Source organism: Aptenodytes forsteri, unplaced genomic scaffold (genome assembly GCF_000699145.1).
Source record: "Aptenodytes forsteri isolate BGI_AS27 unplaced genomic scaffold, ASM69914v1 Scaffold151, whole genome shotgun sequence".
Classification (NCBI taxonomy): domain Eukaryota; kingdom Metazoa; phylum Chordata; class Aves; order Sphenisciformes; family Spheniscidae; genus Aptenodytes; species Aptenodytes forsteri.
Window position 1 is genome coordinate 4,498,970 of NW_008795939.1, and position 64,542 is coordinate 4,563,511.

General features: G+C 36.6%; 1 protein-coding gene across 1 annotated transcript; it reads right to left on the minus strand.

Moving 5' to 3' along the window:
* Positions 1-1,442: 1,442 nt before the first annotated feature.
* ALDH1A1 (aldehyde dehydrogenase 1 family member A1) lies at positions 1,443-59,083 on the minus strand. Its single transcript, XM_009285278.1, has 15 exons — positions 57,928-59,083; positions 40,099-40,170; positions 39,680-39,798; positions 29,148-29,252; positions 24,739-24,879; positions 21,215-21,344; positions 19,886-19,947; positions 17,748-17,876; positions 14,965-15,078; positions 13,191-13,293; positions 12,440-12,624; positions 8,021-8,185; positions 5,907-6,064; positions 4,288-4,362; positions 1,443-1,929 (listed from the first exon to the last, which is right to left on the minus strand). The coding sequence occupies exons 3-15, from the start codon at positions 39,767-39,769 to the stop codon at positions 1,857-1,859; spliced, it is 1,530 nt and encodes a 509-aa protein (XP_009283553.1). The 5' UTR covers positions 39,770-39,798; positions 40,099-40,170; positions 57,928-59,083; the 3' UTR covers positions 1,443-1,856.
* Positions 59,084-64,542: the final 5,459 nt, after the last annotated feature.

The following is a 64,542-nucleotide window of genomic DNA, read 5'->3' on the forward strand; positions in this document are numbered from 1 at the left end:
GTTTGACAACTATGGCTAATGAAATTATTTCAGAGGCATATATATGGGATTTGGAACTGACAGCTTTCAAGAACAGATAAAGCAGAGGCCTGTGGAGAGATATACTTGTGTCACAAGTCTTACGTCCAGTCCTTAACTTCATTAAAAAAAGGTATCCAGAGAAGAGTCATAGGGTGAAATCCTGACCTGGGTTTTGTTTTAACCATTTTATTAAAAAAAAAAAAAAATTGGCAAGCGTATCCAAACAAACAAAACCTCTTTCCTTTCAATACTGTGCAAATTCTCCATACTTGCTGCTTAAAAATTTGTGGTGTGCTATGTTCTTACTAATGGGCAGAGCTTGTATGTAAGGTTGTATGTAAGGCTGACCCTCTCTAACAAGAGATGAATTGTGGCTCTGGATTCAGTCTAAAAAAAATATGACCCTGCCAGTAACAGGCTATGTAATTGCTGTACTTGGTGTCTGCAGACTACTGTCCCAGAGCTTATCTGGTGGCTGCTGATGGTGAGCGGCCATCGGAGGGTGCTGATAGCTGCTCTGGCAGAGAATTGTGAAACACTGAAGCTGCACAGACCAAGAGACCTTAGAAGTTATGATCAGCTTGGGACACATATGTCTGCAGAGGGCCTTTCTGACAATAAGCAGCTATATGAAAAAGAGAGGATGAGGAAAAAGGATGAAGGGAAACAATGGACTAGAGGAGGAAAGAGGAGGGAGGAAAACATGCAAGTTATATGCAGGCATATGAGTACAGGAAAAATGGAGCGGGTATAAATCACAAAGGAGATTGCCTTCCCTCACCTCCCCTTCTCTATTTTCCCTTCAATATTTCTTGCTTGTTAAGACTTTTTTATATACTTATCACTACAAAGCCAAGTGCTGGCTCTTTGCAAATTGTCCAGTGTTCTGTGTGTTCATATTTTTCCATTTATAATACTGTCAAAGAATTAAGGACTTTAGTCTCCATATAGCCAATACAGCATACTGCTGATGACCTAAACACACAATTGAGACAGTAGTGCCTCTTTAAGGATATAAAATACATGCTACATAGTGCCGAGTGGTAAACCAGTGTAATAGAAAAGACTAATGAAAGGAGCAATATTAGGTTTTGAAGGTGGATTTTAATACTGTTTAATATTATCCAGATTACATTTGTGTATTCTGATGAACAAATTCAGTAGTCTAAGAAAAATATCTAGAAGACTACTTCTTTTGAAAGACACAGAAAAGAATCTATCTGCTAATTACTCATAAGTGCTTTTGTTAAGGCCACAAAGAAAAGAAAATGCAAAGAAAGCCTGCCATCTAATATTTAGAAAAGCACATAAATTCAAACTGTATCTGTAGAATATATTGAAAAAGGAACATTTTCATAGCATTACAGAGACCTTCCACTGAAAATAAAAACCAGTTCTTTCTGAACATGAAAGAATCTATCTGCTAATTACTCATAAGTGCTTTTGTTAAGGCCACAAAGAAAAGAAAATGCAAAGAAAGCCTGCCATCTAATATTTAGAAAAGCACATAAATTCAAACTGTATCTGTAGAATATATTGAAAAAGGAACATTTTCATAGCATTACAGAGACCTTCCACTGAAAATAAAAACCAGTTCTTTCTGAACATGAAATACAAAATTAGTTACTATGTACCAGACATCATTAAAGTTTTTTCTCAGTTAATCACATGAAAATTTTCTACATTATTCTTTATATTGTTAATGTAAGCAAGTACCTCTTATACAATCAGAAAGCAAAAAGGTTAATGAATAATTTGGGATATAAAACTTTTCAGAATTCAGAAAGCTTTTTCAGATTCATTTGAAGATATTAAACTCTGCACCTCAAGCAGCATTATGAGTTCTTCTGTGGGATTTTGATTGTGACAGTCTTAACTTCTGTGTATTCATGAAGGCCATATTCTCCCCTAGAAAAAAGAGAACCAAGAACAATATTTATGTTAATGCCTTTTATATGAGTTATGTCCTGGAAGGGATTTTTGGTGGTGCTGTGCAATTGGCCAGATGTATAACAAGTATATTGGACATATTTGGAAGACATCTGTGCAGCTAGACTGCTGCTGGAAGCCTTTCGAAAAGCTACAGCAACTGTCACCTGAGAACAGTGAGAGAGACAGCAATTTCATTTCTGTGCAAAAGAACGGCATTTAATCAATTTAGTGCATTTCTAAACTGGGTTTCTATGCAGCAAATCAGGCACATGTTAGGTCTTCACAAGCATGCTCAACAAGTTATTTGCAAAGGCCTTCCTCTGACGTCAAGAATTTTCTCCAGAGTCAAAGAATAGACTCTTCAGCTCAAGTAAAAGGGGGACATAATTAATCCACTATGAAATCTCCTAGTGACAAATACTTAATTCTTACTGACATGTTGTTAGCATGATTCCACCTTTACATTTTACATGATGAGATGGAGCTTGCTTGTGTGCCTAGATGTTTGACATCTGACGCAGTCAAACTATTTAGATGTAATTGATTGTTTTATAGAACAAAGGTTTGCTACAGTATAATGTTATCCAGTTCTCACTGCCATCTTACTAGACACATATGTATGCAAAACAGAAATCTGTGCTCAGGACTTTTAGTGCTGTGGTAAAATGTTTACTGATTCTCTTCATTTTTGAGAGGCATTCTGTTAGTACATGACATTCAGTAGTTTAATTCATAATGGTATTAACATTCCAAGAATTACATAGGGAATTTTATTCTGGGATTCAAGGAAGTCAATGGCTTGACACACAGACTTCCTGATTATTTCAGTGCAGTTGTTTCACACATATTTCCACCTCTGCTAAAACTGATTGCCACATGTTTACAAAACTTTTTTCCATGGCAGACATCTATCTGGTGTTAATTCCTTCCTTGACCTTTATCAGGAATATTTTTATTGATCCACTAATTGTGATTTTGAACGAAGCATTAGGAAAAACTTCATTTGCACAAAAGCTTAACTCCTTCAAAATGCACTGTTACAGAGAATATTAATCTTTATGATAGCTTATTATTGTTTTCCTGTTATTTCCAGCAAATAAATCCCCAAAATATTTCTGCAAAAAGCTGTAATTCAGAATTGATGATCTCCCAATTTTTGGCGCCCAGCAAATGCAAAACAGTCCTTGATAGTAATGGCCTACATTATTGTGTTTTTTCATTTTGACATTTTCTAAAGCTCTCAGCATTGGCATAACTCTGTTTCCTTTGAAGTCAGTGGGAACTTTGCCATCAGGAGCAGATTGAGTCCAGTGATAAGCAAGCATGAAAAACCTAGCCTTTATCTCTTAACCTAGCCTTTCCCTTAAAAAAAAAAAAAAAAAAAGAAAAAAAAAGAGAAAAAAAAAAGATGAAGCACTTCACCTGCACATATGTTTTTTAATTACTTCCATTATTCATTAAAAGTGCTATGCATTTGGCTTAATAAAAGGGAAAATGTACATGTTTTTATTTTTTTTCATTGCTTTAAAAATAATTTGTTTTTCCCAGATATATGGCATTTTTAACAAAGGACTGCTTGTGATTTACATTCCAAAAAACCCCAGAAGACATAATTCTACATAATGTAATGAACATGTATAATATCAAATGTTTCATGATGTAATACATTACATGATTCTCTTACTAATATGAAGATCAGGATGAATACAGGTAAGACAGGACATGATTCAAATTGAAACTGGACTAAACCTCAGAAGTTTGAAAGAATTTGATTGGCTTATCATTTCTGTATACTCCTCCACTTCTAGTTTGGGAAAAGACTAAAGGTCTGAAGACTACAGAGGACTGTTTTTATCATAACTTTTGACCAAGCTGCAATGTAGTGTAAAAACATTGTTGTCACAAGACTTTTGAACTGAAAACTCTTGTTTAAATCAAGGGTATTGAAATGTCTTGTGTTTTCAAAAACCTACAATTTAAAGGGGATTCCACAAACTACACACATATATAACTTCATGCAAATGACACTTTCTATATATATGCAAAAAATGTAAACCATAAACACAATGATCAGTTTTGCATACCAGTAGACTGCAAGCTAATAAAAAAAATGGTCATTTTGAAAAAGTGTGTATCTAAGTAACTTTCTTATTTGTTTTGTAGAGGAATTCTTTGCTTGAAATTGTCTCTGACAACATGAAGCCTCTAAACACTACATAGACTAATTTGACAAAATCTCAAACCAGGCATTGTAGTTATGAACGTTGAATGTTGTGTTTTGGAATTTCATTTTGCAGTTCCTGTGAATCTACATTTTTAAAAGTATTTACTTACATTTCTCGTCCATTTCCTGACATCTTAAACCCTCCAAAAGGACACTGAGCAGACATTGCACTATAACAATTAACCCTGGAAGAACAGGAAAATTACTTTTGACAGGGTGAAACAACTTTTTTCACTTCTGAAAAATCAGTGTTTTTCTGTTGACTGTAAAAAAAACTATGGTGATATTCACAAACTATATCTGAGTGATATATTTGGAAAAATATGTGTAGTTCAAGGTTCAAAGAAACAAAGCATTACCAGAAACTACAGTCATGATCAGGATTCTAACACTCATCAAGGGTCTTCAAGCAGAGTGACAGTCATATCTTTCTCTGATAGTTATGATAAAGTTCCTTCCTAACTAGTTCATAAGCTCTCAAACCAAAGACTAGTCACAGTTAAGTCTTCTGCAGGTACACTTCCAAGAGATAAATCCAGCATTGCTTCAGTATATATTTAGGAAGTTTTGTGTGATTCTACTTAATGTTAAACCATATTCTATATTGTAGTTGAGAACAAAAATACAATAATGAGGAAGAAAGGAATTTCACAGGGGAATTTGTAGCATGAAGAGTTTTGGCAGAATGTGCATCCTGCTACCTAGCTGAGAAGCTCTTTTTGTCTTGCAACATTGCCACATCAGATATTCTCTATTTTCTTCTTTTATAATTTCTCCTCCTGCCAGTCTACTGGTTTCAACAAAAGAGGTTCTGCTCATAGTTAAGGATTCCTAGACAGATCAGCAATCACGTAAGAGTAAAACCCAAAGATTCCACCTTTATTTTAAACTTTCTTCGCTTTAAAGAATACCAACTCCTAAGTCAAAACTGTTAACTTATTTTTAGAAAGCTTATGTTTTTAGGTCACAGGACCTGAGCAGGAATTTGTGCTTCTTTCAGATAAAATGTAAATTGGACACAGGTTTTGCGTTCAAGTAAAATTGGTTTTTCTCTTTCTGGTGCATTGAGATAACTGTAGGGAAATGCAGATCTCTGTCAGTGATAGTCATTAGACTCAGTCTGCTATTCCTCCAAACTTTCACTCTTGCATGTCTCAGCCTTTGCCTTTCCAACTCCATGTAAATTGTGTCTTTCTTTTCCATCGCTGGAAATAGTTGTCCTTGTACTTGTAGCAGTTCTCCCCCACTTGTGTTTACTTCCTTTTCTCAACTGCATTTTATCAATCTTTTCCATCACAGGTGGATGTTCTGCTCAGGTTAATGGCCACAGAACTTCAGATAATTAAGTTCTTTACACAGTACAGAAAAAGAACCCCACAAATTAAGTATGTATTGGGATATCCCCAGTTCCTGAATGGAAAGGAAAGTGGCACTCTCACTGTATTTCCTTTTGTCTCCTTTCCTTTTTAGCAAGTCAATTTCGTTTTTCAGACTAAGTTTACAGGACAATTGTATGAAGACATACAAGAAGTATTTATTTAATAGCATGTTAAGTATGGAAAGGTGAGGGGAAGAGAGACACAGGAGGATGGCATTAATCTACCTCTCTAAAGATGACAAGGAATTGAAAACTAAAAGTATACTACCCAAAGAGGTGTTAAAATGTCCTACAATTACTGCCATTGGCACCTGCAGTTCTGAAGGAAGAATTAAAAAAGCCATTACTTACCATACTGTTCCAGCCTGAAGAGCAGCTGCAAACGTCAGTGCTTTATCAATGTCTTTGGTAAAAACTGCTGCTGCTAAGCCATAGGTAGTATTATTTGCCCTCTTGATAACTTCATCTATAGTTTTAAACTTCATGATTTGTTGAACAGGTCCAAATATCTGTTTCAGACACATGTAAACATATGAAGTGGACTAGTATAGATTACTATTGTAAATAATTTATATTTTTAAAATTTATTTCTGTCAGATGGCCTTATTCCTGAATTCATTCAGTCAAGAGTGTACATCTCAGAACAAAAAGTATTATAAATTCACACAAAGATAAGATTTTTATAGTATGGAGCTGTCCTGGTTATCCAAATCAAGATAGCCTATTGTGAAATGATTAATAAAACAATAAATAAATAAATAAATAATGAAAGCAAATAAATAAAGATGAAAAGATACCCACCATAAAGCTAGTTAGCATGGAGTCACAGTGTGTCACATATCTATACTGGTTACTAACAAACTGGTATTTTCTTGGTAAGCTCCAGTTTTAGAGTTGAGAAAGACATTCAACTTTTCCTTTCCCTAAACTTTCTACTAGACTTTTATCTCTGTAGGTAGCTGCACAACTGGGCATGTATGCCAAGTGAAACAACTAATTCTGCTTTCCATATGGGTGTTATGTGAGATAATCGTCCCTGAGACTTGGCTTTCTCACTACTGCTGCTCTGTGTTCTCAGCCAGAGGTACCCATGCCCACCATGCAGTGCCAACGTTCTGTAGGGCAGGGGGGCATTACCATATCTAATTACTTCCATTCCCATAGATCATGAACTTGCCACTTGATTTTCCTGGAAAGTGTTTAGTGCTATTTTCTAACTAGAGTTGCAGGGATTGATTTACATAGATCATACAAACCACTGAACGTTCCTCCGCTGTTCAAGCTGTGAGTTTCAAACCCTGGATATTCTTTAAATTGCCTTGGCTCTCTGGGGTTTCATTATTCAATACACTCAAAATAGTGTGAGAGAAGCAGTTCCTGTACTTCTGACCCAAAGGAAATGAATAGATCTGTGAAGAAACATACCTCTATGCAGTTTCCTACCTGCCTCCCAGACCGGCAGAAACAACCCAAATTATTTCTCATACAGCTCTCTCCTGTTTTATAGCTCTCTCCCTGTCACAATTAACTCTAGATGCTCTGGCGTTCGTTTTAACTCAGCCTGTTGACTCTTGCTGAATGTACTAGGTATGTTCAGCAGGCTGCATCAGCAGTATCGCTGGCTATATAAAACAACACCTAGATTTGTAACAATTTTGAAGGAGCTTTCTAATATGAAGAAGCATAATGGACACCAATTGCAGTAAAATTGCAGCACAATTGCAGCAGTTATTAATCAAGATGAATGTAAAAAGCACAGAGAAGAGGTCATAGCTGGACTTTGAGGCTGTGTTTACAGAACTGTTTTTCTCAATGGCATAGCAGCTCTGCACTCCTAACCCTCCCCGTTCTTTGCAGATGATCACTGCTGCCCTGGCACTGCCACCATAGTTCGGTCAGTAAAAGCTCCTTCAATGCTGTGTAGACACATCTGCAAACTGATCTATGTTAAATCACCCTGCAGAGGCAAAACTCTGCTTTGCTGTAATTGCCACCAACAAAATGCCTGTGGAAGCACAATCTAACTATTTTCTCTTATTGTAAATAGCTGCTTGGTGCATATTGTGTCCAAACCCCAACTTCAGTGGCTCCTTAGGCAGTGCAAAGAGTTCACAAGTTGTGCCTTCAAGGTTTGCTTCTCTGTTACAGGTTACCATGACTGATATGTGAGATGGGCAGTACAGGGTGATGTAAACAACCTGAACCTCAGCATTTCTTACCTACTGCCAGCTTAAGCTGGAGCCTTTGTTGGCAGGCCAGCCTCATACTCCTCTCTCTCATCTCCACTGACTTGGTGAAATGGGCATCAGAAATGAAGAAAAACATTTTAAACACCGCCAGGATGGAACAATAGATTTACTGAGAGTGTTTTTATGTAGCCACTTGACCTTCTAAATGGATATTTTGTACAGACATTTAAAAAGACAATCTCCAGTGAGAGTACAGACTGCCGAGAGTTTATTTACCTCTTCTTTGGCGATGCGCATATCATCTGTAACATTAGAGAAAACTGTGGGCTGGATGAAGTAACCTTTGTCTCCCCATGGACCTCCTCCACATTCCAGTTTGGCTCCTTCTTTTTTCCCACTCTCAACTAGCTCCAGGATTTTTTGAAACTGCTCCTTATCAATCTAAATGAAAAGATATTACAGGGATGAAAACAGCACGCACTGATAACAATCATTCTTCTAACTCATTAACCAAAACCTAACAATGTTCCAGCTTTGTTCAATTGCATGTGTTGAAGTGGAACAGCTGGAGAGCCCTGCAAATATTCTTGCCACTAGCTTTTCAAAACTTTGCAGGCTTTTCTCAAATAGACCAGTAGTCAGAAATTTTGACACAGGAGAATCAGCTGTAAAGGGACTGATATCCTGGTTTTCTTTAGTAAAAAAAGAAAAAAAATCTATAAAATAAATGTGTTTTATTCTTCTCCCAGCACTCTTGCCAACTGCAAATGGTTCATCAAAATAAAAATTGCTGAGCTTGATTCTGCAAAAATAACAGGGGGCTTGATCTAGCCAGAAAGACTCTTCTGTACTTCACTAGGTCTGATAGATTGGCCATACTGTTTTCCTAAACTGTTAAAGGAAGTTAAAAAACAACAATAAAATATAAGTGAAATTCAGAGCTGTTTTCAGTTCATTCTGATTTATTAGTGGAATAAAGACACTTACATTTGTGGTTTGAGAAACAGAGATGGCAGATTGTTTACGGTATGAAGCCAATCTGCCCCTCCGCTCACCCAAGCCTACCAACAAATTCAACATATGCCAAGAATATTGCAGTTTGGCTCTATAGTATAGCAAAATACATGGTCTTTGGCTGGAAAAGGAATTTATGGTGGCAGTACAGAAAGTTTATATATATATAATGGGTTTTAATTTCTCTAACCCCTGGCAGTACAAAAGTTTATATATATATAATGGGTTTATATTTCTCTAACCCCTTCCAGTTTTCAGTGACAAAAAAAGGAAATAGTGTAAATGGGGAGTAGAAACAGATCACAATCACATCAGTGACAAAGTGGATAAAAGGAAATAGTGTAAATGGGGAGTAGAAACAGATCAGACATCATTTCCTGTCCTCCCCTCTGCAAATCAACAAATCACCACTTCAGACCTGAAAGGAAATTGTGCACAAGATAACATTTATGTCACGAAAACCTCAATGGTAAAGCTTGTTTGGTAGAGGCCTCTAACACCCTCTTTTTTATTTTTATATTTTATATTTTTTTTTATATTTGTTCCATTTGCATGATCCTTTCCTTCACTCTTTTGGAGTTCAGCCCTTCAAGCACTGGCTCATGAAGATACTGAGATTATTTCTAGGGGGACCCTTGCACAGAAGCTTCTCTGTGATCATACTCATCAGTCAGCAGAGTAGGGGTGTATCTTATTCTCTTAGTCATGCAATAAAAAGGTCGCATTTCAGTTTAAGCAACAAGTTTTACCATGGTCATAGAACACAACAATATTTTCAAAGGTTCTGGGGAACCTTGGATGCGTATTAGACTAAACAGCTATTCAGTTAAAGCTGTGATAAAAGTTTATATTTATAAGCATATGAATTTATAAGAATATTTATAAGGAGGTGATTTTTAGTTCGCTGTGCTCCCTTTGTCATTTTGCTTTCAAACAATTGCCTTACTGCATGCTGAAGACATAAAATTTCTGCTACCCTGGTGGCCAAATATCTCTTGTGCATAAACAACTTGAAGAGAAGATGAGGTTTAGATGATACAGCTCACGTTGCTGTCAGTTGTTCCTTTGTTATTATCATCATCATTATTTTTCTTAACAATGTGTGAATTAGCATATATATGATCCTTTGAATTCCAGCAGGGCCTTTGGCTCTTCTTTGGTGCCCACTGTGCAAAGCATTACCCAAACTTGCTGCCTGAGGCAGGTGCTGCCCCAGAGGGCATGTGAACTGGAGGATAAATATGGCTTTCAAAGAGGCTCTATGACATGACAGCACAGTGAATAGGCCTGATACAGACTATCATTTTTTGTTTCTAGAAAGAATTAGTCAAAGCACAACAAGGAATTTGAAGACAAAGAGAGATATTTAACATAATTACCACAAAAGAAATGCACCTCAACTGCATGGTTACAATTATCCATTAAATAGGATCATACCAGTTCTAAAAGGAGAAACTTTGCTAACCTGTGAAAAAGTTAAGATTTCTGCTAAAGCTTGCTAAGAAAAAAAGAGGTCAAGAAAGGCAAATGATGAGACTGGAGGAGAAAAGAGTCTTCATGCTCTTTCAAATGTTTTTAGTAATGCTTTTTTTCACATGTTTAACCTTTCTTTTTTTTTTACTAAAAGTTTACTTTCATCTCTCATTTAAATTGTTAGCATGAATTTCAAACTTGGTAAAGCCACAATAACATAGAATCATAGAATCATTAAGGTTGGAAAAGACCTCTAAGATCATCAAGTCCAACCATCAACACAACACCACCATGCCCACTAAACCACGTCTCTAAGTGCCTCATCTACTCGTCTTTTAAATACCTCCAGGGATGGGGACTCAGCCACTTCCCTGGGCAGCCTGTTCCAATGTTGAACCACTCTTTCAGTAAAGAAATTTTTCCTCACGTCCAATCTAAACCTCCCCTGGCGCAACTTGAGGCCGTTTCCTCTCGTCCTATCGCTAGTCACTTGGGAGAAGAGACCGACACCCACCTCGCTACAACCTCCTTTCAGGGAGTTGTAGAGAGCGATGAGGTCTCCCCTCAGCCTCCTTTTCTCCAGGCTGAACAACCCCAGTTCCCTCAGCCGCTCCTCATAAGACTTGTTCTCCAGACCCCTCACCAGCCTTGTTGCCCTTCTCTGGACACGCTCCAGCACCTCAATGTCCTTCTTGTAGTGAGGGGCCCAAAACTGAACACAGTATTCGAGGTGTGGCCTCACCAGTGCCGAGTACAGGGGCACGATCACTTCCCTACTCCTGCTGGCCACACTATTTCTGATACAGGCCAGGATGCCATTGGCCTTCTTGGCCGCCTGGGCACACTGCCGGCTCATGTTCAGCCGGCTGTTGACCAGCACCCCCAGGTCCTTCTCTGCTGGGCACCTTTCCAGCCACTCTTCCCCAAGCCTGTAGCGCTGCATGGGGTTGTTGTGAGCCAAGTGCAGGACCCAGCACTTGGCCTTGTTGAACCTCATACAATTGGCCTTGGCCCATCGATCCAGCCTGTCCAGGTCCCTCTGCAGAGCCTTCCTACCCTCAAGCAGATCAACACTCCCGCCCAACTTGGTGTCGCCTGCAAACTTACTGAGGGTGCACTCGATCCCCTCATCCAGATCATCAATAAAGACATTGAACAAGACCAGCCCCAAAACTGAGCCCACATAAAACATGAGAGTGGATTCCTGTTAGTTTTGTATTAGCTGTACACAAGACACCTGGAGTTTACTTTTTCCAATCTTCCCGTCCTCTGGCATTTAAATTTATTCAGCTGAACCTATTAGCTTGTTAGCAAGCCATATTGCAGGATAACAAAATAGCATCCTTACTAATTTTAAATTCTCCAAAGCTTGTGTGGCTTGGAATGCAGTTTTCCAATTTACTTGGTGTCTTTGATTACTTAAAATGGTTGTGATAACCAATGAAGAACACGTTACATTATTGAATGTGTGGGAGTTGCTTTGTCTCCAGCTTTTGCTTTGTCTCTAATACAGTTCCTTTATTCTGTGACAATCAAATATGTGCATAATAGCTCTGCTAAGAAAGTATATATCCTGTAGTACAAGCTGATATGGGAATAAGACTCTAGATGAAAACTAATTTAACAATGCTTTAATGTGATACGCTGAATTCACAGCATTGTGGTAGCTATGCTTTTTAATGTTGCATTTTAGCATTCATTTAATGGGGAAGCTGTTGGCATAATCTTTTAACATAAGCAGGAAAAAGTACAAAATGATGCATTTTAATTGTGTAATATTGTAAAACTGAGAGCAGCATAATGAAACACTAGCACTTTGAAAAAAGGGAAAAGGCACTATTGAATTTTATTTCCACAAGCTACTCATTTAAAGTGGCACTATTTGAATATAACGTTAGCAATCTCTGACATGGGTAATTGTACTCACGCTTTTATAGCTGTTGCATTGGAGCTTTTCCAAAGCATTTCAGTTCTATATAATTGTTCCCATTCCATAATAAAAGGAACTAGAAAAGAGAAGGAACCCTCACCCTTAGGCCTATAATAGTGGCACAAACAACCACCACTCCAGTTTCTTCCTCCTGGTCCTCCAGACTAACCACTAGACAACTGTACTTACCCTTGAAACGAATGTAACAATAGGTTTAGAAGTACATTAAACTGTATTGTTGTGTCACAATTATATTGGAAACATGTAATATTGCTTACTTGAGGGCCTTGCTGTACACCAGGCAACAGAGGATTCCCAAGAGTATACTTCTTTGCTCGTTCAATGCTCCTGCGAACAAACTCGTCATAAATAGGCTCTTCCACAAAAATCCTAGATCCTGCTATACAACACTGTCCCTGGTGGTAGAACAGACCAATATGTGCAAATTCCACAGCAATGTCCACTGCAAAGAAATGCAGAGTTCATCAGATCATAAACTTGAATGCTCACATCATAAATTCTTTACAAACCTTTGTCACTCCATCGCATTTCCCTTTTTAGCACTTTTGATTTTTATGGCCCTTTAAAACACGGATATTCACCCACTTACTTATGTCCAAAGCTACTCTTATCAAGAGTAGCATAGTACACCTAGACAAACACACATTCAGCTGTTCTATGTGAAATGTAGATTCAACATTATTTGCCCTATCAGCAGTATCAAGAGAAGTATTCAGCTAGAAAGTTAATAAACCTGTATAAGATCCATCTAGCTCCTTTTGGTTCTGCATTCATATTGCATTAGGATGAACCTTAACTACAGTAAGGGTGGACAGGTTGTCGGAGGTTCACATCCATTCAGAAGTCAGCAATTTTTGGTGGCAATCTGACTTAAAACTATGGCATGACCAGAAAACATTAAAAATTACTCCTTCATTAAACAAGTACAAATAATTTACTGACAAAGAAAAGAAAAAGAACATGAGACTTGCAAAAGTAGTAGGTTCATATAATAAAAATGCTACTAACAGTCTGCGTCTGCAAATATGATGTTAGGACTTTTTCCTCCAAGTTCCAATGTAACTCTCTTCAGATTGCTCTTCCCTGCAGCTTCTTTAATCAGTTTGCCAACCTAAAAGGTAAGGAGAGTACAGCTTCATCTCTAAAAGTTTATTACGACCTCAATAACACTTCTCTGAGTTCCTCAAAAATGAAAATCAGTTCACAGTTGTCTACTATCCACGTAACTGTAGAAATGAAAAATAAATTTAAAAAAAAAAATTGAAAAGAAGTGTCAGGGTGCAGGTGACTTACAGTCTACGAACCAGGAATGCTTTCTAGAAGAGGTTTCCCCCTGGACACACTCAACTGCTAAAGATGTCTGGTGCTTTTTTGGTTACCACCACTCTACTCACTTGTATCTATAATCTAAAGTACGTACTGATTTCTGCTCTGCCAGTTACTCCCATTAGGTTGAAATTCCTCTGTTTTATACATGGGAAAGCCCTTTGATGCACAAAGTGTATGAGAGAAAAAAGAGATATCTACACTGCCTGCATGGCCAACTCTTCCTTATTCCAGTTTCTCCCTTAGAAGAAAGAAGAGGAAACAGACACTGTGAGGCAGAACCTCTACCCCGCTTCTTTCCACTGATGTCATAATTAAAGGAACTACTTAACATGAATTGTCCTGGAAAAACTGTGAAGGGAAAATATGCTTGTAGTCCTTGCAGCTTTGGTCTGTAACTGCTTGTGTATAGCAACCATCAGATAGCTTCCTCCGTCTGGCAGCTGTCCTGCCTTCATTTCTCACTGTTAAATTACACTGTCAGAAGAAGAGGACTGTTACCAAAGTCTATGAATACACCCTCTGGTCAACCTGCTTTTGGAGAGACATGGGGCACTGGGAATTGTAGTTGTTACTGTCCATTGGGAACATCTGTGGGATATTTCCCAGATGTTGGGTTTTTGGGTTGTTTTCTTTTCCCGTTACTTCAGAGCTTAAGGTTTCTAAGAGTAAACATAGCCCTTGTACTCAGTGTGTACTGACCCTTTACATGAGGCAATGATATTTATCTTTGGAGTGTACATCCAAGAAGTTAAGAGACAGTTGGCAGCTCTTCCATGTAGCATGCATACAGACAGATAGTATAATGTACTGTGTTAAGGATATAGTTATATAATGCCTGCACTGAGAAATCTTCAATCATATCACTCACAGTTCTTCAGAGTGAAGGTTAGGGAAAATTAACAGTGACCTTCCTTTCAATTATTAAACTGATACTTATTCAAATACACTTCTAAGACCACCCAGATGATCATCAGTATAATTCAAATACCAAAAAGCCACTACCTCACCTAAGTGTGTGCAGAACCAGGAATGAGATTTCTGAAGTACCTTCCTACCACCTTGTTGTTATTAAAATTAAAGAGAAAGGGGCACAGCCTGTTTCACTTTTTGCATTTTTAAGAATAATTATTTTTAAAAAAGAAGCAAACAAAAAGTTATGAAAATGTTTTCTTTTTGAAGGACAAGACTTAAAATAGCCTTGGTATACTAGAACCTATTGCATCTCATTGAGTGCCTTTGTTTGAAGGGCTTTCCTGCAATACAAACATTGTTTGAATATGTTTAAAGTTAATAAAACCCAACAAATCATTAAACAAACTTTGTTTAACAAACGAGCAGCAAAAAAAAAGAAAAAAGTTAAAATAGTTACATAGAACAAGTTAGACATTAAATCATTACTGAGAATCAGAGGGGCACATCTCTTGCTTATATTTTCTTGCATTCGTTATAGTACCTCTGTAGAGCCTGTGAAAGCTACTTTATCTACATCCATGTGGTGAGAAATTGCTGCTCCAGCGGTGGGTCCAAAGCCTGGCACAATGTTCACAACTCCAGGTGGAAATCCTGCCTGAATTGGAAGAGAGAACCCTGTAAATTTGGGGAAGGATAATGACTAGAAGAACATGTCTCATATAGCCTTACTTCCCCTTTCAGTTCTCCAGCCACCTTTTCTCCCCCAGTCAGATGTGTAAAGAAAAACGTTGCCTAACTTCACGTCTGCTTCAATAAAGCTATTTAAACCATCCTGTGTGCTTGCTGACTTCTGCTCATTATCCCTCATGCTACATGCAATTTAATTAAAGATCTGTGGACTTACATTGAAATTCTATTAAGAAAAATTATGGAAATAGTACTTCAAACTCAAAGTCTTTGCTTCTTCCTCTGGATGTGGGTTGAAAGTAGAGAGTGGGCAACATGAGAGTTTACAGCACAAAAGAGGCAGATCAGCTACCAAGCAGGAAAAAGCTGGCTACCTGAGGTACGCACAGTTCCAATGTCTTGCAAATTTTCTGTTTAAAGAGGTTTTTCCTGTGGGCCAAATCAAACCTATTGTTTCCCACCAATTCTGTATTAGTCATGTTCCATTCATAGGCAAAATAAGTTATGTTCTTCCAACAGCTTCTCAGGCAAACTCCCATAGATGTGTGAAGTGCAGCTGGATTTCCTGTTGCCTTATGAAGCAGCTATGGGATCTCAATGGCACTTGCAGAGCAAGCATAGAATTAAAAGTCCAAAAGGTGCATCTCCCGTATTATCTCCTAAATCAGTCTCTTTTTAGCATTAAACAGGATTTTGGAATTACATACAAAGGTTCCATTTTCATTTGGAAATTAGTGAATTTCAGCTGGTGAGTTACAGCTCCTAAACCTCAAGTCCTGCATTATGAACACCAGACAATTACTTTTGCTCAAGCAACTTCGGTTCCTTACAGATTCATGCTCAGATACTTTCTATCAATGTTTTTTATGCTCATTTAATATTCCAGATTAATATTTACCCCACAACTGATGAGACAATGAGGTTCCTTCCATTTGCTTAGCATTCTGTTTCATACTTAATTTGTAGAGAAAAGTAAGAATATTTTTTATGGGACTAATTCATACTGTCTGATTTTGGGCATTTAATTTCTATGTCTGTCTTAGAAGCTATTCTCTACATATGAGCAAAGGAGCCTTGTGTGGACTATTAAGAAGGATAGTGAGGATTAGAAAAAAAGACTATGTTTTTTTTTAATGTGGACACTTGAGAAGTAGAAAGTTAAATTAGATCTTCAGATGGTTTCACAACAAGTCTAAAGCAGCTACTGAAGTGATCACTGAGGTTTTGATCACTATTAGAAATTTGCGCTCCAACTTTATTTGGGTAACCTGGGTGTAAATTAAAACTCAGCTACATTTGGGTGAATAAGTCTTGAAGGACTTGATAAGATAAATATTTGTCTTTTTTTAAGGCTCCATAATACCTACCAGATAATACATCAAAGACATTTAACAATTACATTCTTAAGCTTCTCATCCAGTTGAACACTGAATGAATAGGTAAAATGAGAATCATCTTGCCTTTTACTAAAAATGTTCTAGCCTTATACCAGTCATTACCACTCTGTAACCGTTGTACGTGTGCATACAAAATGGACCACTGATCACATTCCCACTTATGAGATCTCCTTTCAGGAAATCAGAATATCAGAATAGATACTTCATTGAACTTGGAGCAGAACTGAGTTACTTTCCCTGTAAAGTTTCTCATTCAGAGAAATATACTTTCTGATACTTATTGTTAAAAATGAATACAGAAGGTATCACCAATATTTTTTTTAAAGCAATTCCTCCTCCCTGATATTATCTAATAGCATTTACTGTGTGATGCAATAACAGCAGGACTTGGCTCCTTCCTGATAGTCATTTAGTTTCTGTGAAATATTAACACATAACCAGTCAGTATACTCTGCTGAATCATTGTTTTGAAGCAGAATAATAAAATGTGCCAAGTAATTTCCATTAACACTCTGCAAGGTTACTGTGCTGGTGATTATTGACATCTGTGCCAACTCTTCAAACATGTTAGATTACATTTGTTGATTTTATTGGGAAGCAAGATAGCTAAACTATTTAACTGTTCTTTGGGTGTTTGCTGGGCTGGACACAATAGTCAATGTAACTTTAGAGACACTGGAGAAACTACCACACTCCTTGAGTTCAAGAGAACAAAGTGTATTCTCCCAGTTTCTGTGTGAAGAGAGTTCACAAGTTTGGCAGCAGTTACCAGTTCAATTTTACAAATCCCTGCCAATAATAAACCCAGGTGGATGAAAAGTTTATTTAATTAAAAAATAATAATAATTAGCTGTACAAACAGGGCCTTTTCTGTGATAACTATGCTAATAAAGTCATTGCCACCCACCTCTAAGTATTCCACTCTTGACTCCTTGGTTTTTTTGACTTTGAAAGGTACTGTGCTTTTGTAATACAAATATGTCTGCCGAGGAATGGAGTTTACTGAATTGCTATTGTGGTTTTTTTTGTGTGTGTGGACTAGGCTGAAAGATATGCATGCTTTTGCCCTGGATTTGCTTCACTGGTTTACAGTGTGGTAAGTTCCATAGTACAAGGCTAGACATGCAATGAGAAGTACTTGCAGAGGACAGCTTGACTTATATTACCTCTGTGGCATTTCAGCTGCAGTATACTCTTACATTTCTGAGAAGGGCAAAAAACTGTTGTTGATGACTTTTACCTCTTTAATTAAGGATCCCATGTAAAGGGCAGTCAGAGGAGTTTGTTCTGCTGGTTTGACAACCACCGTGTTTCCACAACAAAGGGCAGGAGCGATCTTCCAGATGAACATAACCAATGGGAAGTTCCACTGAAAGACAGATGAGAAGGTGTATCCTATTTCTAATACATCATCAAAATGCCTTTGCTTTTACTATGATAATAGCACAAATTGTCAACTGGGTGATTGAACTCTTTGTTGAACTCTTTTCAGAATGAAGATATTTTGAAAAAGCAACTGGCAAGCCGTGTTATACAAAGACCAGTGATTTTGGTATATGTGAGTCCAGGGGATCCAAGGTTTTAGCTAAAAGCTAAAGAGACAATAAGCTTAGTCCTCTAACAAAGCCTTACAGAAAGTTGCTGGATTAGTTGTGAAATTGGGAGTTTTGCTATCTTAAATGATCACATCCGTCATCAATTCAGTGTTCTAAGGGAGACAAGGTAATAACATGTAATGCTGCCCCTGCCCTCTTCCCTGGAGGTTTCACTGGCAGCTCTCTATTGTGGTCAGTCCAGCCAGATTGCAGAGCAGCTGACTCCTTTGGACCCCATATTCAGCAGTATGAGGGACAATGTGGCTGGGGGAAAAATAGGTTGCCCCTTTGAGAATATTTCTAATAGTTTTGGAAGCATTGAGACCTCGAGCCTCAGCACAAAAGATGCAGTGTTATAAAAGTGGGGAAAAAGGCAATTAACAGTTTCTTATTATGTCAGAAAGGCTTGGAGGAGTATACATGCAACTGTTCTTTATCTCTCTCCTTATCTCTTTTCAGTCTCACCCCACCCCCAAAAATAACAGGAGCACAAACAACACAAAGTAAGGGATTACAGTGTTTTCTGGATCTTCATCATTAAAGTGGAACTGTGTGAGTGGAAGGGAAATGGAAATGATGAGCTAGCAAAAGTGTTTTGCAGCATTCACATAGCCCTCAAAGTTTTTGGTTTATGTAAAAACCTCCAACTTGGTGGGTTCGCATTTCAATGGGGAGAAAATAAAGATATACTCAGAAGTCGTTGAATATTTTGTAAGGGAAGCCAGTGTTTGTAGTAATTGCTTATACTTTCAAGATGCAATTTTATTTAGAGGTGGCCACATCTAGTGTTTCTAGTTCTTTAGCATATCTTGAGTCTGAGTGCTTTACTTGAAATATCTTGTGCCTGAACTACACGAGAATCTAAACTAGCAGATTCCCAAGCTCTCCTAGAGGCTGGATCCAAACATATTCCAGTGATGTTCTCTAAATCAATGTGGTGGTCTAAAGAGATAGCAAATCTGCAAGCTCAACTGAAAGACATCAGGAATATGTGTGGGATCCACATGTCTGAGCAAACCTGATAGACAAGCTGACTATTTCAGAATCTGGTAAGCTGTCGAGCAGGTCAGGTCAGGCTGCTCACACCTACCATGTGCAAAGAGGTGGGTGGATTAGGAGTGTCTAGCGCATATAACCATTTTCACAGCAACCCACTGAAGCTGTGTAGACCACACAAATAAGTTTAAAAGTTGAGTTCCTCAGTGTTTTGGATGTTCAGACTCAGGGAGGCCTTTTGAATCGTCACTTAAAATAAGTGACTTCAAAACTGGGAATTTAGACACTCCGAACAGGAGCTTGGGAACATATGGCTCAGTATCACTGTGCTTATTGGACACATTCTTTGTGTTGTTACTTGTACCATCAACACGGTGAATGAGTCTTAGTCATAAATAGAAAAACAGCTGTCTGGATGCTGTACAGATCAGAACAGATATTCCAGGTCCTAAAGAGCTTATTGCTTATAGGCTATGAATATTACTCTCTCCTACTTTTTTATTTCTAATTCTTTCAGTTCCAACAAAACACTATTCTCTCTTTCAAAACTAATCTTTTGAGATTTGTTTTCCCTCTATATACAGGGAGGATAGAGACAAGGCTGGACTGGACTAACTCATCAAAAACTCCGTGCTGCAGAAGTTGATGAGTACTCAGGATAGTCTCTATCTTTCAGGACCTGAATGTTTCTGATTGGTAATGTTTCACAAACGCACTTGCATAGACAAAATTTCAAAAGCATTTCCATTTGTAACATTTGTATTTTACATAAATGGCTCCAACTTACAGGAATAATTTGGCCACACACCCCAATAGGCTCATGTCTTGTAAATGTGAAAAAGTTTCCATCTAGGGGAAGAAGAAATAAATTAGACATTCAGACAAAGCAATTGTGAGAAACAGTTAAATCAGAAAGAAGATAAAGTTGGATACCAAACTTAGATGGATACAATTTTACTTTTAAATGATATTTTCAAAATCTTAACCATGCAAAAAGCCAACCATAAAGTACATCTGGATTCAATATCTACTTTCTTCATAGCTCCAAGGTTTGATTCTGCCAGCCTGACAGACTTTTTGCAGTGATAACCCTGCTTCTCGATATGGTATGCACAGCACACCAATGAACATTCCTCATTTCTTTTATCTTTTATCACCTTTTTTTTTTTTTGAAAGTGGTGTTTTAAAAGCTACTTGCAATCCTAGGTACATATCAGACATTTTTTAATATTAGATCTTAGCTTAAATCAAATCCATTAAGTATAAAATTCACTTTGATTCAAATAAACATGTGTTCCATTAAGCCTAGTATAGAGATCTGCGTGATGCAAAAAAGTTGGAAGTATTTATCACTCTAGTTTTCCTTAAATGGAAAGTGGTCTTTTAAAAGCTACTTGCAATCCTAGGTACATATCAGACATTTTTTAATATTAGATCTTAGCTTAAATCAAATCCATTAAGTATAAAATTCACTTTGATTCAAATAAACATGTGTTCCATTAAGCCTAGTATAGAGATCTGCGTGATGCAAAAAAGTTGGAAGTATTTATCACTCTAGTTTTCCTTAATTCCTTCTTTATTACCATTCTTTTCTTTGTCCTTCTGACAGAAGGCAGCTAGGAACAATGTTTTCATAGAGCTGCTTAATGGGAGAGGGAACGGAATGAAATTTCAGCAAAATAAAGGAATGTTTCCTCATTCCTATCTCTTAGTACTCTTCCTAATACATTATCCAATAACTGAAACAAATATTGTTTGTGCTAATCTTAGCTTCAATAAGCAAATACCTGGTTTTCATTAGTATATTGCTGCATAAACTATACATTGATATGCAAAAGTAACCTACCAGACTTCTTAGATGTACATACAGGCTAAAATCTTTTGATCAATAAACAGTACTTATTAGTGGTGTGTAGAACAAGAAATAAATGTGAATAACTGCACTAAATATTTAAAACAAGCACTATGATAAATCCTAAATAACCTATATTAAGAACTACCTGAAATATTTTCCATTTGAGATATTTTTTGTGTTGCGCAACTTTTAGAAAAAGGCAGTTTTTTACAGATCACATTGGCTTAATTTCTGTACTTTTGTTATCTCAAAACTACTCACCCATTGGAACAGTACGCCCATGGATTTTATCAGCCCAACCTGCACAGTAGTGTAACGTTTTGATACAGGCACCTAAATCCATTAGGTAGGCAGTGGAAAAGAGTTTCCCACCATCAATGGCTTCCATTGTCTGCAGACAACAGCAATTACAAAGTTAATATCAAATATTGATAACGGTTCTCATGCTTGTACTTTGTCATTTAGCTTTCGGTTGTTCAGTTCAGAGGTTTTCAACTTTAGTACAAACATTTAGATTAATCCCCCTCTTTGAAAAACCCAAGGTAGCAATTTACAAATGAGAAATTTTCATGATGGTTTATTCACAGTGAGCTGTGCAGATAACGTGATCATGGCACATTTGTAATAGTGAGATTTCTGAAGAAACAATAACATTTCTCCCATCTGAATCAGTTACACTGTTCTAGTTTATGTTAAATAATCTACACGTGTAGATGAAAAGATCACCTAGGAGTCTGTGTGAATAACTGATGCAAATAAAATGAGTGGCCTTCCTCGGCCTATTCGCACTGACACCCAAGGTAGGCAGTAGTTTCCTGGAAATAACTGTTACATTAACTTAGGATCTGTGCTGTTTAATTATTAAGGAACATCTTTCTGGGTGCTTAGTAAAGCATGATTAACAACTTATATGAGCAAGAAGACTCAAAGTGTGGAATAAAATACCCCAAATACCCCTTGAGTGTTTGATGTGCAAAGGAAAGATCTGAGCCATTAAGAACTCTTAACTGAGAAAAATTCACTATGAAAAATAAATACTTATACAGAGGAGATTTTCTTTTATTGGCTAACTACTAACTGAGTGAACTAACTGATCTTACTTGAAGCCAGGTCTGTCTCTCCATACCAAGGATCTCCAAGCCATGCAGATATAAACCTTTAGAATAATAATCAGCAAATATTCATTCAACACCTATAACTTTTCAGCTGACCAATTCTGTTGCACCCACAGTGCTTAATGATCCCATAGAGACACCAGCACTAAATAAGGTTTATTTCCAACCAAATCTAGGTAGTGTGGTTTGGATTAATGTCATTTGAATACCCCTAATTGTTGGGACATCTAGTTAAAGACCATGTGCAGTTCTTAAATAGTATCAACATCTTCTTGACACTGCTAGAATTTTTTTCTCAAGTTTTCCAGCATAGAGACACTGGGGACCTTCAGTTTCGTGAACAATCCTGTTAGGATACTTAGTAGGAAAACCCCAAACTATAGTTTCAAGATCTAGTCAGATCTTAGAAATATTATTTTCTTTTCTGAATTTGTTATTTTGTATGTCCAAGGTTCTTTAGAGTTTCAGGCTGAGTCTACAGACTGATCCTGGAAGTACAATGCTTCACCAACAATTCCCCTGTGAAGTCTGCAGTTTTAGTTAACTGGACACATTGCAGATATCATACTTGGGAAGAGAACAGAACAAATGGAGAAGCCAGCGTGCTTGATGGCTTTCAGCAACAAGGAACTGATTAAACGACATATGCTCTTGCTATTCCAGGCAATATATCCGGCACTGTGTTGTTCTGTTTGGACATGGGAGAAAATTCTTCCCTGGCCTCAAACTGATGAAATCCATAGCTTTGAACATTACAACAGACTGAAACATAAGAAACAAAATTCTCAGTGGCTCTTTCAGTACCTTGCTTTGACTTATTCTTCCAGTAGCCTACCTATAGGGCTGTTGAGCTTCTGGAGCTCCTGAAGAGGCATCTTATCATTATATGAAGCACTGAAATGGAATAATTTTGATCCTGGCCAGATGGACGAACACAGGAAAATGAGCTTTGGGGGTCTATTTTGACCTCTAGTGTTAACAAGACTATTTGCTATTCTATAGTACTAGTCCTGCAGTTAGGATAACCTGTGAGTGGAGAAAATCTCTCTTCAGTTTGATGAAGTCTGAAAAGCACTTCATTCGAACACACCTTATCTAAAAGGAAAAAGTAGTCAATAATGTGAGTAAGGTGTAGGAAATAAAAACAAAGTCAGTAAAATAGAAACTTGGGAGGGGCCCCAGAGAAAAGCAATACTTTCATATTATGAAAATGGCACATGGGAACAAAAACTAACTTAATGTTTCAGCTTTCCTGTGGAAAAAAGATTATTTCTCCATACTCTTTGCATGTGTAATGCTTTAGGCTGTACAATAAAGAAGCAAATGCCAGCTTATCCAGTATTTAACTGACAAGGGGGCATACTTTTCCGATTAAAAATATAACTCTCTTAAAATTTTGTCTCTCTCAACTCCAATAAAGCTAGCATTGTTAAGGACATAAGTTCTAGCCACCCAAGTTTTCTCCTGAGAAACAAGATGATTATCAGTCCCTATCAAGGTGACAAGATTCATTTAGAGAAATAACTTGGTTGAAGAAAAGTATGAATTTGATAGTTGCAGACTTTGGACTTCAAGGAAATAACCTCAGTTCCTTTGAATTTTCATTTTTCTTTTAAAAAACTGTTTGGGACACATGCAAGTGTCTTCCTATACTACAGCCATAAGGACAATAGAATGGGCAATGATTCTTTGCAGGTTTTACATATTTTGAAAGTTCAAATTTTATGAGCTTATCAATGGTGTGGTTTGTAGCTAATGGCTAAATACTTCAAATTGTGACTAGATGAATCTGAGTGATGATCCTGAATGTTGGATACTCCTCCTGCTCTCTTAAATTTTTGTCACTGTTGGCAGAAAACCACGGTTCATTTTCAGGACAATGCAAAAAAATATCCTGCCTAAATGTTAATTCCAGAAGGCGCTTGAAATAGCAAAGAGAACATCTTAATGGTAGCATCATATGTGGGGTTTAAAAGAAGAGGGGGGGTACAACACTTTACCAAATTGGTGGTGCATTTCTATTTTAAATGTCCTTTCTTGCCTCAGTGCACAATCAGGAGATGGTGGTGCTACAACCCGTCTGCTGTTAAAACTGGTAAAATGGCTAATACACAGTAGTTGGTGAAGACAGGACATCATTCTCCACCCCCCATGTTCATCCTAGTAATAAGTAATTCATTGCTGCCTTTGGTTCTGGTTAAGGTTTTTCACTCATTGCCTGTTGCAAGCTAGAGTTAATGAAGGACCAGTGATGACAAAATATATAGCCTTGAAATTCAAAATTTCTCCCAGTTCTGACTTGTATCATCTGTAAGTGCTGAGCTGGACTTTGAGTTTAGGCCTGATTCAGGTCTTGGTTTAGACAAGTGTTAAGCACGTGGTCTATGTTAGTGTGTCCTTAAGAATTAACAATTGAAATTGCATCGATTGTAGGCAGCTTAAGTATCATCTTAAAGCTAACCAAATACTCAAGTACTTTGTAGATGTGAGATGTTAATAGACCAGAGTGCAAGCCAGTTTAATGAGATCCATTTGCAATACATATGAAAAACAAGTATTGAGACAGCCTGACTTTCCAAGGATTTAGCATGTTACACTTGCTTATATCTTTCTTTAAAAATCAGGATATAGGCTTTTTTCCCAGTCTTTTTGTTCATGTATCATACTCACAGCTAAAATCAGTCGATCTCTTTCAACTAAGTCAGCTAGTTTATTCAAGAGCCTTCCTCGCTCTGAAGCATCCATTGTACGCCAAGGTGACCCAAGCTCAAAAGCTTTTCTAGCTGCTTTAACAGCCTTGTCTACATCTGCCTGTGGGGAAAACAGAGAAACTTTTATAATCAATAATTAATTCTGTCATCAGTCTTGTTGGTTGTTAAACATGCAAGGTGTTTTGCAAGATAAATAAGAGACACCAACCCTAATCTAATCAGAATTAATACAGTAATTTTAGATACATGTGTTATTTTCTTTCAAACACATCTGCTATCATTTCAGCAATGTGAAGTTTTATGAGAAACAGGTTCTCAAAGCTTCTAAAATAAAAACATATTAAGTAACTTTTTTTTTAAAATTTAGATTTTCAAACCCTCTACCTCTCAAAGCTTCTAAAATAAAAACATATTAAGTAACTCTATATTTTTAAATTAGATTTTCAAACCCTCTACCTTCTAGTGTCTGTAATTGGGGATGCACCCACCAATTACACTGAATTTAATCTCTTTTATGTAGAAAAAGATGCCCAAATCTAAAATCTAAATATTTAAGTACTCAACTGGTGTGATGAAGAACAGGTTAGAAAAATCTGTTCCTTAGGATGTTTCATAAAACGAACACAATTTTTTTATTGAGGAAGACAAATCAATGCATTTGTTTTTGAAAGTTTTAAGGAACATTTGTATTTAAAATATTTTTAACAATTGACTAATTGATCAGGTTTAAAATGCTAAGCCTAAATATTCTGAAGTCTAAGCATTGTCTTTGCATTAAGCAAGCTAATTTGTCAGTCCATTAATGTTTTTTATAGCATAATTTATTATTTATCATTTGGCTTTCACTATAGCAGGAAAATTACAATGAATTATAGGAAACTTTTCTGTGCAAGGGTGCAAGGATATAAAAAACTCAACTAAAAATCTCCTGAGAAAAAGCTTTTAGTACTTGGAATTCTTCTATATTTCACAATTCTTGTAAAAGTTTTCCCAGGAAAACAATGACATAAAAGGGAGGTTTAGTCTGGTTTTTTTGTTAGAAATTAAAAACAAATTTCAAGATAAAAAGGAGGAATCTATACATGGCACATTTCCCTGAGCAATTTGGATGCATTGTTTACAGGATTTCTTTCAAACTTTTTTTTTTTGTACTGCTGGTTGCTGGAGTATCCTCCAGGGAGATCTCTATCAAGGTTGACTAAGTCAGCAGAGTTGACTAAGTCAACACCAAAGTCAATTGTTCTAAATGTGAACCAGATCTTGAATCTTTAACTGATGTTGGTAGCCAACAACAAAAGCCAAGAGTGGGGTGGGTAAGTGGCTTGGAAAGCCCAGCACGGACCTGCTAGGCAGGAGGCCCACAGAACTTCCCAAAGTTCTTTCCAGGAAGTTTGGAAAAAGATAGGAAGGATCTCTACAAATAGCACAGTCATTACTACAAGGTAATACAGACCAGCCACCTACATGAGGTAGCTAAAATCTACCAGATTAAAAAGAATTACTTTTCTTCAGAATCTGTCAGAATGTTGTCAAATACCTCATCACTTATCTGTGACCCAGAAAACTGCATTCAGTGAATATTTAATTAATTCTATTTTTTTCTCATCTCTTCCTATCATAAATATTCTACAGCTTTGCAATATGACTTGAGGGATATGCCTTGGCCTTTACTGGAAAAGAACAAGGGGAAACCGTAAATCATACTTGTGTGAATGATGTAAATTAAAACTAAATACAGTGCCATGTGTTCTTTCTACTGCAAGTGCAGAAATAATTAAACCCAGGAAAAAATATATAAAACTAATATAAGTCTGTGAATGAAAGTAAGAAAAAAAAAGATATTCAACTGTATGAAATTTAATTTGGGTACATAAATCTACACCATGAGTATAAAGACCGATAGTTCCTTTCAGAGCTAGTTCAGACTTTTTATAGAAGTACATTTACTTCACATCTCACTGACCATTTGCTGAGCTGCTTTATTATTACTAGGGGCCTTTAGGATTAGCAAATGTAGCTTGAAAGAGCCATCAAACTGAAAGGAAAACAGCTCCCACCCACATATGTGTCTGTGCTTTATAATCTCCACTTGTTTTTTTTTAAATACCACTGCAAGGCAGTGTATAGCCCTTTGTCAACCCTATTGTACACACAAATTAAATTCCTAAAATCTCTTGGCTCATTATCTAAAGACTAGGCTCTAGAATATTAGGTTCACAATGACTGTGTAATTTACTAGATTTGTACATTTCACTTGGCAATTTAGTTAATAGCAGTTGTCATTACACATTAGTTTGCAAAATTATTGGAGAGAAAGGAAACCTGTGTGTCGAACAGTATTATCTCTTTATTTAATGAGTTGTTAGATTGCTTGTAAGGGATGAAAGCTACAAAAATTCTGAATGGTAAGTGAACAGTTGCAGGTCATGAGTAATTTAATTTGAGGATGATCAAATATCAGGCCAACCTGATTTGCAATGTAATTTGGTTTTTAAACACTGAACAGAGAAGAGGTAAAAGAAGTAGCATTTTACATCAAAAGCATGTATGTTTCTAGTGGGATACGATTCAGAAGTTAACAGCATGCTTACGAAATTCTTTGGCTGAGGGCAAAAAGAAGCTGAAATAATCTCAGAGACTCTGAGCATTATATACAGGTAACTGGGACTGAAGAAAAACAACAACAAGGCATTTGAAAACTCATTATTAGATATATGAAATTATCAAAAGACAGATTCATGCAGATTTTCTCAGTCATCTTTGTCTAACAAAGAGTTTAAAATGTGTCTTCACTATGAGGTTCTTAATAACACGTGGTCACTATTGCTCATTTGCTAGACAGATAGAGTTTGAGCCAAAGTTTATTAGGAGATTCATGATGAAATTACAGAACAGAGTAACTAAGATTCAGTGAGCACAGGATGTTGAATGAACTGGGTTTCTGTGTATTTCTCAAAGGAGCATTTCATTTCAGAGTCAATCTTTGGACAGTAAATTAAAATAATGTGAAAAAGACTGTGTTTATTATATTCGCAGTAAATTTGTGGTGAACTTATAACACAGATAAACGACTTATAAGTTTTATAGTAGTTCGCATGGATAAACGGTATTTAATGGACATTTTGCTGCTAAGTTTAAAACACGCTTGTTATACAAATCATTCTAGATTTACATATTTCTTGTCTAAAATGAACATCAGATGTCATTTTGTGAGAAATGTGAGAAAATTTTCTCACTTTTGGATATAAAAATTTGACTTTGAAAAGGAAAGTGTAGAAAACGAAATAAATATTTGCAAGAACCAAAACAGTAATTATAAACCCAATTTTATTTTCAGTCACAGTCATCACTTTTTGTATACCTGTGAATTGGAAACAGAACATTCACTTCTTATACTTACCTTCTCAGAGTTTATAAAAAAATTTATTTGGTCATTGGTTTTAAAACTGTTTAAGCAACATTGTCTGTTCTATTTAAAAAACTACCCCCCTACTTGATAACTTACATTTAAACTATATGGCAGCACTAGGCAAATCCTTTTCAGCAGAAAAATACATAATATAACAGAAATACAGAGCTGCTTATTTGAGGGCTTAGGTTTTCGTTATATCTTTGATTCCATAGCATCTACCTGTAATTTTCCACTAAGAAACCTCATAAATATAAAAAATAAATGTCTGTTTACAGTGTCAACAACCTTTTTAGTCCTATGCTTAAATTCATCAATTCAACATGCTGTAAGGAAACCAATTTTGGTGGAATTAGTGTCTGTTTGATAAATTACCTTCAGCTTCAGAGTCTTTTTTAGGACTATGTTCTAATACATTTTTCACAAAACCAAGTATTTGCAGGGGGCAGTACTGAGAAGACATATTCATAGCTAAGAATGCTGATGGTAATGATCATCTTTGCAGAGTCTGTGTGTGAAAATATCAGTATTTGTCCACTTCATGTTATGTATAATGAAAAGCCTTGTATAAATGTGTAATGAACAGATTACATCACCGTGTAAGGAAGAGCCGGGAAAAAATAACAACCCCCCCAATTAAATTATTAGATGTCACTGATCGAAGATAACAAAAAGAATCAATATTAACAAAAAAATTTAACAAAAAATATTTCTTCAGAACTTTCCTCATATAAACAAGATCCTAAGAGTAAAGCAGTTTCTCAGTGTCCTTTTACAAACAATATTAAGGCTTAGTTAAAAATCTAAGAATTATGTTTGCAGAAGAAGGTGTACGGAATGAAGTAGGTATATCTCTGAGGTGGTGTTTTACATCAACACAGATGGATGCTTGCCTTCCTGCTTTTAAGACGCAGAACTGAATTTAAAGCTAGGGTTAAGAGCAAGAAAGAAAACCCTACCTTGTCGCCTTCTTCAACCTCACAGATTTTCTCTTCATTAGCAGGGTTAAAGACTTCAAATTTTTTACCACTGACTGAAACATGCCACTCATTGTTTATAAATATCTGCAGAGGAAGAAATGGTGGAGCAATATTAGTAATATATATATAGCTGTTGTCCGTTATCTGTTTTAATGAATAAATCTATCTTTCATAGCTGAGAGCTGCCTGATTGATAGGTACCTGAATTAAAAATGGAATAGCCATTTCTACATTATCCTGAAGAGATGAGTAATCACATATACACTTAACCAGGAACAGCTTTTTAAAATTAACTTCCTTTGGAGAGGCATACTTTCTCTCTCTACATGATATTTTCACTTTGTTTCATATCATAAAAATAATACTGTTACAAAGGAGTCCTTCCTCTCTCAAACTGAAGTCTGTGATGTACAAGGGAGGTACATACAGCCTGAAATGACCTACCTAAAACTGCCTGGGTTTCCTATGCTCACAGGGTTGGGAACAATGGAGGGTCTTTCTGTTACATGTCCTGACAGAAGTAAACCCAATTCTTGGGTTTAGTATATATAGTACATGTAGTATTTTGGAGAATGCTATTTTATTTATCTTTCCTTTGATTTTTCTTCACTCTCTCCTGCCAAAAAAGAAAATCCCAACCAAAAATAACCAATAGCACATTTTTCTGAGAATAAGGTCAAGACTAAAAAAACCCCACCACAGTCAATTGAATAAAACAAAGAAAGAACCCTTAAACAGAGTAAAAAACAAGCAAGTATACTTCTCTATTTTCATGTTAAAGGAGAAAAATAATGAGAGGTTAGGGAAGTTTTTTTTTATTTTTCACTGAAATCCTTTGGCTTGTGGATTGGTGCTTCACTGAATGTGATCCTAATCAAGATTTAAAAGCTGAAACATAATGCTTTTAGTCTTTTACAGAAAAAAATCCAGACTTTACTTCATTAAATAAAGACAGGAATCATGAATCCAGAGGAAATCACTGACATATTCACCAGAAGTACACTGTTAGCAACCTTAAACCCCCACGTCAATTGAATAAAACAAAGAAAGAACCCTTAAACAGAGTAAAAAACAAGCAAGTATACTTCTCTATTTTCATGTTAAAGGAGAAAAATAATGAGAGGTTAGGGAAGTTTTTTTTTATTTTTCACTGAAATCCTTTGGCTTGTGGATTGGTGCTTCACTGAATGTGATCCTAATCAAGATTTAAAAGCTGAAACATAATGCTTTTAGTCTTTTACAGAAAAAAATCCAGACTTTACTTCATTAAATAAAGACAGGAATCATGAATCCAGAGGAAATCACTGACATATTCACCAGAAGTACACTGTTAGCAACCTTAGAGAAAGCCTAGACCGTCCTTGCTGTTGGTAGCTGGTACATTTCACAGAGACACTCTCTTAAAAACACACTTAGCAGCACATACTCAGAGAAAAGCCCTCTCTCATATATAATTGTTGCCTTGAAAAAAAGTTGAATTACTTTATTGATGAAATCACAAACACATTTCTTTAATTGCTATTTTTCTGCCAGTCCTAATCTTTCCAGGAAAGGAGGACTGAACCAGCACATACCAAAATGTTTACACTGGACAAATTAAAATGTCCAAGAGCTGACAATGAGGGAAATTTCAAGGGTGGCTTATGCACAGAAGATGACTGTGGTCCTCAGCTACACATATAACCCTATACAACTCAATAGCTCCTAGATGAAAATGTATGGGAAACAGTGGCACTTCTGATCATAGTTTTCAGAGCTAGTTCCGACTCCTCCTTTGGAAAGACTATTTGCAAGATCTCAATCTGAACATTTGCACATCACAATGCTGTTATTTCCCAGGGGTTACACTGTGGGTGCCAGAAGTGGGGTTGTGCCATATTACCATAATCCTGCACTCAGCATGTGAATATAATCATACAAACATACAGCAAATGTGGTTGCCAACCGTGTATATGCACTCATTGCTCGGCAGGATTATAGCTGATGGTCATGTGTATGGGGGGCTCTTTTCTCTCCCCTCGCTACCTGAAAGCTTCTCTGCAAAACACCAGGAATTCAAACCTCTCTGGTTTTGGTCTCCAACACATGCTGCAACTTCTACTTTTGAAGGGTGAAACTACTTGCCTTGTATGACTTCAGGCTTTGATGAGATGATCCTTGGGTAACTGTTTTAGCTGTCATTGCTTTATAATCAATATGACTATCTTCTGTTTAAGGTGATCCTAACCATTTGATGTTATTCATTATTTATTCAGTAATTCCTGTCAATACCCTGATTACCTCCAATTTAATGGTCACAGCTATCAAATCTTTTGTCACCCTGACATTGGTGACACTTCCCTGCCTCCCATTCAGCCTTTAGGCATAAAATGCAAACATACTCCTGTAATTCTATTACTGCCAATGTCTGACTATTATTGTGTGAACTGCAAGGGGTATTACAGCAAATTAATATTACTTGTGTCCATTTTGATAGTTTTTCATACTTCATTCCAACTCTGAGGATCTCTGTTATGTCTCTACACTGATTTCCCTCAGCATACACCACCACTCTTGATTTTCCATACTCCCAAACATTGTCTAACCCCTTTTACTAATCTGCTGCCTTCGTGTGGAACATCCATACACCAGGAAAACCAGGCCAGCATGCATTGCTCATTTAACTGTTTTACCCTGACTTTTACCCTGACTTTTTACCTGGAAAAAGTCTAACATTAAACCCAGGAAAATAAGCTAAAATTGTGCTTTCCTCAATCTTGCTAGAATATCTTTCTTTTTATTTAATATCTTTCTATTTCAAGCTTTTCATAGAGTGCCAAACGCATAGCTAGCAATTAAGAAGCACAAAAGAACAAAAATTGCACAGCAGCTGGCCTACACCAAAGTTAATCATAACAGCTTACCCAGCAGCAATGAAATTGATACCCAAAGTTCATTTAATAAATGTTAGGAACTGTGTCCTTACTCAAAGATTAAACTGTTATACTGGCTGAAAGCACATTGTGTACTGAATTTACTTTGCATGTCTGGAACAAATACCATCAACTCTTGATTGCAACATTCCTGGTGCACTTAGAACAAGACCTAAACAAAGCAAGGTGGGCATTGTTGTTTCCCATATTGAACTTTTATGATCTGTAACCTTTTGTGGTATAATAACCCCAGAAATTCAAACCTAGACTCTTTTGTATGGGAATAAGTAATTGGCAAAGGTACTGTTACAACTGAAGGAATAATTAAATGTTTGAAATCCTTATAAAGTTTAAATGACATCAGTGTCATACAAGAATACTTTCTCCAAAGACAGCACAAAATTCCCACCATGTCTGCTTTACTTTTACTATTAATTTTTTTGTCTGTTTGGTAAGGCACTTTCCTTCTCTTTCAAGCTCTGGTGTCCTAGTTTCAGTTGTGCTATATATCCCTTAAAACTATGTCCAAAGTGGGTTTCAAGAGTGAGCAGTCCTGCATCTCTCTAGGTTTTTTGGTTACTGAATATTAATAAGACCGTTGATGTAATCTGTAGAAATTGGTCTGCTTTTCCATTAAAACAAAAAATAAACAAGGAAATAAACCACTGCAATTGTTCCTGAAAAATCAATATTTTTCAATTGTGTAGGGACATTATGGCACTGTACACACTATTCTAAAAAAGTAAATGTTGTCTTTTGAAAGATGTACTTTATACCATTATTAAAATAATTATAATATTTCTGAATTTTCTCTTCTTTCATATTAAAGATGATACAAAATGAATTGATGCAGCAATTGCTAAGTGACAGAGAATAAAACAATCTACTAAAAATATGCTCTATTTTAGTAGTAATTACTGAGAAGTTATATGACATTACACAGCTGTGAAAATTTAGAGGACAAGCAGAGTGAAGGCTAAGGACCTCTGGGTGAAATTTGAGGTATTTATGTCTGTTCAAAAATGCAAAATAGATCCTGGGCCTTACCTGTAGGTGCACAAGATCGGTGCTACCCTAGAGCCTGCTATCTCTGAGCCAGTGTTGGTAAAATTGTCAAAGTGGGTTAACTTTTTATTTCTGACTCTGTAGGTTAGCCTTGAAACAGAAAAGAAAACCTTATTGGAAAGATCTGATACATAACATGGATGTTGAAAAGAGGAGGCTATGTTGCAACCAGGTGTTGTGTAGGTTGTTCTTTAAAGTGAACTTGATAATGTATACGGTCCAATGTTATCAGTGCTTGTCATCCTCTGTCTAACACTGCAATCTCTGGGTTCAGGTCAGTGCTGAAATGGGGTCACCACCCTAAGCATCCCTCCCAGTGCCTGAGTCCATCTTCCTGCTGCTGATGGGCTGGTGCCCTCCCTTCTTTCTCTCTCCCAGTGCCACTGCTTTGTTGGAACACATGTGAAATCTTGATCATGCTCATTGTTGAGACCATGGCAGACTCTGACTGACTGTACCAGGTATTTTGTGCTTAAACTGTGCCCATCTTCAGGGTCATGGCATCTTGCTCCACACCACTGGAGCTTAGCTGTGAGACCAATTAGCAGAAAAGATGTGATTCCTGTTTCCTCTCCATTAGGATAAAGGACCCACTGTTGCTCCTCAGAGGGGCAGGAATACTAAACGGAAAACCAGAAAATACTTGGGGGTAGGCAAATCAAAGCAAGTGATGGTTGACTCAGGGCAGGACAAAGTCAAGACACCAAAACCGCAGCATAAATGCTTTTTGTCACACTGACCTGGGATTTAAACCTTACCACCACAATCACATATGTTACGAAAACGTGATAGCTTTCAGGGAACAGATTTTTTGCATAGTGTTGAAATTGCTTACACTGACTGTCTGAATGGTTGTTAATAATTGGTGAATAGTATGGTAATAACTATCAAGATCAATAAAAATATTATCTCTAAATGGATATGGTAACAATTCGCTATCAATATATTCCTGTATGTTTCAGCTTGTTTCTATGTGGGAACCATATATAGAGTGTCATTGCTGCCTCTGACCATCAGGACTGACCAGCACACTCCTGATTTAACAAAAGCTGTCAGGGAAACAAATATGTAAGTCCCTGGAAATTTCAGATATGTGATCAAGTTGATTATAGGAATGTCCACACAAGATTCTGACTGTTGTGAAAGGGCAAAGACAGCAATTAAATGGTTAATATGAAAAAACCCATCTTTAGTAACTAGCTACATTGCCAAGAAAAGAGACAAAGTAAAAGGTAAATATTAACATAACACTGCTATGATGTTACAGTATGCCAAATTCATATCTGTCTGTGAAAGGAATAATAGCAAAACATACCATTTTTGGAAGTTTTTAAAGTATTTGTTTAAATACTACATTTATTGCACCCACCAATATCACCCATAATATTAGTTCAGAATATCATTCTTATTAATGTTGCTACTACCTCTCCCATTTAAAACATAACTTCATTATATTAAATATATACACAACATTGTATCAGGTATGTATAAATCAAACTATCCAGATGTCTTTCATAAGCTAGATAGAAGTCTTGCATATGCAGGTTTGAAAGACAGGAAAGAGAAGGAAAAAGTCAAAACTCTACATGTAAGCAGTGTTACATACATTGCAGGCAGCTGCACTCATAAATGTGCATGCAGCCATGCTCATCTAATGCTGTGGAGTATATGCTGCAAACAAACAGGATGTGGATCTCTAAATCCAGGCAACATTGAAGTACCAGCCAACAACCGCCTCTGGCAACTCCCTTGTCTTGCTGAAAAAAAACATTTGGGATCATCTTGCAATAGGTTACAGTGTTTTGTCAGTCAGTCAGAACTCCACTGGCAGCTTAGATTTTTTTGTGCTGGTTTGTCAGACATAAATGCAAAAGACCTACCCTTCTGTGGCATGTGCTGTGCAGGGGGTTGTCTGTGATGACTGACTGAGGTTTAGCACTGCAAATTTATTTTGCAAGGATTTAGAAATGTTGTTGCAGGCATTTTGTAACTGTTATTTCACTGGTATTTTTAGAAGAGAAGATGGTTTTTATTTCAACAACCCAAAGAATTAATGACTTTCAGACTTGTTTGCACTAGAGCTGGAAATACACATTTCTTGTAGATGATACTGTACACTACTGAAGTTTAGTATTTAAAATAGAGCCCAGGTGACAGGCTATTGCAGTCAAAAGTCCTCTGAATGGTTTTATTTCCCAGTGTCGGAGTGCAATAAAATCTCGATTCTCTGAAATGATTGATTTCCGTTCAGATAATCTAATACGATTCACCATTTGGGGTTGAAGTTACCTGCAAGACTGCAGTATTTCTGTCGTTGTTTAGACAGTTGCTTTGGTCACTCAAATGACCTGAGCAGAGAATGGGGAGATGAGACCTGCTCTTTGCCTTTCTTTGTCATCCCAGTGTTTTTTTTTTCCCTTCAGTCCTTGAGTATTTTGAAAGGACCGTGAGTTCATTTTATAAAGTATCTACTAGATGGGAAGTGCCATATTTGTGTCGGTGCTGCATGAAGAAAGAAAGTATTTGACTCTGGACAGCTTTGCTTCAGATGGACCACACCATAGCTCTGCTGAAATAGATTTTAGGGCCTCTACATTAGGTGTCATCACCTTACGAAACCTAACTTCTTGCTCCATCTTCCTTAGAATAAGGACCCCCTTTTTGTGGGTTCAATATTGTGGAAAGTCAAAGGGTTTCAGGCCTCAGTGCTTCTGTAGAAGTGACTTAAAAGTGCAGTTTAGAGAAGAAAATACTTCATTTCTGACGTTGCAAAGATCCTATACATGATCCCATATTCAGCATCTGTCTATAAACTTACTCTTTGTCAGGGAAGAATTTTTATGTAATTCACTATTATTGTTATAAACTATAATCATACTACAGAGATGTAGTCAAGAAAAGTAATAGAACTATCTAAAATGTCGGCTACCCCAAACTTAACTATTAAGGGTAGCTTTATAAATATGGAATGAAATGTCTAAGCTATCTTCTCTTTAGATACCAGAAACCCTTCCAAACTTATGGAACAAGAAAAAGCATAACCTCTTCCCACAATAAATCTGTGCCCACATAGCCTACAACTCCTGCTATGATAAAACTTTTCTTGACAATGCTTTTCAAATGAGCCCCGCTGCCTGTTTCACAGAGCTAAAAATGATCACCAAATTTCAACAGCTGCTCAGCTGACTGCTCACAAGCATTCTAGTGAGGACAGTAAACCAGGGAATGACACCACCAGTGTTTTTTTAGAGGCCAGGAACAGTGAAGAGGCACCAGGGCTGTGGCTGTGCTCACATATGCTGGAGGCAATTCAGCATCACTCAGGTGAGGTGATGCACAGTGCTGAAAAATTGTTGGGCCCTTTTCACACCCACTTTTATAGATTATGAGAGTCATTCAGATATTCTTGAGTTTGATGATGGCAGTAAATCTTACAGTTACGTCTAAAACTGGAAGAGACTTGTGGCCCAAGAGGAGGCTCATTTCAAGTGCTATAAGTTCTGATTTACTAGTCCCAAAATATATCATGGAGTCTCACTGTATTCTTTAAGCAATACAGTTAAAATATACGAAATTATTTAAGGAACTTCTAAAGATTGAAACTGTAAGTTTTAAACAAATACATCAATATAGAATACCTGCTGTGAAATCTATTTTTTCCCCCAGGTTTTTCCTTACAAGAAGTTGATATTTTGTTGCTATTTCATGTAACTTTTTTTTTCACCTTGGAATTGTATGTTATTATTGATGCAGGAATTACATTTTACTGCTGCAATGAACTAATAATCAGAGAACATACTCTTTCTATTCATTATTTATTTAAACTTTTTAATTTGTCAGTTAGTGGGTTTGTATCTACAAAGTCAGTTGATATTAAAAAGGGTATGTTTCTATAGTACCTTTATAGCTGATTACCTTTCCCCAGATAGTCTAATTAAAATTTTGTGTTTTTATCCCTCATCTTTGTTTGTGAAGCCAGTGATTGCAACATATGTGATACTCAGCTACAATTTTTCTTCACTTAGAGTGGCTTACCCTTCCACACTTTCTGATTTTCCACATGCTTAGTGAGAGAATGTGCTGCAGTTTTCTCCCCCTCATGTAATTTGACAACCTAATAATTAACTAATCTGAGTTTCTCTGATTAAAGGAGCACCACAGGGCTTAGTGTATGTGAAAGCATCACGACAGAAATCATTTGTCAAACAATCATTGTCTAATTCCTCAGTGTTGACTAAGTAAAATATTTACTAGTACATTTTTAGCCAGCTGCCAACACTCATTCAGTTCATTGGAATATCTTTAAAGGAGATTCAGATATGAAACCAATTCAAGATCACTTTGTGGTTCAACATCCAAGCCAATTTAACTGTTTAAAATGCATTCAATTTAATTCTTGAAATTCAAATTCCCTGAGGAGTGCTTAGTTTTATGCTATATGTGAAAGGCATAATCTGAAATGTAGCTATACCAACCCATAGATTCACAGGCATATGGAAATACTTAGTTAAATGATCTCTGTAAAAGGCCCAAAATGATCCCTCTCATAGAAAATAAAATAGAGAGAGTGTTAAGTAAAGAGGAAAGTCCTTGGAACATCTCCTGCAGAACTTTCTTCAGATCTTTGTGTGATGGCGGTTGATACTATGCTGTGGTAGAAAAAGAGAAAATTGAGTTTCTACAGCTGAGGGATCTGCTGATGTCCAAGGTGCTTCAGACAGAAAGGTTAGTACATCAGCAGTAATTAATGTTTCCCTCATCTTGATTCCTCCAATGTAACTAGTCAAAACAATCCCACACCCCACATTCTAACCTGTATGGAACAGGAGAGGAACAGGATGGGTAAGAAGACAAGAGTGGAAAGGCTTTATTAAATTGTGGGACGACTGATGGGAATGGGATGACATTTCTATTATCCCATCTCCCTGTCCCTTAGTACACTGTCGTGGCTTTCGGACAATCCTGTATGATATTTGAAGAGCGGAGGAAAGCATTGCAAAAATCAAGCCTCCACAAGGGTGTGTTGGATTTGATCACTTGTAGGTACACACTTTTGCAAACAAGTGCATTGCATTTCTGCACAGTTACACATTATACACAGTTTTTAAGGAAATATTATCTATTATCAAGGCAAAAGAAGCATGCATTTGCTACGTGACACTCTCCTTAATTGCACACTATAGACATTTCAGCCATGCTGGCTGTCTGGTGGTTGCTTTTTGTATTACTGGAATAGGTTTTTGCTAACTAAATATTTTACAAGGATAGAAATGTTTACAGGAATTTATGTCTCGCATATTCAGTTACATCAGATTTCTGAGCTGGCATTTTGCTCATATTAGTTATTTTCCTTTGGAAAAATAAAAAAATCAAACAAATAGCACTGTAGTTTCTGGAACACCACTGTGACCTAGGTACTGAAGTATCTTTTTTTTTTTTTTTGAGACAGGAAGAGCAGTAGAAAGTTGTCACATGGCAGAACTACATAGTTTTCATAGCCTGTTAAATATTTACAAAGTAAGGTCCTGTGTGATTTATTCTGGAAAGACATGCATTGAAATCTGGTTAGTTTTTTTCCATGAAAAAAATAGGATAGAATGGAATTCAAAAGGACTAATCTAGATAATCATCAAACACCTTGCTTTTGGAAAAGAAAACAAGCAGTGGTTCTAGAAAATAAAATTTATTTCCATTGTAATGGTAATGAGAAAAAAAAAAAAGAACAGTAACCCAAAAGTCACCAAAGCGAAGAGGTCCTTTCTGATCAATTGTTCTACCTGAATGTTTCAGAGGGCAGAGTTTCAATATTTTCTGCCAACAGTTTTTTCAAAGTTCTTGCAGAAATCTGCGTAGTATGATATAAAACAGGTAAAGGGTCTTTTCAAGCTGGGAACACAAGTCTGGATTCATACGTTCTTTGTGTATTTCTAACTGCATATGGAAAGAATTTACTATTACAAAAAGTTTATGGTAATAAAGAGTAATTTGTGATGGTAGACTTTATTTGTTTTATTGATAGTTACTTGTCTAAGCTGAAAAACAGATTCATTATCTCTAAGAAAAATATGTGAGTGGAATGAATTTTACTTTAGTTTCATTTTCACACATCCCTTTCCACATAAGCTTATTTGGTATAATTATTTAAATCTGATTGTAATATGATGCAATACACTAACATTTTAATTTTTCTCATTCTGAAAATAATAAAATAATAGAAACTCCTCCTTCTTTGCTCCATTATTACTTTCTGAGAAACTTATCACTGCAGAAAGTTTGTTTCAGGAGAAAAACAACACCCACCCCAAGTGAAATATGAAATGATTCTATCACACTTGCACACTTCCTGAGATACTTAGGTTAAAAGGGTCACTGGACATTAATTGCTAATACGTATAATATCAGAAACAGGTCAGAATAAACATTTTAAGCACTGATTTACAGTTGCTTCCATGGTTCCTATAAGATTAAAATGAGTACCTCCTACCGTCTGAGCTGAATGCATAAGAAAAATTAAGAAACACAAATGGCACTAACCTTGGTGTACTTAATTTGCAGATCTTTGAGTGGTTCTGGCAGCGCTGGCAAAACTGGAGCAGGATTGCTGTCTGAACCTTGCTTCTTCATATTTTCAGTTGAGGAGTTTGAGGACGTTCCTGAAACACAGGTGAAATGAAGTATAAGGGAAGCGCAGTGATTTTAGTCCTGACTGAGCTCTTAGCTTTATTTGTGCTTTTTTATCTGTACCAGCTATGGTATATTTGCATACAGGAATATGATTGGATGAAAGAATTCATTGCAAAAAGAAAATGACACTACTTATTTTTAAGACCAAAAGCAACAGCCTTTTCACCGAGCTGAGACCTCAATGAAGCAAACGCTGCTGAAACAATCTGCTTAGCCAGACACTACGAACTTCTTACTGGGGAACACAGTTTAAGGCCTCCTCGTCTTACCTGTAAAATTACTTTCTCTCAGCAGGCAGGTCCCCAGATTTTAAGTGAAGTTCTTCACATACTTGAAGGCAGCTCTGAAGGTAAAGACAGACTTGTTAGCTCTGGAAACAAACTAAGCCTTTCTCACTGGAGAGCTGGCGAGAATAATTCCCAGAGCTGGAAAGCGTTCACTAAAAAACAAGCCACCTTAGGTTACGCTTTAATATGTTCAGAGTACATTATAATTCCTGTAATTAATACCTGCTTTGTAGATCACAGAGCTAAGGGATGACTATGGTGATATAAAATCCTTCACATGTTTTTCAAGAAACGTGAAGGTAGGACAAAATTGATCGATCCAGAAAAAATACTCTGTGGGTAGCACCAAGCAAAACCTTATTGTTTTTTTCCAGATAGGACCACAATTTTAAGAACAAAATTTTTACTACGGTGCCCTTTGGAAAACCTGGGTTTGTGCCTTTCTAAACAAATTATTTAATAGACAGGACTTTTCTACCCAGGGTGGAACCCACTGGTGCATATGTGTCCAGTTCTGATTATTCAATGAGAAACATATCTCTGGTACTGGCAGATCATTTTATAAGGCACAAGAAACTCCTTTCTTCATTAAGTCCTACCTTTTCTGATGAATGCTATCACAGAACAAAGTGGGACTGAATTAGCACTTGCTTTTATATGCTAAGCTTCTGATATATGCACAATAGATTTGTGCCATAGAAAAAAAGAGAAATGATCTTACTGCTTTCATTGAGACTAGACAGGTGCTTGAAAAACTCACTGAGCTCAGTTAGTTCATGTATCAGGCATCATCTAAACCATCTGGCAACAGAGGCTTTGTAGCTTTTAACTGATGGATGATACAGGACATATCATGAGATTAATCTTACAATGCATTAGTTATATGTAACATACTTTCTGAATTAAAGAGCATGCTATAATTATCACTGATGATTTTTGTGTTTGGACATATGGTTGGAGCAAGAGTTTCTGGCCTTTAGAAAAGTCCAGGTAATTTCTGGGTAAGAAAAAATTCTATTCTCACAATAGTCATCTCTCAGTGAGATGTAAAGAGCTGTGTGGACTTGAACAAGTTTCAGCCATTCACCCTGTCATGTGAATGAAGGGCACCCATTCCCATTGTTATAACACCATGATATCCAAGGTTACCAGCTCAGTTACTTCCTTTTGGATGCATCCTTCAGCTCTCCTGCCTCAGCTGGCTGGCTCAAGACATCCCGATGTAGAATGCTATATTTGAAAGTTTTATGAACAGCACATTCAGACCTTAACATTTTGGGTTACGTTTGCCTGCCTTAGAGAATGTCTTTGAGTCTTATGAAAAAAACCAATGTCTAAATAGGGTTTATCCACTTTTATTTGGAATATAGCTTTTCAATGTTAGCTTCACGTAACAAATTTTTGTGGTTTTCCTTTTTTTTTTTTTAATTTCCATGTAATTTTTTGTTTTAGACACTATAGTCTAATAATCTTCATGCCACTCATTTTTCCATTAACCCACAAAGAGTTTCTCTCTAGTTAATTCACCTGCTAATTGCTCAGATTTGCATGATTTAAACAGAATTTAACTGGATCTGTAAGACAGAGATCAGTGGAATTGTCTGGTTTCAAGCAAAGCAAAAAACCTTTCTCCCAGGCAGGAGTGTTCTAAATACATTTTCATATTTAAGTACCATTGCATTCCCGATTTTTAAAAAATTATTAAGGTAGAAGTCAATTATGATAACTTCTTCGGAAAATGATAGCATTTATCCTCTTCCCATGTTTACAAGGACAGCCTGAAATCTGCTTAGACTGACTTTGGAGATACTACCCTGGGTGAAAAGTTTCAACTATTCCAAACATGCTGGTAATCATTGCCTTATTTTCCACACCATTCATTCATTTAACACATACTTTACCTTCTTTTTTACTTTCTGGTTCCCTCTTTCACTCTTGGATTGTATGAATCACCTTCACTACCATGCTTCCTGTGAGTCCTTTCTTTTCTCTCTAAATCTTGTGTATTGTTAAAAAGGTCTCATCTCTTAAAGGGATTACTTGCTATCTTGAGCAATTTGCTCGTTCTATCATCGGACCTTATCTGCTGAGACTTGCTCCGAGCATTACCATTAATGTCAATAATTCCTTTAACTTCTCTGTGTTCTCATATCTATGAATGTCTGACTCCCCTCCCTTTTTCTAGGAAATTCTATTGCTTAGACTAGCTGTTCATGACCATCTCAATTGTCTCCCATCCAATAACTTTCCTATTCACTTTCAGCCTAAGATTCCTTTTAGCCTAGTGTAGAAATTATTTCCTTTTCTTCACATCCCATGTTCCTGTTTATTATAGCTTCCTGCTATTTTCATTCTGTGACTTTTTTTCCCCATTCTGCATCACTGCTGTCACACATTTCACCTAAATAAAGATGTGCACTTCAAGCGCTATAACTTTAATAGACTGTACTATTCTTTCAAATAGTGGATTATACAACACTCAGATATTACAGATATTGTACATGGAAGTTTACATAGTTTTTTTGTTTCTATCTAGTTTTTTCCTCTCTTTTGGTCAATGAACTGATTGTTACTTATTGTTATCTTTTCACTGCTAAGGAACGAACCTTAGTCACTCAACACCTTGGAGAACTACATGGTAATATTATGTGACTATGTGACAGTGCTTTCTACACTTTAATGCATAACATTTCTCCCAGTTTAAACCTACTGAGTTCCCCTACTCAATACCAGATGAAAGAGGAACAAATGAAAGGTAGTAGCTCACCATGCAAGTTGTAATTAAGCTATGAGATGCCTTGCTGCATGACATTGGTGGTGCTAAAATGCAAGATCGAGGGCTGCATGAACTTTAGGTCTGACTTATGTAACTCTATGTCAGTAAGTTAAATGAAAGTTTTATGCCGGAAGAAGCTGTAAATCATTTGTCCATGTGTTTCTTCACAATGATTAAAAAAAATAATAACTAACCAAACATAGCATTCCAGAGTACAAGTAACCTTTCTCCTCAGATGTGATCATACAGTGGGGTATCGCCAATGTTGTTAGCAGTTACTTTTTGATTGGGTTCATTGTAGTCTAGGTGGAAAAACTATTTGGCCTATATTCTTGAGACTTGTTGCAGCCCCATATTCATTACATGAGATACAATTTAATAGCCAGCAGCACACAGATGAAAGCAGAGCTTTTAGTTGGGCTAGCTGGCAATCCAACTAATGAAATCAGTGTGTCACAAGAATCAGCCAGAGGTAACCTGTGACTGGATTCTCTTTCCTAAACGCAATACTAGCACTATCTGAAATGCCCTGGCCTTTCCTAGCTGCCCTGAGATGTCAGTCCAGGAGAGTCCTGTAGATCCTATGTCACCTTGCCAAAGTCATCAGTGTCTTCAAAACCCTTGTGCAGCTCAAATGGCACTCGATGCCTATGTCAATGAAGTGACTTGACCAGAAGGTTTATGATTCTACTTGGTATTTTTATGTTAGTGTATGCTGGGCTAATACAGTCTGAAAGCCGTATATTTGTTATAAAAATTCCCCTTCCAGCATTTAATAGAGAAATATTTACTTTACATTGTAGAAGAAGATTATTCTGAGAATAGAATTATCTCTTACCCAGAAATTACTCTGACTTTTCTAAAGGCCAGAAACTGTTGGGTTTTTTTCCCCAGAAGTAGGCACAAGCTTGTCTTTTTTCAAAGCAGTCTTTTTTTTTTTTTTCTTTTTTTTTTTGAATGACTGCCAAACTATCTTCCCAGTTCCCACAGTCTGGATGTCTCTATTCTCCAGCAATAGGGGACAGGTGACTTACTCTTTGTATAATGCTGAGACTGTAATCACAGCAGTAAGAAATTCTGGTCCATAGGTTTCTTCAGAAAGCAGACTTTGCCCTTCAAAATACATATATTTGGACATTAAAGAAATCTAACTAATATCTTGTACTAGACATGCTCAAAGCTACGTAGATCAGATAAGACTGCATATATTTAGCTTGGACCACCTCTAATGTAGGTCAGTGCAAGGATTTTATTGCAGGTAAACAGACAGCAGATGTTTTCTACTTTCATTTTTTGTCATTTACAGCTCTGGTAATGTTCCAAATTGTATATCTTTGGCATCTGATGATCTATCAAAATTACACCTTGAACTCCATAACAATTATGCCTTCTAAAAGGTGGCATAACAACTTAAGTAACCTCCAAAAAGTTACAATTGCTATAATTCAAAACACTTAAGATGAATAATCTTCCATGGTGACTTAGGGCACTGTTGTCAAAAGTTCTGTGGAATAGGAGATGAACAGAATAGGCTGCTGTGCTCCGCAATTTGGTAGCTGTATTTTATCACCTGAGCTGAATTTAGACAGAGCCTTTAATGCTTAAGTACAAGTTTACACTTTATAAAAACTTATCATAAAAAAAATCACTTGAAAAATCTCTATTGAGACAGTATCTCTGTTACTGAAAATCCTGATTAGCTGAACAACTTCTTCCAAATTCAGATTATACAGGGAGTGGAGAAAGGGAATTATTCAGTGTTTCATATGGATCCCCTGCTGGTACTGACAGAAATTGACATTAAGTTAGGAATGGAAGATGTAAGCCTCAAAAGCACCAAAATATGTTTAAAAAGTGGAAATCATTGAGATTCATGTAATCACTGGACTCGCTCTGAAATGCTTTATTCACATTGATAATCTTCCTTATGACAACCCATTAATGGCAGTAGACCAGAAACAGTGGTCAGTGTTTAGCATGACATGGAAAGGTAGAGACACATCAGAAACTAGACAGAACTGGTGTGAAATTTGTGCCATCTTTGCCCATCTAAACTGAGTCCAAAGGTGGGTGGGATGTACAAGCTCTGATAACTCTAATTGTGAAGCACTGAAGTCAAAATGATAAGATTTTCAAGGCTACTGGGCAAATTCCTTTGGCTTTTGCAGCACACCAAGTATCCTGCATTTCTGAAAATCTAAGCATTCCTTTTACATGAATGTAGGTATCTCTGAGCACAATCAGCAGTTCTTTAGTCATTATAAAATTTCTGTGAGGTATAAACTCATGGAGTGAGGCAGCTGACAGATGCATAACTGTTTATTTGAGTTTGAAATTTGAACTCACTTAGTGAAAAATCTTTCCCTTTTGCTACATGGACGATAACAGTGTATGAAGAAATGTCCAGAAGATATTTCTCCATAATGCCTCCACAAACAAGTCTGAACACACATCATAATACTAGCTACTGTTTGGCTGATTCATTCAAACACCTTTGCTCCAGTAATGGCCAGATTTAACTTGCGTTGGTTCACTGCAATGAGGGCAGAGGCAGAGCAAGAAGTAGAAAAACTAGTGCTACTAATTTTGTAATCTTGGTATCAAAAGATATTGAATGACTTCTTGATATCAGTGCTTGGGCTGACAGTGGATGTTGTCATGAGGCCTATTCTCTGCTGAATCCATAAATGACACTTTCGTCCCAAGACACTTTCTACAGGGAGGGACAAATAAGCGTTTCCTCTGTTCCTACACAGAAGCTTGTGCAATCACAGCTGGATGTTTTTTTCATTCATATAGAGCCCCACCTGCTAGTAGAGCAAGATCATTTCTTCTGATTTCATACACAGATCAGACACTCTCTGCTCAACTGTATGCTGAACACAGACCTTTGCAACAAATTTCAGGATAATTTAATCTTTTCAACACAAATCCTTTCACAACACACAACAAAGTATGACAGCAGACCAAGAGAGAACAGACCACCTAGAAAGGAAGCTTGGGGCTCAGAGTGGAAAGTCCACAACGCCTACTCACTGTTGCATGGGCAGCAGTGCAATAATGCATAATCCCCAAGCAGAGGGGTACCAAGGTCAACCTGTGGACCGGTGGCTCTACAAATCAAGTTTGCTGAAGAAAACCAGTCAAAAATCACCTTCAAAAAACCAGCCATATTTCCACTCTCTGAGTTTGATGGGCTGAGACAACATGGTATATCATGATTAGCCCAATGGAATGGGGCACACTTCAACAAATTTGTGTCACACCCGTACAGCTAGCTATGTCTGAACTAATTATATAGCAACTCTCCATAATCAGTGGTAAGAAACAGGATATTTTAAAGCACAAATCCTTGCACTCCAAAGAAGGTATCTAAAGTAGCTCAGTATCCTAGTAAACTGAACAGTATCCTATAGGTGAATAATTATTGTTGGTGGCTATAAAGGAAGTCTACTCATCTGCCTCTGATACAAATACCTTACTGGAGATATGTACTGCCAGGTGAGATGGCTTTCACTTTAATTTTTTCCCTCACCACAGGGAGAGAGCTTCCTATCTGTCGTTTATGAACTATTATATTGCTTCTGGAGTGTAAATAAAGCTTAACAATATCCTTCTGTGGATAGCAGGCCCTCAGGAGACAATAAACACATCCTCTCTGCTGAAGAGTCTTTGCTCTTTAAAAGATTGACTGGGAGCCCGGGAATATTTATTTAAAATGTAGCTGGGTTTATCTAGAGAAAAATGCTTTATTAGAAGCATGTACATGAGTCTAAATACATTTTTGGAACATTCATCTCTCTTTCTGTTACCTGGACATCTACTCTGTGGTCTATATTTTCTGTAGCGTGTTTCGTACTGTATATTGATTTGGGGGACAGATGTTTTCTTTTTGTATATGGGGCAATTTGCATATATAATAATGACTAAAATGCAATAATAAAAACAACATCAAAGAAAAAAATAAAAGGAAATGTTAAAGGACTGGATATATTGTGGGACAATGAGAGAGAGAGTAGTGTTTCAGGAATTATTAACAACGTTTTTAAAAACAGTTAGCTATAGAATCTATTTCAGCCACAGGAAGCAATTTTCTTTGTAATACAAATTAGAAGACTAAGTACTAGCTATTTTAGCGTTACAGCATTTCCTAGAAGTTGCAAGAATATTTGGTAACATGCAATATATTTTGTTTCCTTATATTGAAATGACTTGTAATTGTTTTTCTCTCTTCTTGAATTTATCATCAAAAAACCCAGACAAAAGTAAAAGGGATGATAGTTTCTGTGAAGAAAGCAATCAAACAAATAAAAACAAAGAACTCGTTATAGTCTGATGTGTCAAAAATGTATCTGCATTTCTGGAGAAGAAATAAATTCTCACAAAACTGGGATAAACCATACCAAAAAATGTAACTGTGACTTGTAAAGGTCTGTGTCTGCATTTGCCCTAAAATATAGAACATAGGCAATTGTATTTTACTTATATCAATAGAATTTTTCCTGCTCTACTAATTCCTCCTTATTATTCAATCATGACATCAAATATTTGCAAAATTAAGGTCATAGAATCAGTCCATAAATTAACAACTGACAAAAGTAAGTGTTTTTCACTCAGGCTAAACAAGTTTTCATGTGAACAGGATATTATTTATTTAAAACATTAATAATGGGCTATTGCTTTTCTAACTATTTGCTGAAAGTTAATAGACATTTATATCTGTTTTGTAATACTGCTTTGAGAAAACTGGAAAGAATATCTGGGGTGTAAAATGAGAACTGATAAAAGAACAGTATTATCACAACAACATCTTAGTTAATAAATGAGTACAGTTTTATTGATTATAGCTTCAGTCATGGCAATCTTTGAAGCAAAGAATTACTTTTATATTTAGAATATCTTTTTATGAAAATGTTATTTTTGTCTCTATTCTATGCTTAAAAAGTGTGACGTTCAATAAAGTCCATTTTGCATGAGTCAGAACAATAAATTTATTCCTGTTTTTCCTGTTAAAAATTAAACTAATTTTTTTAAAAACATTTTTTTCAATACACAGGTCAAATGAGAGCAAGTAATGAGTAATGAAATAGTTTGAAGTTTCCTCAAGTAATTAATTATGAATAAGGAGGCAGTTTTTATGCCACACGTCACAGATAAAAGCTCTTATCAGTGAACATCATGAATAATTTGATGCAAATCAATAGAGTTCATGCAAGTGCAAAATTAGTCAGGGTTAGATCAGAATCAGACCCAACACTAGTTATTAAGCTGCATTGTTAGCAACAATTACTGCCAAGTAATTTTCAGCATTTCCTCCATGAACCTCTGTTTCAAAGTCAAGATTTAGACAGCCTCAAATGATTTTACATAATTGCTATGTATGCTTTATAAGCCTGTGTGTAGTGATTGTGTTCTTCAGTTATGAAAACCTCACATGTGAAAATAACCTTATTTCGACTTTTAAAGTTTTAAAGAGCATAAAAAAAAAGTTATTGTACAGGTAAAAAGAAAAAAGAAATCAGAGGTATATTCAATCTACCTCTTTTTTGATATTTAAAAATATTTTTCTAAATGTATATTCCTTAATTTCCTTATTTCACTTTTTATTATTCTTATTTGGTATTAATAATCAACATTATTATAACCATAGTGTTCTTGAGAGATTTATTTTTGTATCTTTTGGTATAGGATGTATTGGACCCTGAGATGTCTGCAGTGAAAATAAGAAAAACCTTTTTACTCAAGAACCAGTGTGCCTTTTCCATATATCATGGTAGTAAACTGCTAGGATATGATTTGAAACTTGCTATTAGTAGAGGAAATCAAAAGGATGTCTACTGAAGTTACAGTTAAACTGGTGTAAAAATAATATGAAATTAATAACAGTTCATTTGTGTCATCCTGTTCCGCCCCTGCCCCAAATTGCTTTTACCATGATTATTCCCAGAAAGTTCCTACAGAGTCTGCTAGAAACCACACATACGGGTAAGCAATCTTGGGTTGAAAACTCACCTTTATAACATTTGAAGTGGAAAGAGAAATGCTAGGGAAGTACCATATTTTCAGTAGGAATATGAGTTATTAGAAATAAAAAATAACTTGGCAAAGCGATACAGCATTTCCAAATTAATTGCAACACTCAAGTATTTTCCTTGTATTGTAATGCCAATGGAGGATTTTGATGGATTTCCAACTCCTCTATTTCCCAACTGTTCAGTTTAACTTAAACACACAAACAACTAATATGAAGCAAGACCTCACTTTATTTGTAAATTTCAGGGAGGTTTCTGTGGATGCTGTCAGAGATTGGTGTTTCTAATGAAAACTGGACTTTAACCAGATTGTAGATCTGTGCATACATGTGCTCTGGGGGACTAGGACTCAGAATCCAAATCCCAGTATAGACTAAAACTTTTGCAGCACATTATGAAGAGTCTGTTTTCCTGTTGATAGAATCTACTGTCCTTTTAAGGTATTAGTAAGTTTGACATTATCCCCTGTTCTGTAGCTTATATCTTAATTTCAAATTTAGATGTTTTAAATTGACCACATTAGCTTGTCATTTGTAAATCCCATTTTTGTCTAATTTGTCATGGTTATAATCCAATTCTCATGTCTTTGTTGATAGAAGTATTGTACTTCTGGGTATGTGTATGGGTACATACACAATATGTATGGGTACATATTGTGCCCATATGCTACTCAGTAGCATCACTGGTAAGTGAGAATTAACAGCTAAAACACTTGACTATGATTTTTAAAAAGATGATGTGATTAGTCTAGCTTCCATTGAATGCTGTCAAGAGTTTTCCCATTGTCTTGCGAAGGAGTAGCTTTAAGTCCTGCGTACTATTTAATTAAATAATTACATTTAAAAAGGAATATGTGTTGTGACAAATTTGAAGTATATTGGTCATTTCTGTAAGATCCCTTGAACTCAGGATGGGAAAAATCTGTAACATCCTAGTACAAGAAATCAGGTAAATAACACACACTCTGGGAACAAATTTCTTGCTTTGTTATAGAAACATGTTAGCCATCAGATTTACAAATGCAAACCCAGTAACAGTAAATCTTGGAATGAGCCAAACTTACGGTGAAAACCCTATCCCTGCATGTGGTGTGTGACATTATTCACTTTTCATCTAACATTAGAAATATGTTTTGTGGATGTGTTACATGTGTGTGAATTTGTATACATATGTAGATTATTGCAGATACTGACAGAACTAGATCCACTTTTTTGGACTGATTCAATAAATATGTTTCATGTCCCTTTTAAGAAGAAAACTAGAAAAAGAAAAAAAAAAGTCCTTTCTCTAAGGAGCGAGACTGTTTGAACTGGGAACAGTGTAGTCCAATAAAATATACCAGTACTTAACTAATTTTTTGTAATTCTGAGAAAAAAATGGCTGCAAACATTTTCAGATTGTTACACAATTTCTAAGCAAACAGGAGCAACAAAACCATTTCTCTCTCTAATTTTTTTTTTTTTTTTTGTTGGAGGGGTGGGGGGTAGTGTTTTAGTGGGCTTTTCTTTCCATAAACATATTAAACAGTGAAATGTACCTTTCATTCTCACCCTGTTTTTCATCTTGTTTGATTTCATCTAACTTTAGGGTAATACTCCAAAGCTTGCTCTGATCATCAGTAGATCCAGGCCACTGGTGATCTATATAATTAAGAACATAAATAAAACCCTTTTTTACACCATTTGTGTGCAACATCATCTGGCTGCTGCTGCCAAAGTGTCCCAAGAAAAGAAACAAATTCAGACCTTTAAAGCAAATCTCTGAGGACTTTAATTTCTTTTTAAAATTTTAAAATAAAATAAGGTCTATTTTGGTTTGACTGCTCCATTTACTAAGTAGCAGAGTACTTCAAAAAACTTCTTGGTTCTGTCACTTTGTGTAAGGAAGAATATGAGAGCTGAGAACGTCAAGGTTTCTTATTCCCAGGAAAAAATCAGTACATGTTTACAACGTTTTAGTGCATTTTTCAACATCCTGCTGAAGCTTCTCAAATACATATACTCTGACATATTGCTTTAGCAGTGAGAATGTTAAGTTTTATGCACAGTAATTATGCTTATACTAAGCACTCAAAAAATTCTATGAATTATACATTACCTGGATGATAACCCAAAGTTTTATTCTGAGGTGGTGATAATGATAGTAATAAACTGAAATTTACCTGGATTATCAGCAGATTCTGGAGAAAGCAGAAAGGCAAAAATGAGTCAAGGCAGAAGACAGTGGTCAAAGATAGAGTTAATATTTATTCCTTACAATTTTTTCCTGAAAAACAAGTTGCATATAGGTGAAGTTATAAATTCTGCTTGAAAAAATAAAATACTGCTACTCTTTCTTGTTTAGTTAGCTTGCCAAACTCCACTGACACAGAAGTTTTGCAGGCCGTGGGAGACAGTATTTAGTCTTTCACAACCAACATAAATTCAGTTGTTTTGCTCAGGATAAGGTTTGCCTAAAACTACTCCTTTCTTATCATTGCCAAGAAAGATTTACAATTTCAGCTCAAAACTAAGTAAAATTCTGACATTATCTTGAAGTTTCACCTTGAATTTTGTATTAATTCAGCATAGGCAAGTATGAAAACTTTTACCAAACCACAAGGTAAAAAAGGAGATAGATTGAAGGGAGAAGCAGTGGAGAAAGGAGAGATTATCAAACTACATACAAGCTAAAACTTAGAATACTAAGGAAGAGAAAGAAAGGTTTGATGAGATGAAGATTTAGCTACTGTGGGCTAAGAGATGCATTAGAATCAAAGGGAATTGTATATATCAAACTCTAGACAAACTGAGAAAATGTAAGCAAAATTATTAGAAAAGACCTCAATAGGAAATTTTGATTTCTTAGTTTGCACTCTGAATATTTTCCCATTATATGTTAATGATGGCCAAATCCTCCTTTTACCACCTCAGTGAGAGCACAAGCTGACAATTCACGTTCTCTTTCAGTGCATAAGCATCCATACCTCTGAGATGTGCCTTTTGAAGACAGAGATCCCCAAAGCCACTGTACAATTTGTCAGTTGCTGGGAGCTGGGGCTCAAACTGCAGCAAATACATTTTTAAAACCAGTTTTCTTTCATTTTACTCTAATCAGTTAATCACCATGGTTGGGGCCATACAGGGGCTCTCAGTCTTCCTGCTAACACTGAAATGTCTCGCTTTTCTTTTCATGGCCGTTTAATAAATCTGCTTTTCCTCTGCCTTGTTTTAAATCACTCCACTACACTACAAGTGTAAGTGGTAAAGCTGGCAGCTAGAATACGCTGTACACTAGAATATGTTCCATTTTGTTCTTCTCTCCCAAGTAACTCTACGCACCGATGCAACTGTAGTATCAGGATGGAGTCTGCCGTCTGTGAATCCTTACACTTTGTAGTCTGTTTTTCACAAGACTCACTTCCCTTTTTCAATCTTTCATCAATACCAGCTCTTTCAGCCTTCAGTTTGTCAGGAAAAGCCATGTAGCTGATTTCTTGTCAGAAATCAAATGAAAAAGTAATACAAGTAACTCTACGCACTGATGCAACTGTAGTATCAGGATGGAGTCTGCCGTCTGTGAATCCTTACACTTTGTAGTCTGTTTTTCACAAGACTCACTTCCCTTTTTCAATCTTTCATCAATACCAGCTCTTTCAGCCTTCAGTTTGTCAGGAAAAGCCATGTAGCTGATTTCTTGTCAGAAATCAAATGAAAAAGTAATAATAAAAAAGGTACTTGTAATAATTGTGTAATACCTGTGCAATACCTGTCTAATATCTTCCCAGCATTGTAAGTTCTTAGAAACAGAAACCTACCTGTTCATTCGTTTGTAAAGTGTCCTGCATTGCCAAGGACACTTAATTAATAGTGGAAGAGAATACTGTCATATTTCTGCAAAAAGCAGTGAAAAATCTGTTTCTACTCAGGATCATTCTTAGAAAAACTATAGAATATCTGTTCTCTGAGAAGAAATTACATGATATTCAAGTGCTGTAATTTGCAATGAAGAGGAAGAACAATTGTAAGATGAGAGCAGGTTCATCTATCTAGAAAAGTCATGCAAGTTCATTTTAAGTCAAAGGGGACTATTAAGATGTCACTTAGTATGTAAGTAAATTTATCGATACATTTAGTACTCACAGTTCAGAAATGTTCAGTGTTTGGAGAATTGCATTTTCAGTTCACCTAATACAATTAAAAATATTTAATAATAGCAGTTTTTGGATGGAAGGACAATCAATGTAAGAAGCTCTGAAAGATAAAGTTCACAAGTTGTTTTGACAATATTAGTCTCATGAGTTATTTTTCTATTTCTTCTCTTTGTGACAGCATGTAAAACAAAATAATATAAACATTTTATTAAATTGGACTGTAGTGTCTTGTCTGGTTTTAGGGTAGCTACAGCTGTACAAATAATGCATTTAAATGCAAGTCAACAACAAATCTACTAATTTTTGTGTTTGTTTTTTTTTATGAGGGTAGAGGAATAACTATCTGGCCATGCTCCCTCTGTGGAAACTGCAAGAGTGAACTTAAAAGTAATGAAGTTTTGATAAGGCATTTCAAATCCGTTCCCCTTGTGTGCTGTCCAATCCTTAATTTTGTCATGAACTGAAGTGTAGAGTTAGTTAAATAATATACACTGACAACACATTCTTAAGGCTATGTATTTTTGTACAACATTTCATTGTTCAGTTTATACAAAGACCACAAAGAATATTTCTTAAAATAAGTCATGGCAATTTGTTTTGGAAAAAGTTTTAAAATTCCAAACACATGAGAATGTCATAACTTCACAAATATCTCCAAATAGAAGTTCTTTGAGTTCTTTTTCATTTCCCCCCAGACCTGATCACAAAGTAAGAAAAGCTGCTTGCTTAATCTAAAAAGATAGTGCTTCTTAGGGCTCTAAACTTTCTTTACTAGTTTTGGAATAATTATTAATGCTAATAGAAGTTAGAAAACAAGACAAATTAAATTCATTTACTCAAGTTCAGATTTAAGCAAGATGTTAACAATCAAGAAAAGATACTAACCTGAGTATTAGGTAAAGACATTTTGTCAAATAGGCTTCTGCCTGTAGCTGGACAGCCAATATGGAAAATTCAGCGTGAATATTCATGGTAGAAAGTGCTTTGCCTGATTGTGAGCATTTGTAGAAGGAAGGACTCTATGTAATGCCATGCAGTGGATTAAAAAGGGAGTGTCTGTGAAAAGGGATGGCGTTCAAAAAAGGAAAGGATATTTTGGGTGGGTGACTCCATTACAGTAAGGATCTGTCTGCTCTTTGCCCTAATAATTTCAGATATCTCTCCCCATGAGTAAAATATAAAAGCACCCAAATATCTCTGTATAAAAGATGAAAATATTTTCTTCATAGATTTTTTGCTGCTGTATGAAGATGAAAAAAGAAAATACTGTCACCTGAGACACAGACATCATCCAAAATCTTAATGAGAATTTTTACCTAGATACCTCTATTTTTTTCAGTCAAAAGATAGAAGAAGGAAAAAACCAAAACAAAAACCAAGTCCCCCACACTCCAACAGCAAGCAAACTTCATTTAACAGTTAGAATAATCACATTATATTGCATCAGGTTTAAAACTAGAGATATGTCAGCCACATTATTCCTTGAAATAAGGGTTTGTTTTATGGAAACAAAACACCTTTCAGAAGACAGGACCATGCCATGTGTCAGTGAGAGTAAATTATTTACAGTGGCAGGGTCTGTGCATGATGTCGTCGTTGAGCACAGCTTCCTCACCTAAAGGTGTGGGTGGTTCCCCTGTCTGCTGGGACCTTGCAGTCCTTTCTCAATGTTTTCCATTTCATTTGTGAAGTTAGAGGACATGTATATTCCCAACTCTGCTATTCTCACCCAGATACCGAAAATAATCTGCTCAAATCTAAATCCCAGGAAGACTTTTCCTTATCTAAAAGTGTGGAGTTAATGTTTTATGAGAAAATGTTAGATCTATAATATTTATATGGAGCCTCATTGCCCAATATATTATACTTTTTTAGCATCAGTCTAACAATGCAAATGCATTTAAAGGTACAGATCTAACTAAGCTCTGAATTTCTTGCCACAGGCAATAGTAAGCAGGATGAAATATACTATAGGAGCATACCCCAAAATTGTAGCATATTTCTGTATACAGCAAGCTGTCCTGACTATCTACATCCTTTTCCAGTGTCCCTGTTAACACATTAAAGCTTATTAACCATCAAAATTTTCTGCTGACCGTCTGGCCTCTGAGGAAATTAACAATCCAATTAATATTCTGCATGTTCCTGAGATAGCACGTAAGATGACTATGTTTGTTCATAGCTAATATTCTTCTATATTTAGCCTAAACAAATTCTTTGAGATCATGAATTATACTGCTACAGCCTGAACATTGTGAGCGTTACTGCCTTTATGCTTTCAGTACCTCTTTTCCGTTTTTCTGGGTTTCTTTGTCTAGGTAGCAATATTAGTTTTTATGTATTTTTTATCAATCTGTTTAAATATATAAACAATGCATTTTTAAATATTTCTTAGTCTGAGTTTTAGTTCTGAGGTGGATTTTAGCATTATATCAAATCCAAAAATGCCATTGTTTCAAGTGCCAAAATACCGTTGTTTCATCCTATATGTATATTTATCTTTCTGAATCTATCTCTGTATGTCTCAAGAATAAGGCAAAATCAACTGCAATACAAACATAAACATTGATAACACATGATAAACTATCATGACACCAAAATGATTTACAGCAGTTTTTAGTACCAAAGTTATTAATTCACTTGAAGCAATGTTTCTTAAAGGATAATTTCTAAAACCATTGGCTTTATGCTTTTGTAATATTTCCGGTTAGATAACGACATGTATGAATAGTTATGTGCCTCTAACTCCCGCAGGACACAGCCACCCCTGCATTACCTGTGCATTTTAAAAGTTACTTGCCTCTTGGTTCTGTAGCTGTTTATTATCTGATCCTGCATTCTGCAGCTTTGACAAAGTTTCATATTCAGTATGGCTGAAACCGAGCTTGCTGTGGAAACTCTGTCCGGATTAAATTTCATAGATAGCAGTGAATCGAAAACACTCAAGACTGTGGATTCCTCTTTGCATTACATAACAATCTTCTAGAGTCATTCCACTCAGCTCGTTACAAATACCTGCCCTAGTTTATTATGTACTAAAGTGGTTCTTCTCAGACCACAGCACTATCTTCCTCCTACTCTTGCCATGCCAGTATATGCGTTGATGGAAGACAGGGGGTTTGCGTGCATTGCACTGGAAAGTGTGCTGTTATAGGCATGGAGCATTTTCAGGGGCTTGCACATCAGTTTTACGTGCGGAAAGCAATGAGGAATGACAGAAACGATGGTTCTAATCTGCTACATATAGGGGGGTAAATATGTTTACTCTTGTAAAATCACCAGTATGTTTACTATAGGTGTGATAGAATGACAATTATTTTGTGCCTTTCTAAAGGTATGCACTTTCTAGATATCTGTTGGATAGGTGTTAGATTAATTTAGTTTTATTATTTTTCCCTACTATTTTACTTTCTGACTAAACATTGGTTTTACGTGTGAGTTTGTATGTGTTTTATGGCTTCCTGAAGATGTTTCAGCATCCATGTAGAACTGAAATTGATATAACCTCAGATGCCAAAACTGCATAAAATTATTAATGTCATCTCCTGTATAGATTTATAATGCCCTGGATTTTTATTAAATCATAAGTTTATACCTTTTTCTTATGCAACTCTCACATTGTGGTCTATAATGCTTATAGAAAGAAAAAGATTGTGTAAATTAAACAGTTCTAATTATCAATATTAAAACAGAGGTGTTGCTGTAAGTTCTTTTAATTCCATGGAAAAATAAAAATATTTTTCATTTGTGGTGTAAAATAGACCAACACCCATCACTGCATTTTTGCATTACTATATAAAGCAAAGATCAAACAGAAGATCATTATAAAGGCCAAATCTGTCTCTCCTCACTGAGTCTAATACTATTTGCACATAAATTTACCAATATTTGGGGAAATTTATAATCAATATATTAACCATAAACTGTAAAAAAACCCTAAACATCTCCTTATTTGGTATCATGTTGATTCTGTCCAGCTAGAAATTCCCTCACACAACCCCAAAAGAAACTGCCAAGAATGTCTTTTTGAGGGGATGTCTTCTCCAATGCTTTAACATTCTTGTATGTTCTGATAATCAAGCTCATAATTTGTCTTTCACTACACATTCCTTTTGTGTTCTATTAGTCTGATGCTTTCCCTGTCATAAAGAGATGTTTTTGGCAGAAAGGAAATTAATCTTTCTTAACATATATAATGACTTTTTGATTGCAGTACTTTCAATGTCTCTCTCTCTTCCCTTTTTTCAAATAGATTTTTCATTCTGTTTCCTGGATATCAGATTTCAAAAAGACCACTGGAATTCTTTCACTTTCAAAGCATATTTGCATTAGTGTTGCTAAGTAGTGGATAAATTGTTAACACTAATTATTGCCACACATCTTCATATGCATGCAGGCACATTTTGATTGCAGTACTTTCAATGTCTCTCTCTCTTCCCTTTTTTCAAATAGATTTTTCATTCTGTTTCCTGGATATCAGATTTCAAAAAGACCACTGGAATTCTTTCACTTTCAAAGCATATTTGCATTAGTGTTGCTAAGTAGTGGATAAATTGTTAACACTAATTATTGCCACACATCTTCATATGCATGCAGGCACATACATACAAAATTAGGAATTTAATGTAACCGTTGCTGTAAATTTGGCTGTTGATAGACCATGAATCTTACACAAGTCTCTTTGAAAGCTTAAACTTTATGTATTTATCTATTTACGTATACATATATAAACATACAAGCACACACAGACCTATATATGTTTTATACAGGCACGTAATTTTTGTATTAGTTGCAGTTATACCTGTCTTTCCTGAGCATGCATTTCATCCAAACAGTACCATATGTAGTCAATCAAAAATGCAAGGCCTTACCTTTACAATCAGGGTTTGATTTCTTAGATCTGTTATATTTCACCTCCACAGCACACTCTGCCCTAAGGTCTGTGATCAGCACTACAGTCAGAGTACCAGGCATGACCTTTATATATACACACAATTCAGTAATAGCAACAAGTGAATACTTAGATTCTTACTTCAGTTCCACATTTATCAAGTGATATTACTCATAGAAAGAGATCCTTCAAGCAAACACTTAATCTGCATTGAATTGGGAGTGATCTTGATGAACGTCTTGGGAAAAAAAAAGAGCTTATTGTACAACACAGCAGATGAAAACACCCGCAACCATTGCACGTACCACTCATTCTGTTAACCATGTAATATACATTGTCATTTTGACATGTAGACTATTTCTCTTCCTCTATCACCTCCATGTCAATCCAATTCACTCATTCTTGCCAATGATGAAATGAAAAAAAAGAAAAGAAAATGAAAAAGAAAAAGAAAAGGAAACACAGAAAGATTGTTATCTTAAATCTGCATTTGCGGAACATTTTAAAGCCAGTTAGATTAACCATCGGGAAGATGTTAGTCTAGATAAGAGAATCCCCACTGGTTTTCTGTCTCCTTTAGACAATGAAATCACATAGTTGTGTCTGTGTCTCTCTGTTTTGGATTGTTGTAATTTAACACATAACAGATTGAGGGCTGCCTACTATTCCTAATTAACTCAAGTTAAACTAATGAGAGAGAGAGAGGGTGGGGGGACTGCCAAAAAGAGAAACGAGATCATGAGTTGGAAGAGATTGAATTACAACTTAAAGGGGATGGAGAAAGGAAAGGAAAAAGGAGGGAGGGGGAGGAGGTGCAGATACAGTTAGGCTGAAAAGTAGGGGAGAAAAGGCCTGAGAACAGATTTGCCCTTCATTTCCAAGACAAGAAAAAGATGCCTTGCAAAAACACCAAACAAATATAAGCAATCCAACATTGTACTGAATTCATTGTATTGAATTCTTTCTTCTTGTTAGAAAATACTTCAGCACCCACTGGAGAACAGCTCAGATTCCAAAATCCAGTTATTGCTCTGCTATCAACAGCTTTCCCCGGCCTGTATCCACAATTTATTGATGTAGTTCTTTTTGCCAAGAAAATACCATGTAAACTTCTCATGGAAGAAAGTGGTCTGTTCTTTCTAAACCTCACAAAAAATGCCAGGGAAATGTCAAGTTTTGTTGTACTGTACCAAACAAATTTAACTGTAGTTTTCCTTACGTTAGGAGTTAGAAATAGGCACACATGCACAAAGAGGAAAGTAGAACTGAATGATCCCGGTGTAAAAACAATGTATTATTTTCTCAGCTATGAATAGAGTAATTTCTACATTTTATGTTCATGCACAAGAGGTTTTCACTCTTCACTTTTACTGTTATAAATTACTTGGTGTATAGACATCTTTATATTGAACATATTACAACACATTTTTTGTTAGACCTTCTTTGGAAGATTTCTTATGTAAAAACACAAATCTGAATCTCTAATGATCTTAAATACATTCAGTGTTGCCCTGATTCTGCTCTCACACTGCTGTTACCAGTAGGTTAGTTGCTGAGCTTGATAGCACAACCTATAATAAAATGGCAGTGACCAACTTTAATGTAGAGCAAGTATGAAATAAGAGTCGAGTTTCAGGTGTGGACATACTACGCATAATGTCATGTTTAGAGGGGTACCTTTTTGCCCCAGCCCCAGAAGAAGACTCTGGCCAACAATGCCACATTTCTGTGCCTGGGGTCTCCTCTCTCCACATGCAGAGACGGGGACGGGAGCCTGCTGGAGGTGGAGGGGACGATAGGAGTATGTTTGCTGTGGATGCAGCTAGGGCTGCAGGGCTTGCCAGAAGTGAGACCTCACCTCTTCAACACATGTCCCCATGCCAGATTCAGGCTGGGCAGGAGGAAAGAGGGGTGGTAAAAGCTAGGGAAGCAATAGGAGAAGTGGAGGTGGAGGGGGAGATCTGGAGATAACAGGGAGGAGGTCAGGCTGGGCAGAGTCATTGTGAGTCAGGTTGAAGGAAAGAAAACATGGTGTTAGACCAAGGGAGGGGAAGCGGGGGAAGGAGTCAAACCTTCACACTGGGGACATGAGGGAAATACTGGGAAAACAACACATGGATAGGTGGGAGAGGCTGAAAACAGAGCGGAGCTAGGTGAGGAGGAGTTTCTGCAGGCAGCATGTGGTGGAGAGAGGAAGGGGAGAAAGGAGGGCGGCGGGAGAGGCAAGGGCTGGGGGTGTAGCCTGGCCCCCGCCACCCTCAGCCCAAAACCAGAAGCTCTTGTTGGACTCCATGCCTGCGTGTGCCTGCACACGCATGCACACACATGTGCATGTACGTGCTTGCCTCTCTACCGTGGCCCAGATTGGGGTTAATAAAAGTGCTGGCTGATTTAACAAAAGCTGAGGGGATGTGACAGGTATGCGGGAAGGAAGTAGCCGGCTAGTTTTGGCCGTCTGCGGTTATCTACATCTAACGAGGCCAGCTCGTCGCCAGGCTCTGTGCAGATGAAATGAAGCGATGGACTGAAGCAGGGCAAAGGAGGCGCCGCGTCCTGACAGGCCGAGGTGTGACCTGACAAATCCTAACCACCCCGGACATCTTTGGGAGAGCAAGGGGAGGGATGGTGGGAGCGCAGGGTGCCAGGACACAGCCCAGTGGAGAAGGAGCTGGGGAGGGAGGACGGGAAAGGGGGGGCCTACAACACCTTGTTTCAGACTGAGCACAAAAGCGAGTTTAATTACAAACTCAGCCAACAGGACACAGAAATTTGCAACAAGGTTTTCTCTGATTTTTTTTTTTTTTTTTACCCCAAAGGATTTTTTTGAAACATCAATTGCCTACAACACCTTGTTTCAGACTGAGCACAAAAGCGAGTTTAATTACAAACTCAGCCAACAGGACACAGAAATTTGCAACAAGGTTTTCTCTGATTTTTTTTTTTTTTTTACCCCCAAGGATTTTTTTGAAACATCCACTTCACATAGGGAAAAAAAGCTTTAAAAAATTCTCACGTTTGGTGGTTTTTTTGCAGGGAGGGGAGTATGTGCTGTATGACAGGGACACAAACATTAGCTTTCAAAATGCATTCAGTGACATAGCCAAATGATAAACAGCCTGACTTCAGAGCCCTAAATATAGAAGCATCTCTATCTTTGCAATCACTAAGTGACTTTGGGCATCCAAAGACATTAACATACAGCATTGGCTAACAGGTATGGCTGCAACAGATCATAAGATGAACATGCTGTTGAGCATGTGTTTCTACAATTATGGGAATATCCTTTCTGTGGACATGTGTGTATATTTGGGTCCACATGGGCCAGAGAATTTACTTACGTACAAAGGTACCTCACTTGAAAACTTTTAGGAGAAGCTGTTGAAGTACACTTAGGGATTTTAATCTGTGCCCAAGTCTAGCTGTTTGACAACGCAAAGAAAAAAGGAGAATGTGAATTGTAATTTAAAAATCAAAAGTAATGGAAGGAATATTCTGGTTACCATTAAACAGTTCTCCCCATGGGAACTGCAAACCAACTGCTATTAGGGTTCAGAAGCAAACAAAGACATATCTGGAGGAATACATATTACACAATACATTCATAATACACATACTGCTATAGGGCAGTTGTGTTTACATCCCCTGCTACTGTAATTTCCTAAAAAAGGAAATAATAGGAGAAAATGATTACTGGGGAAAAAAAAGGTGTATATATACTACAGTTTATTGCTCTTAGTAATGCAAAAACAGTAGAATCTACTTTTGCTCTGAGTAAGGTAGTTTTGACTTTCATCTTACAGTGATGTTTCAAAAATACAAGAGTAATTTTAACGGTGGGTAGGTTTAGGCTGCTGCATTTCACTGTGCAAATCTCACAGTAGGGACTAGTATTTTACAGAAGCCATATTATGGTTAACATACAGTGCTTCTTGGAGTCAAAGGCAGTCAACTGCTTGCAGGATGTCAAAAAGGCAACTGTTTTACTGGGTTTATACATGATTATCTAGAACACAACACATCTGCTCATGTCAACATTCTTTTTTTTGGCACTGGAAAACACACAAGTTAGAAATCCATGTTCCAAATAATAAGAACACATAGAGATTTTTAAAGACAAAAAAGTTGGTCTCTGTTTTTGCCAGTTTTAACTGGCAGACCCTTCTATATTGCACCTGTGTACACACATAAGTAAATGAGAAAGATCAAATCTAAAAAGTTGTAAATTAAATTATCTTTCTGAAATGAGTCTTCTATAGTGTATAATAATTTTTTTCCCCTTATCAAAGAGACTTTTACACACATTCATAAATCCAGATGAATATTGCATGTGACCTGAAAAATTGTATTCATGAGAAAACAGAAGAAAAAGGGAAAAGTGATGACAATTTGGCTGAAGTCCCAGCACAAATAGGCAAAACTGTGGAGAACTGACATTAAGCCTGTTACATAGACACATTACACTGTCTATGTATACAAAGCTAATACAGACAGTCCTGTCTCACTAGACTAGACTAGTGTATCATTCTTCTTTGACTAAGTGAAGTTGTAACAGACACCTCAGACCATGGGTATCCTGGCACAAAAGGCTGCCAGAAATGTAGGTTTACAACTGCTGTGAGACTTTGGAAACGAGTGCCATAGGATTTGCATCAAGTGTTTGATCTCTCCAGCTCTCAAGAAGGCTGTAAGTGTGGTATCCTCTGAGTCAAGGTCAGGGAAGACAGAGGATTGAGAATATAAGGACCTTGCACCTTCTGCCAGTCTGCTTGCTGGAATAGCTTGCTAAAATGAGCGTTAGATTAGTCTGTCCTTTTCCAGACTGACACAGTAATGGAAACGGTTGCAGAAAAATAAAAATCAGCTTCTTGGAGAACAAAAGGTTTTCCAAAATATTTAGAAGCAAAATCCAAATATCAACTTACACAAAGTCATTTCATGCCAAAAAGTTAAAACAAAAAAAGAAAAATATGCACTTCTGGTGTAATCCTGATGTAGAAAAAAAGGAAAGGCTTATATCACATGGTGTAAATAACAAGAAACTATATTCAGATTACTGGTATGTGTTGGAATCAATGAAGTTACACCAGCTAAAATCTTTCTATTACACTTACCTGTAGTAGTCCTTCATTACAGCTTGAATTCCAGTGAATAATATAGAATTACTCATTCCTCCCCTTTATATTTTTTTTTTCAAATTTGTGTAATTATCTTCAGGTTATTAAAAAAAAAATTGTGTTTTGAGAAGAAGGGTGCAAACTCAAGCCATTAATAATGTTTTCTGCATAATACTTGTCATAGACTTCTTGGGCAAATCACTTCAGAATTAGATTTTGTTTTCAAAAGGCAATACATATTCTAACTATATTAAAAGTTTCTCTGGAAATCCATTATCAAAAAAACCCATCATAACAAAAAAACACTTTCAACATGTACCTTACTGTGGGGTAAACAAAGTCCCATAGATATTGTGATTACTCAGCAGCCACACTTAGTTGGATTTTACATTTTGCTAAAAAAAGTGTTGCTCTGAAAACTGCATCTGAGAACCCAGTGAGTCTCTATAAGTAAGCACCTGCCTGAGACTTCAGAGAGCATGAAAAAAATCACTGTAAGAAGTGTGCACTATCCAATTTAGTGTTTTATAACAGCTGAGGCTATGCAGATAACAAATCTAAACTTTCTTTTTAAAATGAAGATGTCATGGAAATCAGTATCTTCAATTTTGGATTAATTATCGGATCACAATTGATTCTATTTTGCTGCCACAGGCCACAGTTTGTTTTCTACCACTCTGTGTTAGCAGGAATTTCCTAAAGCTGTTGTTTTAGGAATTTTAGGAGTTTCCTACTGCTCTTCATGTGAGAGGGAATGAATTGCCATACTCATGGGAAGGAGGCTTTTGAGGCAGTCATCCAGGCAGCTCTATAGCAGCCAACACACTAGGAGCAGACCCAAGGCATTAGTGCCCAGACAGATATGAACACACCAGAGCTGTCAGCCATCTTAGCAGCCACTTCTAGCAATTCTGTACATCCTGCATAAATTATGCCCCCACTCATCTGTACTGTGACTACATGTGTTGGTTACCTGAATGATGCAGCATTTGGCAACCTGTCCCCAGGTTTTAGGTCTGTTCATTGCATGTAAGCCCTTTCTACATCTTTCTTTTTCTAGTCTTGGAGCATAGAAAGCTCTAAAATAGTTATCAGCACTCAACATAGACTTATGCCTGAAGCTAATGTCATAACAGCTTTACATCAGCACAACTTAATGAGTTTAGTCACTTTACTGTTAAACTACTCCAGCAGTGGAACAAGGTCAGGCCTTTATAAGAAGAGGTGATTGTTGTGGTTTAAACCAGCAGGCAGCTAAACACCACACAGCCGTTTGCTCACTCCCCCTCCACCCCAGTGGGATTGGGCAGAGAATCAGAAAAAAAAGTAAAATTAGTGGGTTGAGATAAAGACAGTTTAATAGGACAGAAAAGGAAGGGAAAATAATAATGATAAAAGAATACACAAAATAAGTGATACACAATTGCTCGCCACCCGCTGACTGATGCCCAGCCAGTTCTCGAGCAATTATCGCCCACCCC

Excerpts from the sequence above, each read along its gene's own strand:
- ALDH1A1 (XM_009285278.1), bottom strand. The coding sequence starts at position 39,769 with ATGAAGAAGCAAGGTTCAGACAGCAATCCTGCTCCAGTTTTGCCAGCG. Across the intron at positions 21,345-24,738 it reads GAGATCGACTGATTTTAGCT|ACAATGGAAGCCATTGATGG; the intron begins GTGAGTATGATA and ends TGTTGTCTGCAG. Across the intron at positions 19,948-21,214 it reads TGGGCGTACTGTTCCAATGG|ATGGAAACTTTTTCACATTT; the intron begins GTGAGTAGTTTT and ends TTCTTCCCCTAG.